Source organism: Muscardinus avellanarius, assembly GCF_963383645.1.
Source record: "Muscardinus avellanarius genome assembly, chromosome: 12".
In the NCBI taxonomy this organism is placed as follows: domain Eukaryota; kingdom Metazoa; phylum Chordata; class Mammalia; order Rodentia; family Gliridae; genus Muscardinus; species Muscardinus avellanarius.
In genome coordinates this window covers 107953324-108025412 of record NC_137798.1, presented here as the reverse complement: position 1 = coordinate 108025412, position 72089 = coordinate 107953324, and the positions used below count along the sequence as shown (strand labels likewise).

Here is a 72089-nt window from a genome sequence, read left to right as displayed (position 1 = left end):
ATGTGAAGACAGCAGCCTCTGCCTTGAGGGGAGGGAGGGAGAAAAGGGTGGGTCAGAGGACTGGCACCTGCTGCACTAAGGTATGTGTCTCACGGGGCACTGCAGCCATATAGGTGTGCGATCACACATGGACTCACAAGCCCCGCACAGGTATGCAGGTGTGTGAGTCCACACGGACTCATGAGCCCCGCACATGTGTGCAGGTGGGTGAGCCCACACGGACTCATGAGCCCCGCACAGGTGTGCAGGTGTGCAAGCCCACACGGACACATGCACCCCATACAGACTTAGGAGTGTGCAAGCTGACGCAGGTTCACATGCCCCATGGAGGTGGGTGAGTCGCTACAGGACTGACGTTGCCTGCCATGACCGCAGGAGTGTAAGCCAGCCAGCGATGGCTCTGTTACACTGCACGCACAAAACTCCTGAGTCAGGACAGGCATCCGTGTGGCAGAGCCCAGCTCAGAGCCAGGGACCCGCCACCCCCCACAGAAAGGCATGGACAATAGGGTCCACACTGACTTTGTGTGCAAGAGAAGCCTTGCCTAAGCTCAGCCGGTTCAGCTGCAGGGATGCACAGGCACCTACAAACTCCTGCTGGTCAGCTCCCACTGAAGGGCTGGGGTAGTGGTTGGCAGAGACGGTGCTGACCCTGCAGGCACACACCCAGGCCCATGGTCCACACCCTCCGGCCCCACCCACCCAGGCCCACAGTCCACACCCTCCGGCCCCTCTCACCCAGGCCTACGGTCTGCACATCCCCTGAGAGTGGGCTCCACCTGCACACGGTTCCGGCGTTGATGTCCACGAACAGGAGCTGCCCGGCCTTCTCCTCCCACACGGGGCACTCCGCCATCCGGTGCCTCTCCTTGACCACAGCCTCGATCTTGGGATGTGCCATGGCCTGGTGAGGGAGGAGCACAGGGTAGTGCTCAGCTGGCCCTCCACCCCATCCTCAAACTCTCCATCCTTTCCAGGTGGGTGCCAAAGTCTGCATGTTCTTGAGAAAATGCTTTTGCCACAGAAAGCCTCACCCATGCCCACTGAAAAAACAGAGGGACCACCAAGCCGCACCCCACCATGGGCTCCCGAGTGTCCCTGGGGCCTCTAAAGGCCAGATGCTATACACTTGCAAAGTTCCTTGAGAGTCTCCTGCCTTCCCCAGACCTGCCCAGCCACAGCAGTGTCCTTCCCTGTCCACCCTGGAGCCTCAGGCCAGCTCCTTTGGGCTGGGATGGAAGAGACAAGGCCCGAGTGCAGGCAGGGCAGTGCGTCCTCAGTTCTGCGGCTGCTCATCACATCCATCCAGAGTGGCCGTGGTGCACAAGTCCCCGGCTCTCTGTGCCAGGTGTCAGGGCCGCAAAAGGAGACCTCCCTCCTGCCTCACGCATGCACACAGGCACACACCTGCCAGCACATGGGCTCACCCATGTGAGCCGCACTTGTACCAACTGGGCTCAGCAGGACAGGCTTGGGCAGGGCTTGGAGCAGGGCTCAGCTCCAGGCATCTGCAAAGCGCCCCCTTGCGCCTCACCTGCTGACCAGGCCTTAGCCTCTGTACCTGGCTTTGGGACCAAACTTGGCAGACACCAGCGTGCTCACCTCCCAGGATGGGCGTCCTGTGCCCAGGGCCTGTCTCTCTCTGCCCACAAGCTTGCCCAGGGCTCGGCTCGGAGAGGGCAGGCAAGAGATCGAGAGGGCGCTCCTGGAGGTGCAGGCTCCCACGCCGCAGTGGAGAGAGAGAGCTTTCCAGGAAGGTGCACCTCTCTTGCAGTGGGCACACCCCCGGGCTCCTCCTCACCCTCAAGGCTGTGGGGGAGGAGAAGGAGGAGGCTGGGCCCTGGCCAGGTCCACCCTGCCCTTCCCAGAGCCCGCTGGCTCCTTGGCACTAGATTCCCCGCCCCCAGACCCTTAGAGGTCTTGGCTCCTGCTGCATCCTGAACCTCAAGGGCCCAGCTGGAAGGCCCCTCCTGGCCTCTAGGACCCCTGTGGCTGGGACTACACTGTGCCTCCCAGGTTCAAGGACTCTGCCGACCCAGTGTATACCCAACCCTCCTCCTCCTCCTCCCAGTTCCCTAGCCAGTACCTCCAGCACCCTTTCCTCAGGAACCTGGCCCCCAGCTCCTTAGGGCCCCAAGCACCTCTTCCCTCTGCCTGGCTCACCGTGCCTGCAGCCCAGGAGGTCCACAGGAGTGTCCACCCACATGTCACCTAGGGATGGATGCAAGGCAGGCAGGATCTGAGGTTGAGGGAAGCCAGGCCCAGAAGTGAGCCAAGGCTGAGGTCCACTCCAGGACAGGCCCCCACAGGTCTTGGAAACCCTGGTTTAATCAAGCAAGCCAGCTTCACCTGCCAGGATGACCTTATTCCTCAGTGTTTACCAGGTGTGTCTCACTGGGGGTTCTGCAAAGCCCAAGATGGGGAGTGTCACTTGTTCCCTCTGGTGGTCCTGGGGCCAGGTCCCCTGCCCAACTACCTGTGGTGGCTGCTCTGGGATCTCCACAGGCTCCCTTCCACACAGGGGAGAACGCACAGCAAGCACACCCACCTAGGACATTCCTACAGGACCACACACTTGTCACACCACCTGTGGCTCCCGGCACTCAGAGCCAAGGGGACACATCCAAGGGGCCGAAGACACGCCGGCCATGCTGGGACCCCAAGCTCAAGAGGCCGAGTTCAGGGGCCTCCATCAGTGCCCTGGCTCTCCACCCTGTCCCTGCTCAAGCCAGTGGCTGAAGAATTGTTGACATCCTCAAAGCCAGTGTGGACTGACCCAAAACCATGCACCACTGATGGTTGGCTGTCGAGGACTTAGGATGCACACTGGGCCCCAGCACAGGGTCAGCTGCCCACACCAGCCTGCGGCCCATCCTGTGGAGTCTGGTGCTGGACCCGCAGTCAAGGCCCAGTCCTTACTCCTGCACCCTACAGCACTGCAGCGCCCCCCCCACACTCTCCTGCAGGTACCCATCTGGCCTCCCTGCCCCCACACCTGGCCTTCCTACCTGCAGGTGGCTCCTCTTCCCCTGTCCAGGTCTGGCCTGCAGCCGCACTGCAGCCTCCAGGGGCATGGGGCTCATGACCTCACCCTTCCCGTGACTGACTGACACACTGGCATGCCGATGACTCTCAGATTTATAGCCAAGCTCACCAGCCCAGGCTCCCAAACTCAGCTCATGCCCCAGCACCCCTGACAGCCGCAAGTTGCCAGGCACCCACATACACCTGCCACAAACTCCTCTCCTCCTGTGGCCTCACACAGCAGGACCTGGGGCTCCTCTCTTTCTTCCCAACCTCTAGTGCATCAGGGAAACCACGGCTTTCTGAACAGCACTCCAAATGCATGTCCACCTGGGACATCTGAATAAAACTTCTCTTGAGAAATAGGGTCTTTGTAGATGGATAAAGTGTCTTGAGGTGAGGTTTTTCTGCACCAAGGTGGCCCCTACATGCAATGACCGTGTCCTGAGAAACAGAGGAGAAACCACAGGAAGATGAAAGAAGAGTCTTGGGTGATGGGGTTGCAGGCCAAGGGATCCTGGAGCTCTAGCAGCTGCTGGAGGAGGAGGCAGGGAGGAGCCTCTCAGGAGGAGGTTGTGGAGGGAGGCAGGAGCCGGCCCTGCCAAGCCCGCTGTTCACGCATCTGCCTTTCAGGGCTGGGAGCAGGAGGATGATCTCCTGTGCTTTTAAGTCCCTGTCTGTCTTTCTGTCTGGCTGCTGGGACACCACATTTCGAAAGCAGGAGAAACTGAGAAAACCATAAATACAGAAGCCAATGTGATGAAATACAGTTGTCTCCAGTTGTTAAAAAAATTAAAGAAAGAAATTGAAGAAGACCTTGAGAGATGAAAAGATCTCCCTTGCTCATGGACAGGCAGAATAAATATCATCAAAATGGTCATTCTGCCAAAAGTGATCTATAGATTCAATGCAATTCCTAATGAAATACCAACAACATTCTTCATAGACCTAGAAAAATCAGTCATGAATTTTATATGGAGAAAGAAAAACCCAGAATAGCCAAAGCAATCCTCAGAAATAAAAGCCAGGCAGGAGGCATCACAATCCGGACTTCAAGTTATACTATAGATCAATAGTAGTAAAAACAGCATGGTATTGGCACAACAAGCATACTGACCAGTGGAACAGAATAGAAGATACAGAAACAAACCCACATGCCTATAGTCAATTTATCTTTAACAGGAGCCAAACTCATATGCTGGAGAAAAGACAGCCTTTTCAACAAATGGTGCTGGGAGAATTGGCTATCCATTTGTAGAAAGATGGAACTAAACCGGGCATGGTGGCACATGCTTGTAATCCCAGCATTCAGGAGGCTGAGACTGGAGGATCGTGGTTCACAGGCAGCCTCAGCTACTTAGTGAACCCCTCTGCAACTCAGTGAGACCCAGTTTCAAAATAAAGAATAAAAAATTGGGCATGGGTTGTAGCTCAGAGGTCAAATGCCTCTGGGCTCCAGCCCCAGACCTGCAAAAAAGAAAAAAAAAAAGATGGAATTAAATCCTTACCTCTCACCATACACAGGAATCAAGTGGAGTTGGATCAAAGATTAGAAATTAGACCAGAGACTGTGAAGCTATTAGATTAGAGGAAGGCATAGGCTCAACACTCCAACACAGAAGCACAGGTAGTAACTTTCTCAACAGACCTCCAAAGCGCAGGAAATTAAAGAAAGAATTAATAAGTGGCATGGCATTAAACTAAAAAGTTTCTTCTCATCAAAGGAAATCATCAAGAACGTAAAAGCAAGCCTACAGGATGGGAGAAGATCTTTACCAGCCACCACTCTGTTAGGGGGCTAGTATCCAGAATACACAAAGAGCTCAAAAGATTCTACACTAGCAAAACAAATAACCCAATCAAGAAATGGGCAACTGAACTGAATAGACACTTCACAAAAGAAGAGATACAAATGGCCAATAGATACATGAAAAGATGTTGTACATCACTGGCCATCAGGGAGATGCAAATCAAAACTACACTGAGATTCCACCTAACCCAATCAGAGTGGCAAGCATAAAGAAACCAAATAACAACAAATGCTGATGAGGATGTGGGGAAAGAGGAACTCTTTTACACTGTTGGTGGGAGTGCAAACTAGTTCAGCCACTATGGAGATCAGTGTGGAGATTCCTTAGAAAACTGGAAATAGATCCTCCAAATGATCTGGCTATACCACTCTTGGGTATTTTTCCAAAGGGATTGAAATCAGAGAACTACACTAACATATACATACCCATGTTCATAGCAGCACAATTCACAATAGCCAAAATATGGATCCAATCTAGGTCTCCATCAACAGATGAATGGGTTGCAAAATTATGGAAAATATACACAATGGAATTCTACTCAGCTATAAAGAAGAACAAAGCTATGACTTAAGCTATGACAGCCACAGCCCCCTGAGTGGATGACACAGGTGAGTCTGTCTGATCTAAGACAGACCCTTGTGCGTGACTCCCTGATGCCTAAAAACATGAGCATGAGCCTGGCTTCCATGCACTCACAGGAGAACACAGGGTCATGAACATCACACCAAACTCCAGGAGGGTTCTGCAAACATCGCGAGGGTCTCTATCAGGATTCTGGGCAGGGCAGCACAGCCTATGAGACCCAGAAACACTGCACAATGTATCCATGCTTTTGAGCTGAATTTCACACCTCAGAAAGGAATTGATACTGCTATCCCTATGAAGTTATGTCAGTGCCAGTAAAAATTACAGGAGGCCATGGATGCTATGTACACATGGAAGAGTAACTTTCACTTATCCAGCAAAAATGGCTTTACTAAAAATATGATGAATCTTAAAAAATTTTATGTAAAATTACACTTAGGCTGCGTTTCTGTCATGGCAGCTGGCTCTAATGAACATTATGCTGAAGGAGTCAGTGGGCAAATTCCCCCAGGGCACTTGCAGTCACCATGTGATCTACCTCTGACTGAGTCCTCCCTCAGCAGAGCCTGCTATATGGTAGGAGGACATGCAAATAGGGCTGCCCTCTGCTGATGAAAACCAGCCCAGCCCTGACCCTGCAGCTCTGGGACAGGAGCCCAGCCCTGCACCCAGGGGACCCCAGTCAGTGATCAGGACTGCACACGCAGGACCCACCATGGAGTTTGGGCTGAGCTGGGTTCTCCTGGTTGCTGTGTTGAAAAGTAATTCATGGGGAACAGGAGACGCTGAGTGTGAGTGGACGGGAGTGAGAGACACAGTGGACTGTGGCAGTTTCCTGAGCAGGATTCTCTGTGTTTGCAGGTGTCCAGTGTGAGGTGCAGCTGGTGGAGTCCGGGGGAGGCCTGGTGCTGCCTGGGGGTTCCCTGAGACTCTCCTGCCTGGCCTCTGGATTCACCTTCAGTGACTATGGCATGCACTGGGTCCGCCAGGCTCCAGGCAAGGGGCTGGAGTGGGTTGCAGTTATATGGTATGATGCAAGTCAGAAATACTACTCAGAGTCTGTGAAGGGCCGCTTCACCATCTCCAGAGACAACTCCGAGAACACGCTGCACCTGCAAATGAGCAGCCTGAGACCTGAGGACACGGCCCTGTATTACTGTGCAAGACACAGTGTGGGGACCTCAGTGTGAGCCCAGACACAAACCTCCTGCAGGGACACATTGCACCGGCAGGGGGCGCTCAGGACTTACTCCACAAATGCACAGTTTTCAGACATAAGTTCTAATCAAATTTTTTATTTTTGTTTTGGGGTGTGTGTGTGTGTGTGTGTGTGTGTGTGTTTCTGGATATTTAACCCTTTGACATTCTACCTTTAATTTATACCCCTAGCTAGTTTATATCCTTTCTTTTGTTGTTTGTTTGTTTGTTTGTTTGTTTGTTTTTAAACAGGGTCTCATTAGGTTGCTAAGAGTCTCATTAAATCACTGGTGCTGGTTTCCAAACTTCAATTCTCCTGTCTCCATCTCCCAAGTGCTGGCATGCACCACTGTGCTTAAGGGAGTTTTAAAGTTTTGGTCACTGTAATGGCTAACCCATTTACAGTGTTTGCTCTCCAGAACTTCCCTGCATTAATATTGTCTGCTTATATTGATCTCCCTGAATTACATAATTGTTATATCAATAAATTGTCACATGCATTAATTCAAAGAGTTAACTGTATCTTTAATGTCAATACATTTTTCAAGACTTCGGACAAAACCCATCTAAATCTATGAACAATGCTCTTTTGAAGTGATCTCAGAGCACCAATTCAAAATACTCAATAGTGTCTACTCACAAGGAATAGCTCAAAGGGCCTGCTGGACAGAGGGGAGAGAGGGGTCAGCAATCAGAGCAGAACAGAAGCCCCTGTGCTGGCTGTATCACACAACCCAGCTCCTGTTGCCTATGACACCATGAACAGCAGAGACCCCAGCACAGTTAGAAGGAATACTGGGCCTGGTAGTGTCACATATACCTCAAGAAAGGAGGTTAAGTTTTAAACATCCTCATTATTGGAGGTTTAAGGTATTCAAGTGTAGGGATTCTACCTGTGATAACAGAGACCTCATCCTAAGGACATGGTCCACAGGGGCCATTAGGAGGATTCACACAGCATCCTGGTCTCATTAGGCCACTGGTCCACCAGCAGCAAAGACCTCACACAATACTGAAAGGCCAGGCAGAGCCTTGACGTGGCTAAGCTAGGGCCAGGAAGAAGCAGAGACACAAACACAAAGATGTTCTGCAGAACCCAAGACACATGAGACTATGAGAAAAGATGGCGTACAGGTTGTTCAAACACCACACATAATAGTTAGATGCGAATTCAGTAAAGTTATCATGGGAAGAGACAAGTGCCACACCAGCTGTTGAGGGATTTTATTCCTCCTAAAAAACACACCCTAAAACACACCACTAAGACTCCACTGCCAGCCCAGCCTGCCATGACCCCCATGCACAATGGCACTTACAGGGATGAGCAACTGCACTGAGGACATCCTCTGCTGCCCCCGAAGGGATCAGACACATCCTACTGAACATCCTCACGTGAGCTCTGCCCTAATCCTGCATCCTCCGCCCCACCCCAATTCCTGTGTGTCCCTGAGGCTTAGTCCAGCTCCTGTAAGCAGCACAGGCATAACTCCCTGGGAAGGGCAGAGGACCCTGCCCTGAGCTCCCCACTTGTGTCCTCAGGGGCCTCCCCCATGCACAGCAGCCCCCGTGTCAGGCTGAAAGCCCAGCCCTGGCCCAGGAGCCCCAGGCTCCTTCCCACAGAGGCCCTCGGCAGAGCAGGAACGTCCTGGGGCTGCTCCTCCACCTGGTGGCTGCCCCTGCTGTGATTCTCAGGGTTCCAGGACAGGGACCTGCCTGTGGCCTCTGCTGTGCTTGGCTGCTGGTGCTGACCCTTGTCCCCAGGGGTCCTGTCCCAGGTGCAGCTGCAGGAGCCAGGGCCTGGCCTGGGGAAGCCCTCGCAGACCCTGGCCCTCACCTGCACTGCCTCTGGATTCTCCGTTACCAGCTATGGTGTACACTGGGTCCGCCAGGCTCCAGGAAAGGGCCTGGAGTGGGCTGGTGGACTATGGGGTGGGGGAAGCAGGAATTAGGACTCGGCCCTTGGATGGAGAGTCAGCATCACCAGGGACACGTCCAGTAGCCAAGTTTTCTTCTAACCGAGCAGCCTGAGAACAGAGGACACAGCTGTGCATCACTGTGCTAGACACAGAGAGGACCTGCAGGGTGAGCACAGACACAAACCTCCTGCGGGCTGCACAGGACCTGCAGGGGCCATCACCACCCTCCAGCAGTGCAGGACAGACCTGCAGGGACAGCTTCCAGCTCTGCTGGGCTGATTGCTGGGCAGGCCTGCTGACCCTGGCCGGGGTGTGCTCTTCCTCATGGCCTCCCTCGTACAGTGAGCTGCAGGCCCTGTGCTCTTGCTCCTGAGCCTGGGCAGAGTATCTGGCCTTGACTCCCAGATGTCTCTTGTGGTGGTGCTGTGAGTTTTCATGAGTTCCTACCTGTCAGTGTTTCTGTGCTCCCTGCAGAGGGAGGCTGTGCTCCTGAGCCCGGCGAGGGCGTGGCTCTGAGAGAGGGTGGTGGTCTCCTTCGCTCCCTCCAGCTCCAGCTGGATTCCCTCACAGCCTGTAGGATCCTGCTTTGATGCTGCAGAAGCATGATGTTGTTCTGTGCTGATGAAAGCAGTTGGGGCTGCATTGATTTCAGTGGAATTTGGACCCTTATTAAAAATGTTTGTGCTGTTTCCCAAAGTGTCAGGAAAATGCTTCAGGGGAAATGGGAATCACCCAAATGCATGATCTCTCAGAATTTAATACTCTACGCCCTTTTCCACACAGCACTAGGGAATTCAACAAAGCCCCAAAGGAGGCTGATACCAGTGTACATTACTGTCAGTGGCCTCTTCCTGAGATTATTTTTAAATAGATCCAAATAGTTAATATTCAAGTGTAGACACAAGGAGGTAAAGTATGTCCTTCCTCCCTGCCTTGACATTTTGAAGAAGGTCTGGAAGGTCAGGTCCAGTGGACTCCTCTTCTTAGTCCTCTGGACTCCATCCCTGGCCTGGGAGTCCTCTCACACAGAGGATGCAGACCAATAAAGGAAGGGCCCATGTCTTGACACAGGCCTGCCAGCTCTCCTCACTTCACTTACACTTCCCTACCCTGCCTGGCAGCTGGGAGCCCACACAATGGCCCCTCAGGAGGCAGCGGAAGACAGCCTGCTCCCAAGGCTGAAGGTGCAGGGCTGGCCTGAGGGACTTGGCTCCCAACTCACCGTCACACCCACTGCGATCAGTGATGGCGCTCTTTAACCTTGTGGCCCTGATTCTTTATAGGAATTCTCGATTATCTCGTGTGTCAAGTCTCTTTTACAATATTGATCATTCAATTCTTTGTATATAATGTGACAGTTTTTATGTTGGCTGAATTGTAAGATTCAAAACCAATTCTTACAGGATATTTACATGTCAAAGTGTGTAGCCTCTTCTGCTTTAAATGCGAACTGGAAGCAGTCCAGTATTCAGCAGCTTTCTTATATATAGTCTGCTGTGTGTATTTCCATGCCCAGGATCTTCATGAAAATGAAGCTTTTCCTGACTCACGACAACACAGTTGTCTCACGATTCTCATGACACCTGAAAGATGCCAAATGAATTGGTACACATTTAAACTTTTAAACAAGAAATGAAAACAATTAAATTATCTTGCAGCTACCGTGGGAGGAGGAATGAGTGGAGAGCGGGACTGCAGAGGGCAGGAGCAACGCAGGGACACGCAGGTTCTCACTGTCTTGGGGTCTTGATGTCTGCACAGGAGGGAACACCAGCAGATACGTTGCCAATCTTACCCTCATCATGTGAGGTTTATGCTCTGCCAAGCAGAGGCCATTTACTCCCTGCATATTAAGTATGACCAGTTGAGCAGCTCTGACAGAAATGTGGACTGTGTCACGTGAATTAGCTGTGGTTCCTGAAAACACATCAGCAGGAACCTGGCTCTGCACAGTTATCAGATGAAGAGAGAGTGCATAAAAGTCACACCTGCTCGCAGCAGGGGGTTCTGCTACATCAACAGGTGGAGACTACTCTATCAAGGAGCTGGCCCAGGGGCAGTTCAGCCTAGCGGTGAGGAACATGATTCAGATATTGGGAAGCATCGTATCATACATATCATTTCAAGCTCATTGCATACAGTATTCATGCTTTTGAACTGATTTTAACACCTAAGAGTAATAATGAATTTGATAACAGCTACACAGTTCTGTATCGAGTAAAAAAATAAGACAATATTAAGTACACACTAATGAGTTTAGATTTTCCTAGTTGTCCTTAGAAATATTTTAATAAGAATGTAAAAATTTTGTACACAGTTCAGAATAACACTATGATTCAAGGTCTCTGCACATGAAAGCACAATCCTCTAAGGAAAATAGCTTTTTGCTGACTGATATCAGTGAGCAGACTCCCCGGACACCAACAACTGATCAGAGACCCTCCCTGACTGAGTCGTCCTCAGCAGAGCCTGCTATATGGCAGGAGGACATGCAAATAGGGCCACCCTCTGCTGATGAAAACCAACCCAGCCCTGACCCTGCAGCTCTGGGACAGGAGCCCAGCCCTGCACCCAAGGGACCCCAGTCAGGGATCCGGACTGCACACGGAGGACCCACCATGGAGTTTGGGCTGAGCTGGGTTCTCCTGGTTACTGTGCTGAAAGGTAATTCATGGGAACAGGAGACGCTGAGTGTGAGTGGACGGGAGTGAGAGACACAGTGGACTGAGCAGGATTCTCTGTGTTTGCAGGTGTCCAGTGTGAGGTGCAGCTGGTGGAGTCCGGGGGAGGCCTGGTACTGCCTGGGGGGTCCCTGAGACTCTCCTGCCTGGCCTCTGGATTCACCTTCAGTGACTACTGGATGAGCTGGGTCCGCCAGGCTCCAGGCAAGGGGCTGGAGTGGATTGGACAAATTAACCCTAATGGTGGTAGCACCTACTATGCAGACTCTGTGAAGGGCCGGTTCACCATCTCCAGAGACAACTCTAAGAGCACGCTGCACCTGCAAATGAGCAGCCTGAGACCTGAGGACACAGCCCTGTATTACTGTGCAAGAGACACAGTGTGGGGACCTCAGTGTGAGCCCAGACACAAACCTCCTGCAGGGACACAGAGCTTCTCCAGGGGGTGCTGAGGTCACACTCAGCAAGTAATCTTCTATTGGGCATAAATTCTAAGGATATTTGTTTTAGTGTGTCTGTGTGTGTGTGTGTGTGTGTGTGTGTGTGTGTGTGTTTACAGGGAGTTTAACCAAGAGAAATTCTACCAATCAATAACACACCCTTTATAGTTTTTCTTTTGAAACACAGTCATCCTAGTTTGCTGAGAGTGTTGCTAAATTGCTGTGGATGATTTCAAGTCTGCCACCCTCCATTCTCATTGCCCCAATTTTGGGGGTTACAGGCATGCACCACCATGCCAGGCTCAAGGGCGTGATTTGATGAGTCTGAATATGTCACATATATGTCAAGCGAGGTGATGCAGGCAACAGGAAGTCGGTGTTTGGATGGTGTGTAGGGCCTCTTTGCAGGTCCCGGGGTCCTCCTCAGGCCATGTGTAGCCCCGCAAACCCAAGACAACCATGAACCCATCCCATGTCCACCATGGAGGGGAGGCTGGAGCTATAATGACCAGACTAGACAGCAGACACATGAACTTACCTGCAGTTCTTGTATCCTGGAGCCTCCAGTTTTCTGAAGAAGAGTTGTCTCTCCATGCAGCACATCTGCCCAGGGGAGGCAATGTCAGGAGAAAAAGAGACACCCTGCCAGAAGGGCTGGCTGGAGGAGCCAGGCAGACACTGTCCCAGGTCTACAATCTGCTGCAAGCAGATGCTAAATCTGCCCCCAGCAGTCACCCTGTGCAGGATCCCATGGCTCTGCTCTGTAAGGACCTGCTGGGATGTGGTTCTAGGTTGACCTCCCCTGTGTTAGGGGGCAGTGTTGGCCATACTGACCTGGGATGGCTGAGGAAAACTGACTCTCTGTGGATCAGAGGGCCCCTATATCATGTGGAGGGTTCTCAGGTGTTGGGAGAACAGAGGGACCCATCTTGCAGACAGAGTCCATGACCTCATAGATGGGTGATCTATTCCTCTAAAGACACAGGAAGTCTCAGAGCCAGGTTGCAGTCAGCATGGGAATGCACACACAAACACACGCGCGCACACACACGTGTGCAAGTGCAGACACACACACACGCACACACAGGCGCACACACATACAGACACACATACACACAAGCACTGCTGTGGCAGAAGTAAACATGTGATCTGGAAAGAGACCAGGAAAGATAAACTTATGGATATATTGCATAAAATATGAAATTGCTAGCATTCCACCAATAGTAACTGAAATGAAAGCTCAGGATAAACAAAGAAGGCACATAGGCTGCACCTCATCTAAGTTAAACACTTTCAAATGACTGTAAGGATACAAATGAAAATCTTCAGACTAAGAATAATTATTTGCAAATCATTTGACAACCAAAATAAGTGTATCCACAATATAATTAAAATCTTCATTACAGAACAGGGAAATTTATAAAACAAGCAAAGTTTCTGTAAACATTCCATCCCAGAGGATATGCACAAAAACTCACACTGCATTTTCTCTGCCACTAGAAATATCATATCAAGACATCAGCGCACATTTACATTATACAATGCCTCAAAATAAAAGGAAAACCAATCAATCCAGTGTTGGAAAACATACCGGAACATGGAGCCTGCACCAGGCTACATGGAGTACCAAATGAAGCTACTAGAAACTGGCCCTCACTTCACAGACCAGGCAACCCTAGGGGAGGCAGAGTTGTCTGCTCAGGACGGCCCCTGGGCTGTGGCCTTGGGGGCTCTATGTGGTCCTCTTCCCCTTGCTCTCACACTTGATTCAGGCCTCCATGGTGTGGGAGCCCCCCTCTCCTGACATCATCTCTGGGCTCCACTGATGTAAACTGGCTTAACATGGACTGACACTATGAAATCTCCAGAACGCTGAGTGTTTCTAATTTCCTAGAGAGTTCACCAGGGGGATTTTAAAGATACATATTTGATCAAAGCCAATAAGAAGGAAATCTAGTTTTCACTCATGCAGCTCACAACCTTTCACTTGCTGCAAGTGACCAATCCCAAGAAGCCATGATGATTCGTGCCTTGTACTTGAAGAGGAAGGGAGGAGTCTAGCCTGCTGCAATGTAATGTAATGAGATGATGTTGCAAAATGAAGAAACAGTAGAAGGCTGGGGGGTAGCTGAATAGGACAAAGCCTGTGGGTTCAACCCCACGTATCGGCAGAACATGCTCTGTCCTACGTCTGTCTGTTTCCTGGGCTGCATTCTGCCTGCCACACAGCTGTGAGCATTCCTGCTGACTTCCCTGCCTGTGGAACAGCTTGCTTCACTCTGAGGAAGGTCCCATCCTCCTCCTCCACATCCAGCAGCTCAGCATCTCACTCCACCATCACACCTTCTCCTAGTCCTGGGCTCTGTCAGCCCTTTGCTCCCTCATATGGAAACAGCTGTGGTTAAGATTCAGGCTCATCCCGGTGTTTCAGGGTGCTCTCCCACCTCGGAACCCTCAAATTCCTCATGTCTATACTGTCCTATGACCATGGAAGTGATTATTTACAGCCTCATGAAAATGATGTGGATGTCCTTGGGGTCATTATGATCAAGTTGTATACTTCTTTGATCTATGACATATTTCCAGAGAATTAAAGTTAGAATACTATAGAGATACATGCATACTCAGGTTTATAGCTGGACAATTCACAAAATTCAAACTGTTGAACCCAGAAAAGTATATGTCATCACATGAATGAAAAAAGATGTGGTATATATTCAAAATAGAATTTTACTCGGGTATAAAGAACGACAATATTATAGCATTTGAAGGCAAATGGACGAAACTAGAGAATATTATGCCAAGTGAGGCCAGCCAGTCTTAGAATGGCAAGAGATGAATGTACTCTCTCATATGCAGAAGCCAGAGAAAAAGTAAGAAACGAAAAGAACTTTAGGTACCTGAGAAGAGTGACCATAAGAATCGTGGGTAATGGCATGGAGAGAGTGGGGGGGAGAAAGAGCAGACAAAAGAAATAGTTCATTGCGTGATGCCCATGTGTGAAGGTGTCTCTCAAAATCACTGTCAGGTAAAGAAGTAGTCAAAAGGAAAAGACACCAAGACGGGCGTGCACACTCGTTTGTAAGACTTTGATCCTCACGATAATATATAACTACAATCTACCAATAAAAACATAAAATACTACATTGATTCCAGAAGAAGAGTGAAGAGCCCCAGCGATGCGTCACCAGCTGCATCACCAGAATCCTCCCCAGATGACCCTATCCGGTGGTCAGCACTGAACACCAAGGACACACCATGGAGTTTGGCTGAACTGGGTTTTCCTTGTGGCTGTTTTACATTTCAGTTTCTTGGAAACAAGAGATGTTGAATGTGGGTATACATGAGTGAGACACACAAGGGTTGTGTGGCAGACTCCTGGCCAGGATGTCTCTATGTTTACAGCTCTGAGGTGCAGCCGGCAGAGTCCAGCGGAGACTATGTGCATCCTGAGGATCCCTGAGATTGTTCTGTGGGGCCTAGAGAATCACCTGCAGTGATTATTACATGCTCCAGCCCTACCAGGATCCAGGGATGTGGAAGAGGCATATCTGTGAAGGGATGATTCCCCATCTCCAAGACAACTCCAAGGACACGCTGCACCTGCAAATGAGCACCCTGAGAGCTGAGGACATGGCCATGTGTTACTGTGCAAAGACACGGTGAGGGGACCTCAGTGTGTGGATCTCAGTGTGTGCCGAGACACTAAACTCCCTGCAGAGGCTCCCAGCAACAGGAGGGCGCTGTGTGCTCTTCCACAGGCTCCTGTAATCCCACAGGGAGTTGCGCGTCCCGTGTTCTTGTTCCTGACCCTGGGCAGAGAGTCTTTGGTTTTCATTCACAGCTGTCCCTTCTCATAGCTGCTGCCACTTTTCACACGTGTCCCTAGTTGTCAATATTTCTATCTTTTCCTGAAGAGTGAGGCTATTTCTCCTTAGGCAAGAGGTGGGGTGTTCTTGCAGAGTGTGGCTGCGTTCCTTTACTCCCTACAGTTCCAGTGGGTTCCCACAGAGCATGTAGGGCGCAGCCTCGATGATACAGAACCACAACATGTTCTGTGCTGGTGAAACGCACGTGGGGTTGGATTCCTTTCAGTGGAACTTCTTCAAGTTTTCATGCAGCACACGTTTGGTGGAGGATGGAGCTTCTTGACATATGTCTAAAATCTCAGGAAAATGCTTCAAGGGAAATGGGGACCCCTCACATGTATGGCCTCTCAGAGTTTCAAACTATAAGTCCTTTTCCACACGGTACTAAGTAATTCCACAAGGAGTCCCAATTTCATATTGTACCAGTTTATTATCCTTTCAGTGCCTTGCCTGAGATTATTTTTACAATATCTCAAATCATTTTAATATTAAAACATAGTTCATACACCAATTAATAACATGTGTTCTACCTCTCTGGACTGATGGGAAATTACATCAAGATCTGGAAGGTCGGGCTCCACTGAGACCTCTCACTCCCTTAGGAGGCAGATGAGACAGGCATTTTCAAAGGCCGAAGGTGCAGTGCTGGCCTGAGCGGCTTGCTTCCCAAACTCACCCCTCCCGCACATCTATCACTTCTTGGCAGCAGTGATTGAATCATTTAACATTCTGCTTCTGTTTATTCATTGAAATTCTTGATTCTTGTGTGTGTCAAGTCTCTTTTTCTTGTAGCATTAACTAGTTAACGAATTGTTTAAAATTTGATAGTTTTTACTTTGGTTTGGGTGTAAGATTCAAAACCAGATATTTTGGAGATATGAACACGTCCAAGTGTGTAGCCTCTTCTTGTGTGATATTCAAAGCTGGAAGCGATCCAAGTATCCCGCAGCTTGCTCATATACCCTGTGGTGTGTCCATACCTAGAAATGCTATCCACCATGAAAACGAAGAATGTTCTGACTCGCTACAAACAACATGGTGGGTTCACAATAGTCATGACAATTGAAACATCTCCCCCAAGAGATTAAACACAAATGAAAAATCCTAGAAATGAAACTAATTAAATTAATTTTAAGATGAATTTTAAAAGAAAACTGGGGAGAAGGTATTGAGTGGAAGTAGAACATAAAAGTGTAGGAGAATTATCGGGAAAATCCACGTGTTCACCGTCTTAGGGCCTATGAGGCCTGCACAGGAGGAAACATCAGCAAACTCTGAGCAATATTCACTCTTATTATGCCACATGCATGCAATGTCAATAATACATGTGTGAATCCATCTCTAACAAACAGATAAATCAATTGAGTGGGCCCAATGAAAAGGGAGACAGCAGCATGGGAAATCTCTGCCATCCCAGAAACACATCAGCATGAACCTGGCTCTCTGCACATTCAATATGTGACCTTGAGAATGCATGACAGGCATACCAGCTCTCAACAGGAGGGCTCTGAGACATCACTAGGTGGGCAACTCTATCCAGGAGCTGGTTCAAGGGGCGGCGTAGCCTAGTGGCCAGGAGCACAGATTCAGACATTGTGAAGCATCCTACCATACTTGTCATTCTAGAAATACTGCACAATTATTCATGTTTTTGAGCTGATTTTAACACTTAAAGAAGAAATAAAATTGACTACCTCTACACAGTTATCTCGAACACGTAAAGATGAAATAAGAATTGTTACATATACACTGAATGAGTAGTTTTTCATAGTGTAACAGTGTGAGATGGAGGCGTGGGTTCTTTTTCTTAGCTATTTTTAGAAAAGATAGTGAGAACTGCTGCAAGCTTAAGCAATTTTTATTATTACAAAGGCAAAAAGAAAATGGACAGAACACCACTACATCAGAGGACATAGTGGGGGTGACTTGAAAAGAAGACACTGAAGTTTTGATACCGAGCAGTTTTTATAAAGATTGTTATCTGCCATCCTTGCTTTAGCCAATAGTCTTCCTGACCCAACGAGTTGTAGATCTACCCATTTTCTGGCGCAAGCCTTTTGATGTGATTATGAGGATTCACTATAGTATCTTACATCCTGCTTAACCAAAAGCTTTCTTCCTGCAAATGTGGGCCGCCCTGCTCTCTTGTGCAAGACCAAAATGTGTTACTTGTTGACAGAGCCAGGGGTCACATGGTATTTGCTCTCATCAAGGCCTGTATCATCCTTCTGCTTCTTGGAGACTGTTGGCCTTATCTGTTAGAAGTTACGTATTATGAAAAACTTGTCTATGAAATATAAAGGCCCTGGGCTAAAACTCTTTTGAGTCCTTGCTAATCACTTTTGGTGCCCAGAATTCTGCAGGGTAACAGCTGCCTGAGTGCCTGGCAGCAACCAGGCCTTGACTACCCTTTTTACATTTTGGAATTAGAATTAGTACCAGAGGAATTTTCCAATATAGTTTGAAATTAGTACCAAAACCATTTCCCAAAACTGGCACACATCGTTTGCTTACGCATAAAATAAATACTTTAATAAAAATTTCATACACAATTTTAATAAACATAATTTAAGTCCATGCACATGAAAGTACAGTCTTCTAAGGAAAATAGCTTTTTGCTGACTGATATCAGTGAGGAGAATACCGCAGTACACCTACATCTGATCAGAGACCCTCCCTGACTGAGTCGTCCTCAGCAGAGCTTGCTATATGGCAGGAGGACATGCAAATAGGGCCACCCTCTGCTGATGAAAACCAGCGCAGCCCTGACCCTGCAGCTCTGGCAGAGGAGCCCAGCCCTGCACCCAGGGGACCCCAGTCAGGCATCAGGACTGCACACAGAGGACCCACCATGGAGATTGGGCTGAGCTGGGTTCTCCTGGTTGCTGTGTTGAAAGGTAATTCATGGGGAACAGGAGACTCTGTGTGAGTGGATGAAAGTGAGAGACACAGTGGACTGTGGCAGTTTCCTGAGCAGGATTCTCTGTGTTTGCAGGTGTCCAGTGTGAGGTGCAGCTGGTGGAGTCCGGGGAAGGCCTGGTGCTGCCTGGGGGTTCCCTGAGACTCTCCTGCCTGGCCTCTGGATTCAACTTCGGTGGATACTACATGCACTGGGTCCGCCAGGCTCCAGGGAAAGGACTTGAGTGGGTTTCAACCATTAGTTATAATAGTGATTACATATACTATGCAGAGTCTGGAAGGGCCGGTTCACCATCTCCAGAGACAACTCCAAGAGCACGCTGCACCTGCAAATGAGCAGCCTGAGACCTGAGGACACGGCCCTGTATTACTGTGCAAGAGACACAGTGTGGGGCCTCAGTGTGAGCCCAGACACAAACCTCCTTCAGGGACACATAGGTCCTGCAGGGGGCGCTTAAGACACACTCAGTAAGTGATCATTTCTCAGATTTAAGTTCTAAGGAGGTGGGGTGTGTGTGTTACTGTGTGTGCATTTGATATAGGGGAATTCTATCGCTGAGATAAACCCTAACCCATTTTTTTCAGTTTTTTTTTTTAAATAGCCTTACTAGGTTGTTGAGAGGCTTGCTAATTTGGTGTGTTATGGTCCAAGAGTCGCCCCCTTACCCAAATAATGAAGAACACACCAAGGATGTAAATCACAAGCAGAGTTTATTGTGCGGCAGCTCTTACTGGCAAGCCAGGGTCAAGTCTCCTTCACAAGCCTAACTTTCATTCAGAGGAATTGTCCAGCAGCAAACAGAGGAATGCTTCCTTTTGGCCGGGCTAACGTTCAGCCTCTTAGGCAGCAGGCAAGTTGTCGGGCTTGACCTCGAGCCCAAAACAGACATTACTTTTATAGTCCCAAAAGGGACAATCACAATGGATACAGCCAATAGGTTTACAGAATAAACAAGTGGAGCCATCTTATTTTTCGCAGCCATCTTGTTTTTCGAAGCCATCTTGTTTTTCGCAGCCATCTTGTTTTTCATAGTCATCTTGTTTTTCATAGCCATCTTGTTTTTCACAGCCATCTTGCTTCTCGCAGCCATCTTGTTTTCGCAGCCATCTTTTTTTTGCAGCCATCTTGTTTTTCGCAGCCATCTTGTTTTCACAGCCATCTTGTTTTTCTGTTAAGTTCCAGACACTTTGTAAACGTTCTTAACAGAAAAACAAGTTCCAGACACTTTGAAAAAATTCTTAACAGAAAAATAAGTTCCAAACACTTTAACTTACTTCTATATCCAATATTTTAATTTTATAAGGGAAAGGGATGGCCCTCTCAATACTCTTACAGGTGAGGCTTGACTTGTATATGAAATCCTCATGGCTCAGTCTGACAAGTACTGGGATTAGACTCATGAGCCACCACACAGGACTCAAGGAAGTTTAAAATCTGATTTTGGAGAAGGCGGGGCAAGATGGTGGCTGCCAAAATGAACATGCCTTCCTAGGAGAAACCCTGGACATCAGATATTGGCTTAATACCTGACTGGGACAACTTAAGGAGACATTTCCAGCCGTGATTTTCTACCTAGAATTTAGGAGAGTGGATAACAGCAGAATCAGAAGCAAGAGGACAATGAGGCGCCCGCCACGCAAGAAAAGTGATATCTGGAAGAACACCCCAGATGTGATTAGAGAAAAGACTGCTTCAGCCACACCTGCTGGGGACACTTAACAGCACACTTTGTAAGAAAAATAATCCTGGTGTGGTGGAAGGTGCACTGGGCGAGAGGCCGAACTGCGTGTCCTGGGCAGCTCAGAACAGGGACAGGAAGCCCTCCAGCGTGTCCCATGAGCTTAGCGCAAAGGCGGGTGTCCACGCCTTTGATTATAACTTAAATCAACGAGTGTTTGTTTTGTTTAATACTGAGTTGAGTTCCTTATATATTCTGCATTTTAAATTATTTTCAGGATTTTTAAATAATTAGTACTGGTCAAATTCATTGATTACTTCCAACAAATCTCTCCATTTCTTTAGACCCATTTCTTGTCTACCTATACTGGATCCTTCATTTATCTTTAACACTTTTTAAGTGTCCCATTGAATAAAAGTTCGACTGTGTTTATGAGATCAGACTGTGGGCCACGTGAGGTTCATTCCTTCAATTTCTGCTTTTGCTCAAAGATGGTTTTGGCCCCAAAACAGACGAAGAGAGCAATGGAACATAACAGAAGGGACAGAAAGAAACCCACACACTTACAGCCAGTTGCTTTTGGACAAAAGTGCCAAACACATGTGCTGGAGAAAAGGCAGCCTTTTCAACAAACGGTGTTGGGAAAACTGGTTATCCATTTGTAGAAAAATGGGACTAAATCCTTTCCTTACCCTATATAGGAGTCAATTCGAGATGGACCAAAGGCCTGGCAATTAGAGCAGATACTGTGAAGCTACTGTAGGACGTACATTCAACACTGCAACATATAGGCACAGGCAGGAAATTCCTAAACAAGACCCCAAAGACCAGGGTATTAAAGCAAGAGTTAATAAATGGCATGCATTAACCTACAAAGGTTTGCACATCAAAGGAAACCATCAAGAGTGTAAAGAGAAAGCTCATGGACTGGGAGAAGATCTTTTCCAGCTTTCCCTTGAGAGATGACCAATATCTCAAATACACAAAGTGAGAAAATTATTCATTTTTAAGAAGATAGAAGGAACTGGATAACATGATGTTAAGGGAGATTAGCCAATCACAGAGAGTGGAGGCTCCTACGTTTCTTTAATGTGTGCAGGATAGGGAGTCATTGGGATACAAGAGGGACCCAGATAATGGAGTGGAACCTCAGTGGATCCAGGCAGGTGGTCTAAGGGAAGGGGAGGAGGAAGCCTGAGGTCATTCATGGAAATACTACCATGGACTGTGTACATAGGTGAATATCCCAATGTCAGTCACAGCAAGTGGTCTGGGCCAGAGTGGAGCCCCAGCCCAAATCCCATCCTCTCCCTGCAGGACAACTCGACACTCCTTAGGATGCCTGCCCGACTCCAGATTGCTCTGTCTGTGCCCAACCTTTTCTCCTGAAGCAGGCATTAACAAAAGCAACCCACTCTTCTAAGATGCAGTGTTGGAGGTCACGGTGTCCCTGAGGAGCCCCTTGAGGCCAGGACAGCCTTTTCCTACCTAGCTCACAGAGTAGTTGCCCTGTGAACTCACACAGGGATGTTCTGGCAGGACAGAGCTGGACGGCAGGGCCTTGGACCCTTGCTGCACACCTGTGGCCCCAGAGACAACAGGCTTAGTGGGAGGGATATCCACCCACAGCCAGATTTTTCTCAGTTAAACAGTATAATACGCATCAGACATGTGTAAGAACTGCTGATGTGTGTCAAAATTCCCATTTGCACAGGAGTGCTTATCTAACACAAAAGCATAAGGACAACCACATTCACAGAGGCAGCTGCTACTTCTGGATACCGCTCTCCCCTGAGACAGGAGGGGAGGATGTGTATTTGAAGTCAAATGGTGGGGACACTCTGGTCCCAGGAAACAGACCTACATGGGCAGTGTGCAGTGATGTCTGTCACACTGGAGAGGAGAACCAGTGAACACAGGCACAAACGTAGAGCACAGGGCTGAAAGTACACAGCAAGGTTTATGGGGATTCCACACAAGAACCAAGCAACAGCTCCAAGCGGAGTGTGGCGTGCATCTCAACACAGTCATCCCTAGGTAAGCCTGTGGTCCCTGAGGGAAGGCAGAGGTCACTCTGGGCCTCTGTCTCTGGGTCCTGTTTCCATGCCCACCTGGGGACAGGGTAGTGTCCCTGTGATCATAAGTACAGGTGGTTGTGGGGCACATTGCGGACTGTTCTACAAATGAATTAGCCCCTCACATCTGGAATTTCCCCTTATCCACTGGGGAGTCACCAGTATTGCTTCAGAACAGAACAACGATTGCCCTGCTTTGATTTTAATGGTCCTGCCTCCTCCAGACAGACCCTCCAGGAAAGGCTTTCCTGAGTCTTGCCCATGAGGAAGAAAGGCATCTTTTCCAGGTTAGTCTTCCATCCATTGTCTCCAAAATCTATACAAACATCATCACCTGGAAATACTCACATGTCATTAAGTAAATGTGACTGTGTGAGTGCAGGGTTTTGTGTTGTGTTTTGGTCACTGTGACAAAATAATTTAAAAAATACAATTTATGGGATAAACGTTGTTTTTTTTTTTGGCAAAGCTTGACTGAGTTTCTTTTCATGGCTGATTGCCTACAAGGATGAACATCTTGTGAGCAGGAACTAAGGGCACTGAAGAGGAAAGGTATCTTTAGTGCATGGCCTACAGGAAGCAGAGAAAGAAGAGGGCCCCAGGGACACACAGTCGCCAGGCCCTTCCCCCAGTGACACACGCCCTCCTGCCATGTCCCAAGTCTGGCCCTGGCTGCATCGTCTAACACAGAGGATCTCTGTGGGACAGTTCATATCCAAACCATCACAGCAGGAGAAATTGGGCCTGATACACCTTGCAGCAAAAGTCTTTCCATCTGTTGACCATTTATACCGGATCACAAGGTTTCTAATTCCAAAATAAAATAGAAGGAAAGACACATTATACTTTCTACATTTCCAGTTAAAAATAGAAAGAATAAAGTCATCAGGGATTCATCAACAAGAAGGCTTTGTAACTCTGAGTGACATACTCCCATATTCCCAATCTCATAGCCTGGTATTCCTCCCATGAAGAGAATACAGGTCAAATAAAAGAGGAAGGGCAGACCTGTTGGCAGTGTCCTTCACGGTATGTCCTCACTTGAACTCTGTGTTCTAATCCATATGTCCTGCTGTGTCCACACGATGGCCAGTGAGAAGACAGAGGGAGACAGGCTGCTTCCAAAGGCAGAAGGTGAGGTGTTGGCAGGAGGAACTTGGTTCCCACACTCACCTCACATCGACCACTTCCTGGGAACAGTGACTGCACTGTTGATATCATGGGTCCTTTCCTCATAGGAATTCCTGACTGTCTTGTGTTTAATGTCTTTTTTATTTAAAACATTGACCAATTCTTTGTATAAAAATTGATAGTTTGTATTTTCATTTAGGTGTGAGATTTAAAACCACATTTTATAGTATATGAACATGTCCAAGTGAGTTCTTGCTTCCCATGTGATACTCAGAAAGTGGAAGCAGCCCAAGGATCCTGCAGCTTGCTTATTAACATGTTTTGTGTCCATCCTAGGAATGCTACCCATCATGAAAATGAAGGTTTGACACGCATTACATCATGATGAGTTGGTGATACTCATGGCAATTGAAAGACGCCAATAAACAAAACACATGCTTTAATCCTAGAAAAGCAAAACACACATTTTAAGTCCACTAGAGACAAGGATAATTAAATTACCTAGAAGATGCGTTTATCATGGGACCTGTTGGAGAAGGAAGGGAGGACGTAGAGAGGACAGGAGCAATGGTAGGGCTTGACATAGCTCACTTAGGGTCCATAAAGGCTGCACAGGAGGGAAGAGCAACAAATAAACTAATGTTACTCCTCTGTGTGACATTTACACTGTCAATCATAGTCTCTTGATCCATCTATAGGGAAGATTGGATAACTCAGGTGAGGGTGTGATGGGAAGGTAGACAGTAGTGTAGGGATTTTCTTTGATTCCTGAAAACACATCAGCATGAACCTGGAATTATGCACCTTCATTAAGGGAAGACCAGGTGCATGAAAGTCACAGGAAGGTCCTGCAGACATCACTAGGCAGGCCCCTCTATCCTTGAGCTGGTCCAAGGGAAATGTATCCTCATGGTGAGGAGCATGGATTCAGTTATGAGAAGCATCTTATCCTGCATATCAATCTAGAAATATTGCCAAAAGCGTCCACTGTTTTAAATAGAACAGGAAAAAGTCAAGATAAAATTGAACTAGATGTCAACTACTAAGCCAAGCAGGGGAAGGAGGGATAGGGAATGGGGTGGGGATCAGGTAGGGGCTAACTGGGCGATATGTGCATGTATGTCTACAAAAGTTTTTTTTATCCCATTATGATGTATGAATAGAGTGCACCAATAAAAAAATTATAAAAAAGATAAAATTGAAATCATTTACATGGTTATCTCTGTACAAGTAAATGAAATAATATTACTAAACATAGATTGAAGGAATACAGTTTTCTTGATTCACTTACATAATAGTGAAGTATTTTAATAAAAGCTAATATTCTATCTGCAATTATATATAAAACTATGATTTAAAGGGTATGCCCATCAAAGTACAATCTGCTAATAAAATCACATGTTGCTGACTACTGTCAGTGAGCAGACTCCCCGGACACCAACATCTGATCAGAGAACCTCCCTGACTGAGTCGTCTCCTCAGCAGAGCCTGCTATATGGCAGGAGGACATGCAAATAGGACTGCCCTTTGCTGATGAAAACCAGCCCAGCCCTGACCCTGCAGCTCTGGGACAGGAGCCCAGCCCTGCACCCAAGGGACCCCAGTCAGTGATCAGGACTGCACACGGAGGACCCACCATGGAGTTTGGGCTGAGCTGGGTTCTCCTGGTTGCTGTGTTGAAAGGTAATTCATGGGGAACAGGAGACGATGAGTGTGAGTGGACGGGAGTGAGAGACACAGTGGACTGTGGCAGTTTCCTGAGCAGGATTCTCTGTGTTTGCAGGTGTCCAGTGTGAGGTGCAGCTGGTGGAGTCCGGGGGAGGTTTGGTGCTGCCTGGTGGTTCCCTGAGACTCTCCTGCCTGGCCTCTGGATTTAACTTCGGTGGTTACTACATGAGCTGGATCCGCCAGGCTCCAGGCAAGGGGCTGGAGTGGTTAGCACAAATTAACCCTAATGGTGGTAGCACCTACTATGCAGACTCTGTGAAGGGCCGGTTCACCATCTCCAGAGACAACTCCAGGAACACGTTGCACCTGCAAATGAGCAGCCTGAGACCTGAGGACACGGCCCTGTATTACTGTGCAAGACACACAGTGAGGGACCTCAGTGTGAGCCCAGACACAAACCTCCTGCAGGGCGCCCAGGACCAGCAGGGGGCTCTCAGGACCTCCACTTCTACCTGGATCCTTGAAAAGGAAACAGCAGAGTTGATGCATTTTCTTCTATTGTGTTCTCAGGTTCTGTCCGCATAGCACTTTTCCCTGGCAAGGTCTCTACACTTATCATGCTGGGCCTCCCATGTAAGTATCTAAGTTCAAATTGTTATTAGCATTCATTGGAAATGAGCTTTTGTCAGAATGCTGAATCCCACAGTTCCAAGACTTGAACATGTGAAACATAAAATTCTTTTATTTTTTTCTGTGGTACTGGGGTTCCTGGAAGCCCTTATACCTCCTGGCTACAGTCCCAGACCTATTTTTACTTTTTTTTTTTTTTTTTTTTTTTTTGGAAACAGGGTCTCCTAACCTGAGCGATCCTCCTGTCTCTGCCTTCCAAGCGCGGGATTACTAGCGTGCGCCACCACACCCGGCATCATAAAATTCATTATACCTAAATCCCTAAAGGTTAAAATTTCAAAATTATAATGCTCTGAAAATTTTACTTATTCTCAAAGTTGTTTAAAATCATTAAAAGGCAATTATTCATATTCCACAGGTGGTTTATGCATGAAATACAAAAAAGCACACAAATCATGTCAAAGCCCCATTACATGATTAATTAATCCATTATACCACATATACATTTACATTAGTAGTGCTCCAGTGTGTATGATCCTCACCATCTCATTGGTGTGGCATGTATGAGAAGATGACGTACATTCAGAAAGAAAGTACTTGAAATCTAATGGCATGTCATTTTGATTTTTAACTGTGTGACAAAGATATTTAACAATGGGCGTCCAAAATGCAGACCAGAAGGACACTTGCACTTCCCAGAGGGGACTGGCTTGCAGGCTGGGGTGATAGAGTTGAGAGTCTGTCTGTGTGTGAGCTCAGGTCTACAGTCCAGGGGGCAGGCTGGCAGAAGAGGAAAGTGACCCTGTGACCTACTCTGTGCTTTATGGGATGTCAGGTGTATTCATGGGCTTCACATAGAGTCACAGAGCCAGCAGGATGCATACATTCCCTGCAGGGAACCGGCAGGCACACTGGGGTGCTCAGTGATGAATCTGTCTGTTTCAGACCTCATGTACACAGGCCAGGAACACAAGAGGGAAAGATGACCTGTAGGCTGGAGCCTGCCAGGAAAGCTAGACTGACCCTCTGTGGTGCAAGGGCCCTTCCCCTCAACCTGTAGAGTCCAGGGTGCTGGGAGAGCAGGAGGACCCACCATGCAGACGGAGCCACCTCCCTGCAATAAGAGTGTGCTCTTGTTCTGACGGCACATCAAGTGTCAGACCCAGGAGGAGGGCAGCATGGACAACACAGAGGGCTAGGAGCAGAGACAGAGTGTTACCTGAGACTGTGTCTGGAATCTCCAGCCCCAGATGTATGCTGGAGGCTTGTTCTGGAACTGATGGCGAGCCTGCTCTGAGCAGCGCCTGCCTGCACCTGTGGGTTCTCAGGTGACCCTCCACCTCAGGAGCCTGAAGAGATGACCGCCTCCCCATGCATGGGGAGTGTCCACCCTATCACTAGACTGACATATCACACGTGGGCCTCTGGGTGAGGCTGGTGTTGGGGCCAGCAAGCCCAGAATCAGACCCCACCATGAAGCAAGACTGGAGCTGGGGTCTCCTAGGCCAGGATCAGAGCCTGCCAAGGGGTGAGGCTGCTGCTGGGGCCTGCGAGGCTGGGATCAGTTCCTGCCCTGAGACAAGGCTGGTGCTGGGGCCTTGGAGGCGGGTATCAGAGCCTGCCGAGTGGTGAGGACAGTGCCGGGGCCAGCAAGGCTGGGATCAGAGCCTGCAGTAAGGCAAGGCCGGTGCCGGGGCCAGCAAGGCCGGGATCTGAGTCTGCCGTGAGACAAGGCTGCTGCTGCAGCCTCTGAGGCCGTGATTGGAGCCTGCTGATGGTTTAGGCCGGTGCCAGGGCAAGCAAGGCCAAGATCAGAACCTTCCATGAGGCAAGGCTGGTCCTGGGGCCTTGGAGGCTGGTATCAGAGCCTGTCAAGTGGTGAGGCTGGTGCCAGGGCCAGTAAGTCCGGGATCAGAGCCTGCCATAAAGCAAGGCCGGTCCTGGGGCCAGCAAGACAGGGATCCGTGCCTGCCAAGTGCTGGGCTGTAGCTGAAGCCAAGAAGGCCAGGATAGGAGATGCCTTAAAGCAATGCCTGTGCTAGGGCCTCCAAGGCCAGGATGCAGCCTGCCATGAGGCAAGGCCAGTACTGGAGCCAGCAAGGCCAGGATTAGAGTCTCCGGGGTGGCCAGGCCAGTGCCGGGGCCTTCAAGAGTGGGATCAGAACTTGCAATAGGGCATACACAGAGAAATATCACAGAAAACAAAACAAAAATCAGATGCTTTCCCTAATATGCAAAAACTAGGAAGAAATGGGTAAAAGGAGGAAATCTGATTGAAGAAGGGGCCCTATGGAGGAGCAATTACGGTGACCAATCAGAGAGCATGGGATGGGGAAGATGGAACCTCTTTACAAGATGTGATGTATGGAAACAAATATATCAAAGTCAATCACTAAATCAAGCATGGGATTGAGGGGGGAGGGAGTGGGATGGGGATTGGATAAGGGCCAAGTGGATGATGTGTGCTTAGAAATCCTTACAAGTCTTGTATTCCATTGTGATGTTAGACTACAATGAACCAATCAAAATACATTAAAATTTTTTTAAATCTCTTTATAGATGGACACTAAAAAAAAAAAAAAAAAAAAGAATGTGCTAGGATTCAAAGATAGTAAGAAAGCCCTGACCTTAAGAAAAGTGTTGGGCTGGTAGGAATACAAACAGAATCATAAGATCAAAGTATGACCAAATAAGCAATATGCACCAGGTGCCTCAAGATGCTCCGGCACCAGAGATGGGGTTCAGGCCACTAGGAGGAAGGTGTCAAGAATATGCTTCGAGTTTGGGAGATGATATCTGGGCGGAGAATCAACAGTTGAGTGGGGCCTCTATAAGAATATGAGAGAGCAGGAAATATTCTACATTTAGTGAAAAGTATAAGGAAAGAAAAGGAAAGTATATAGATATTATGAATGATGACTGCAAGGAAACAGAGCAGTCATATAGTATTAGAACATAAGTTGTAAACCTAGAAAGTCTAATGCAAGTATTGCTTTCTCTGGGTGTGGTGGTGCATGCTTGTAATCCCAGCATCCAGGAGGCTGAGACCAGAGGATCGCGGTTTGTGGACAGCCTCAGCTACTTAGGTCCTCCACAACTTGGTGGGATCCTGTTTCAAAATAAGAATAAAAAATAGGGCAGGGGGTGTAGCTCGGAGGTTGAATGTCTCTGAGTTCCATTCCCAGACCTGCCAAAAAAATAAATAAAATAAAAAAGTAAAAAATAAAAAATAAATAAAATCTGATTTTGTTCAGTGTCATGGCTTATCCTCTTTGTAATGAGTTCCCATGAAAATTTCCTTTCATTAATGTTCTGTGCTTACTATGATGTCTTTGGATTACAATAATTATGATAGAAAGAAATGCCACGTGTATTAACTCAGAGAATAACTACAGTTTTTATGCCTGTATTTAATTGCAATAAATCATCTAGACACTGACAAACCTCATTTAGCTAGAAAAAAATCCTGTTGTATGGTTCTTAACTTTTTGTGACTAATCTCACTTAGTATGATGTTCTCCAGTTCCATCAATTTCCCCACAAATGATGTGATTTTGTTGTTTTTTTTTGCGAAGTAAAATTCTATTGTGTACATATCCCATAGTTTTGTTATCCAATCATATGTGAGGAATCTGGGAGAAAGAGGGTCATAGGAGAAATTCTGGAAGATTAAGAAACCATAGTTGAGCAAATAATGGGACTCACTCAAGAAGATGGGAGGGCAGAAGTGGGAAATTATTTCATGTCCATGATGTACATTCACAGACATTTCAAAGTCAGTCAGTAAGCCAAAGTGAGAAGGAAGGAGGGGAGGAGCTGGGGTGGTTATTGGGGAAGGGCTAAATGAATGACGTGTGCATGTATACCTGTACCATCCTGTACCCCAGTAAGATGTATGACTGCAAACACCAATAAAAAAGAAAAAATCATATGGAAAATGAAAATGTGGGAATAAAGCCAAAAGAGTAAGGAAAGTTTAACAGAAATTGGGGTAGAGATGGTGCACTTTTCCTTAGAGGCAGTCCCTCAAATCTGGCTGATTTCACTCATAATTGCATTGTATCGTGTGAGATCATGGTGAATCATTGCTATTTTACTTAGAACATGACTTTCTTGGGGGAATATTTTGCATCCTTTTCTATAAGGAACTGCTTTTCAAGAGTCTTATGTCCTCTGCACGTGTGTCTACCTGTGGGTCCTCTGTGGATCCATGTCTTCTGTGCCGTGCTTCAATGTGTTTTAGAGAACATGGAAATCCATCTGTGCTCTCCTACACAAAGCACAGATTTGACTGAAGCAGTGCTGCGGAGTGAGAAGGAACATAATTAGACAGAGTCTTCTCATCCTAGGATGCTCTTAATTATCTTCAGACCTACCCTGGACCTGCAGAGCTTCTGTCAGAGGAGCCCTGGCCTCCCCTGACCGGGCTTCACCTTTGGGAGGAGTCTAACAGCCTGGGTTGAAGGCTTTGGGGCATCCGGGGGGATTTCTGAAACAAGGTTGACGCCAGGTTCTGTGGGGCAGTGAAGCCAGATCCTTCTTCAAAGTGCTCGTGATAACATTCACTCCAAATGCATGAGAAGGTCTTTGACTTGGGATGTCGCATATTCATCCAGGTCACTGTGGAAATGTGCTTCTTGAGACCTGTGACTCTGCGTGGTCCACACAGGGGCCCAATTCCCAGTGTTACTGCCGTGGCTCGGGGGTCAGTGCATCCACTCTGCAGAGGAGCTTGAAACACACTGGGCTGTGGTCTCTGTTGTCCTCCAGTATTCCAGAGCAACAGACACAGCTGGTGGGGATTCTCCACATCCCTGGCAGATTCTGCAAGAGGGCAGAGGTCTCCGCCTCTGTGGGTCCACGCCTGTGCGCTAGATATCCTCATGCTTTATCACGGCTGAGATTTATTACTGCTTACCTACATCTAGAAATGCAACCGTTTTTCCAGATCATTTTCCATTTGGAAACTTCTGCCCAGCAAACCTGAAGAAGAATGCTATTTTCCTTCAACTGTGGGAGAAAAGTGTGAGGACTTACAGAGGGCAGGAGCAATGGTAGGGCCTTCACATGCGCACTATAGAGTCCATGAAGGCTGCATAGGAGGGAACACCAGCAAATAATCAAATTTTACTCCCCTGTGTGACATTTACACTGTCAATCATAGTCTCTTGATCCATCTATAGGGAATGATTGGATAACTCAGGTGAGGGTGTGATGGAAAGGTAGACAGTAGTGCAGGGATTTTCTGTGATTCCTGACAACACATCAGCATGAACCTGGAATTATGTACCTTCATTAAGGGAAGACAGGGTGCATGAAAGTCACACCTGCCCTCAGCAGGAAGGTCCTGCAGACATCACTACGCAGGCTCCATATCTATGAGCTGGTCCAGGGGCAGTGTAGCCTCGTGGTGAGGAGCATGGATTCAGTTATGAGAAGCATCTTATCCTGCATGTCAAACCAGAAACATTGCCAAAAGCATTCATTGTTTCAAATAGAAGAGAAAAAAGTCAAAATAAAATTGAAATCATTTACATGGTTATCTCTGTACAAGTAAATGAAATAAGATTACTAAACATAGATTGAATGAATACAGTTTTCTTGATTCACTTACATAATAATGAAATATTTTAATAAAAGAATATTCTATATGCAATTACATATAAAACTATGATTTAAAGGTTATGCTTATCAAAGCACAATCTGCTAATAAAATCACATGTTGCTGACTGCTGTCAGTGAGCAGACTCCCCTGATCACCTACATCTGATCAGAAATCCTCCCTGACTTAGTCCTCCCTCAGCAGAGCTTGTTATATGGCAGGAGGACATGCAAATAGGGCCGCCCTCTGCTGATGAAAACCAGCCCAGCCCTGACACTGCAGCTCTGGGACAGGAGCCCAGCCCTGCACCCAGGGGACCCAAGTCAGTGATCAGGACTGCACACGGAGGACCCACCATGGAGTTTGGGCTGAGCTGGGTTCTCCTGGTTGCTGTGTTGAAAGGTAATTCATGGGGAACAGGAGATGCTGAGTGTGAGTGGACGGGAGTGAGAGATACAGTGGACTGTGGCAGTTTCCTGAGCAGGATTCTCTGTGTTTGCAGGTGTCCAGTGTGAGGTGCAACTGGTGGAGTCCGGGGGAGGCCTGGTGCTGCCTGGAGGGTCTCTGAAACTCTCCTGCCTGGCTTCTGGATTCTCTGTCAGTAACTATGTCATGCACTGGGTCCGCCAGGCTCCAGGCAAGGGGCTGGAGTGGGTCTCAGCCATTGGTGGTAGCACCTACTATACAGACTCTGTGAAGGGCAGATTCACCATCTCCAGAGACAACTCCAAGAACACGGTTCACCTGCAAATGACAGCCTGAGACCTGAGGACACGGCCCTGTATTACTGTGCAAGAGACACAGTGTTGGGACCTCAGTGTGAGCCCAGACACAAACCTTCTGCAGGGACACATAGGTCCTGCAGGGGATTCTCAGGACACACTCAGCAAGTGATCATTTCTCTGATGTAAGTTCTAAGGAGAGAGAGGGAGAATTACTCTGTGTGCATTTAATCCAGGGGAATTGTATCACTGAGATAAACCCTTACCCATTTTTTCAGGTTTTTTTTTTCAAATGGCCTTACTAGGTTGTTGAGAGGCTTGCTAATTTGGTGAGGCTTGACTTGTACATGAAATCCTCATGGCTCAGTCTCACAAGTACTGGGAATAGAGCCATGAACCACCGCACAGTGCTCCAGGATGTTTAAAATCTATATTTGTTCAGTGTCGCAGGTTTTTCTCTATGTAAAGAGTTCCCATGAAAATTTCCTTTCATTAGTATTCAGTGCTTACTATGATGTCTTTGGATTACAATAATTATGATAGAAAAAAGCCACGTATATTAATTCAGAGAATAACTACAGGTGTTATGCCTTACTTAATTGCAATAAATCATCTAGACTCTGACAAACCTCATTTATCTATAAACAATGCTATAAACACACAGTTAGTTCTTCACTGAAAGTTTTGGAGAATTCAGCTAGGAACCCATTGGGGCCTGGGCTTTTCTTTGTTGGCAGATTTTGATTGCTGTTTCTATTTCTTTGTTTGCTATTGGTTGGTTTAGGCTTGCTATGTCCTCTTGGTTCAGTTTAGGTAGGTTATATGTGCTTAGAAATCTATCGATTTCTCCATGTTTTCCAGTCTGTTGGAGTATAAATTCTCAAAATAGTTTCTAATAATCCTTTGAATTTCCCCTCCATCTGTGGTGATGTCTCCTTTTTCATTTCTGATTTTAATAATTTGAGTTGATTCTCTCTTTCTTTTGATTAGGTTTGCCAGGGGTTTGTCAGATCTATTAATCTCAAAGAACCAGCTTTTTTTAACAATTTTTTTATTGAACATAAATAGTATACATTTACACTATATTTGGTGCCCTCTCCCCCCCACCCCCGTTTTCTCTTCCCCCCTCCCACCAATGGTTGTCCAGGTTAACCATGTCTTATTCATAATTTTACACATGTTCAGGTGTAGACCCTCATTAATCAAGATCGGCCTTTCTCCTCTCCTATCTTTCCATTAAAACTTAGCTAGTATTTCCCCTGTAATATCTGGAGTCCCACTGGTATCCTTTGTGTTTTCTAGTTTGGGCATATTAGAGGAAACATGTGTATCTTCTCCTTCTGTGCTTGGCTGATCTCACTTAACATGATGCTCTCCAGGGCTTTCCATCTTCTTGCAAATGATATTGTTTTTTTCTTCTTTATGGCTGAATAGAATTCCATTGTGTGTATTTCCCACAGTTTTGCTATCCATTCATCTGTTGATGGTGATCTGGGTTGGTTCCATGCCAAGACCGCCTGCCGCCTCGGCATCTATGTGTTGAGACCCCACTCCACATAGTTAATCGGCAACAAGCCCCGAGAAGGAGGTGTCGTCTCTGGCCAAAGTACCCCCCACTTTTAGATACCCTTCATGACTATTATTTTCTTGGTAATGATTCCTTTTAACTCTCTACACAAATTGCTCCAGTGATGTGAGATCAGGACTATAACATTGAGTCCGTGGAAATAAATTCTCTAATAATTTGTCTAAACGTCCTTGGCTCTGCTCAAAAATAATGAAAAACTGGCCAGAACTCAGACGCTGTGATAAGCATTCCAGCTGCAACAATCACAAATGGCCTCTGACCCTCATTTAAAGTAGCTCAGTTCAAAATTATTGTTTACCCTTGAAATCCTGCCTAGAGACAGAGAAGATAAAAACCTTGTGTGTGACCTTAAAGCAATTTAGTTGATAAACAACTTAGCTGCCCAAATACAATAGACCCAAGGAAAAAGATTGTTGACTTTTACCTCAGTGTGAGCATTCCTGGAGATAGGGAGACTGGCCGCATGGTTAGAAATAAATATGACAAAATAAAGGACAGACGTTCTAAATATATATATATGAAGGAAAGGAAATACCGTAAGAGTAAGAAAAGCATTTTTGCATGAAGAAGAGCTTATCATAAAAAAGTCCCAACTGGGAAAGAAAGGAATTAGAAAGTTAGAAACAGGCTGCAGAGAGTTTGTGACAGGGAAGTGGATTATTAAAAATGAGTAGGCTTTTAATAGGCTTGTTGTCTAAAGAAGAGTGCTCAGCAGTTAAGGAAATACATCTGACAATTAGAACTAAGAACCTTGTGGTGTTGTTTGTGATATTTTGTCAGCCAAACTGTGTTGTGAGTATGCTTAAGCTTTCAAATTTAGAAGATAAGATGCCAACACCTGAAGAAACTCCATCACATCCACCTGAATCACCACATTTCCCCACACTTGCTATATGAACTGAGCCCAAAAGATGGAAAGTTCCAGGAAAAGTTAAAGAAGATTCCCCGAGAAGCTCCCAAGCCTTGACTATGCCAGTTTATTCTGGGAGGTTGCCACCTGGAACTGCTTATCTGCGAGACCTTGGAGAGGATCAGGAGTTAATCTTTCGAAGGCCAACAGCCAGCTGAAAGACACCCACCCCTCTTTCTCTTATTATTAACTTTACTGGTGAAGGGTATAAATTTCTTGGGGTTTTTGTAATAAAGTGTCATTGGCTCAAGAAGCCTTTGTCCACCTCAGGTTCTTTCCAAAGCGTTGTACCAAAAAACTTAAGAAATTCATAGAGGGGAAAGAATCGCTGCAGATAAGTTTCTGCAGAACTTCACCTGCCTTTTGCCCCATCTTTCTGAGGATTTGACCGGGAGCGGACAATAACGACCCGACTGAGTTTAGTCTGCAACAGTTCCATATTTTGGCTATTACAAATTGTGCTGCTATGAACATAGGTATGCATATGTTGCTGTATTTCTCTGAATTCAACCCCTTTGGAAAGATACCCAGGAGTGGTATAGCTGGATCATATGGTGGATCTATTCCCACCTTTCTTAGGAATCTCCACACAGATCTCCATAGTGGCTGAACTAGTTTGCACTCCCACCAACAGTGTAAAAGAGTTCCTCTTTCCCCACATCCTCGCCAGCATTTGTTGTTGTTTGATTTCTTTATGCTTGCTACTCTGACTGGGGTTAGATGGAATCTCAGTGTAGTTTTGATTTGCATCTCCCTGATGGCCAGTGTTGAAGAACATCTTTTCATGTATCTATTAGCCCTTTGTATCTCTTCTTTTGTGAAGTGTCTATTTAGTTCATTTGCCCATTTCTTGATCAGACAAGAGAAGGAAATCAAAGAAATCCACATAGGAAGAGAGGAAGTAAAATTTCCTTATTCGCAGATGACATGATCCTTTATCTGGAAGACCCAAAGAACTCAACCAAAAGACTTCTGGAGCTGATTGACAAATTCAGCAAAGTCGCAGGTTACAAAATCAACCTAAAGAAATCAGTGGCCTTTCTTTATGCCAACAATGAATCCACAATGAAAGAAACAAAAACAACAATTCCATTCACTATAACCTCAAAACCAATAAAATACCTAGGAATAAACCTAACCCAAGATGTAAAAGACCTCTACAACAAAAACTATAAAACATTAAAGAAAGAAATAGAAGAAGACCTTGGAAGATGGAAAGATCTCCCGTGCTCATGGATAGGCAGAATAAATATCATCAAAATGGCCATTCTGCCAAAACTGATTTATAGGTTCAATGCAATTCCCATTAAAATACCAGTGACATTCTTCAGAGACCTAGAAAAATCAATCATGAACTTCATATGGAGAAAGAAAAGACCTAGAATAGCCAAAGCAATTCTCAATAACAAGAAACACGCAGGAGGCATTACAATCCCAGACTTCAAACTATACTATAGAGCAATAGTAGTAAAAACAGCATGGTACTGGCACAAAGACAGATATACTGACCAGTGGATTAGAATAGAAGATGCAGAAACAAACCCACACATCTTTAGTCAATTAATCTTTGACAAAGGGGCCAAACACATACGCTGGAGAAAAGACAGCCTTTTCAACAAGTGGTGCTGGGAGAACTGGCTATCCATTTGTAAAAAGATGAATCTAAACCCCTATATCTCACCTAACACAGGAATCAACTCAAGATGGATCAAAGACTTAGAAATTAGACCTGAGACTGTGAAGTTAGTAGAGGAGAACATAGGTTCAACACTACAACATATTGGCACAGGCAGTAACTTTCTCAACAAAACCTCCAAAGCTCAGGAAATTAAAGCAAGAATAAACAAGTGGGATAACATCAAACTAAAAAGTTTCTTCTCATCAAAGGAAACTATCAATAACCTAAAGAGGAAGCCTACAGAACGGGAAAGGATCTTTACCAGCCACCATTCTGATAGGGGGCTAATATCCAGAGTATACAAAGAGCTCAAAAGACTCTACACTAGCAAAACAAAGAACCAGCTTTTTGTTTTGTTGATTCTTTGAACTGATTTTTGTTCTCTATTTCATTTATTTATGCTCTGATTTTAATAATTTCCTGCCTTCTGCTGGCTTGGGGATTAGACTGTTGCAGTCTTTCTAGGTCCTTGAGTTGTGTCATTGGGTTGTTTGCTTGGTGGCTTTCTATTCTTCTTATGTGGGCACTCAATGCTATGAACTTTCCTCTCAACACTGCCTTCAAAGTGTACCATAGATTTTGGTAAGTTGTTTCTCTATTTTCTTTTAATTCCATAAATGTCTTTATTTCTCCCCTAATTTCTGCTCTTACCCACTTGTCGTTCAAGAGTGTATCATTCAATCTCCATGTATTTAAATAGTTTATTTTGGGTTTCCTCTTGTTGATTTCTACTTTCATTCTATTATGATCTGAAAAGATGCAGGGAATTATATTACATCTTTTGAATTTGCTGGTGCTTTCTTTGTGCCCCAGAATGTGATCTATTTTGGAGAAGGTGCTATGGGCTGCTGAGAAGAATGTGTATTCTGTTTTTTCTGGTTGAAATATTCTGTATTGTCTATTAAGGCCATTTGGTTTATAGTTTTCATCAGTTCTGCAGAGTCTTTACTCATCTTGGAGACAGTGATAGAGTGCTCTCCTAAAGAATACTTACATAGTGGTGTGCACAGAGACAGAGAAGATGTTTGCTAGAAAATGCGGCCATCCTCGACCTGGTGCCAATGCTTTTGTGAGACTGCTTGTGAGCATAACAATCCGTCTAATTCATGCTTCCCATGTATGCACGCATGAGTGCCACATGTTCCTTTAAAATCTATCTGAGCCGGGCGTGGTAGCGCACACTGGTAATCCCCGCTCTTGGGAGGCGGAGACAGGAGGATCTCGCAGTTCAAAGCCAGTCGTGCTGGCTTAAGAAACCCTATTTCCAAATGAAATATAAAATAGGTCTGGGAGTGTAGTCCGGAAGTAGAAGGGTTTCATCTCCAGTACCACAAAAAAAAAGTCTATCTGAATTGGCTCCAGTGAATTTCCAATAAGTAGACAATCATCAGTACAAATTTTTTTTAAAATGCTGAGCTTTATTTTAGTTGACAGCAATCATCTTTTGTTGTATTCTCCCTTTGAAACTTGAAACAATGTTTTCCACCCTTGTTGCTATCATTTGCCTTATCGTTATTATTATTATTATTATTATTATTATTATTATTAGGGTCAGGGGTCTTGTGATGATGAATAAAATCATACATGAAAAAGGTCTTCAGTAAGAGATACAAATGGCCAATAGATACATAAAAAGATGTTCAACATCACTAGTCATCAGGGAGATGCAAATCAAAACTACGCTGAGGTTCCATATAACTCCAATCAGAGTGGCAAACATAAAGAAATCAAACAACAATTGCTGGTGAGGATGTGGGGAAAGAGGAACTCTTTTACACTGTTGGTGGGAGTGCAAACTAATTCAGCCACTATGGAGATCAGTGTGGAGATTCCTGAGAAAACTGGGAATAGATCCACCATTTGATCCGGCTATACCATTTAGGGTATCTTCCCAAAGGGGTTGAAATCAGAGAACTACGTTAACATGTGCATACCCATGTTCATAGCAGCACAGTTTGTAATAGCCAGTATATGGAACCAACCTAGATCTCCATCAACAGATGAATGGATTGCAAAATTATGGGAAATACACACAATGGAATTATATTCAGCTATAAAGAAAAGTATAGCATTTGCAAGAAGATGGAGGGAGCTGGAGAACATTATGTTAAGTGAGATTAGTCAAGAACACAAAGAGAAGGGACATATGTTTTCTCTAATATGTCCAAGCTAGTGTATAGCGGTACTACCAGAGGGATTCCAAATGATGGAGGGGAAATCTCAGCAAAGCTTGAAAGGAAGGATAGGAAAGGAAGAAAGCTGAGGTTGTTCAATGGAGGAGGTACATACGAATATGTGTAATAGCATAAATACTACATGATTAACCTGGACACTCTCTATGGGGTGGGGGGGAATGGAGGGGAAGGGCATGAAGCACAATGTAAATGTACACCACTCTCAATATGTTCCACTTATAAACAAATAAAAATTAAATTAAAAATAAATAAATAAAACACATGGTACTAATGCAAAATTCTCCAAGTGCCTATTTGCAAGGATTAGCACCCAGGGCCTGCTGACAGCAGGTGAGAGAGGGGTCAGCAATCCAGAGTAGGAGAACAGATGCCCCTGTGCTGGCCACAGTCATGACAACAACCTCAGAACCTGTTATTTATGACAAAAAGCACAGCAGAGACCCCAGACAGTGAGTAAGGAATATTGGGTCTGGTGATGTCACACGTACATCAAGCAGATAGATAAAGACTTTTACTTTGACATACTGACTCTCTAAGGAACAGGGAAGCCTCTTGTGAAGGACAAACGGGTTGATAAGTAAAGAAGAGACACTGTCTCAGGACATTCATTCTGGTTTGGTAGTGTGTGCAGGGTCAGTTTTCCCCAATCCCAGGAATATTCTCAGGAGTTAAATCTTGACAGGGCATTTTGAAAGAAGGATTCCTACTTGCCATTCAGAAGTGGAAAATGGCAGAACTGTGTCTCTGGAGGCCGAGTAGAACTCCCCAAGGCATATCTTCTTTTATTAACACTCCGTATCTGGGTATTTCCATTCACTGCACGCCCTGGCTTGGTGAGAAGTGCTGGAGTAACCCTGGGCTTGCAGGGATCCTTAGGGAGGCTGACGTCGTTTCCCTGGGGTGTGTCCTGCTGGATCCCACAGAGGGGCACCTTCACTGCTTGACACTTCACACCACCTTCCTGTGGCTGTGCTGACCTGCAGCCCAGCAGGGACTGAGCTCCTTGCTCCACCTCCTCCAGACCTTGGTCTCCAGTGTTCTGGTCAGAGCCATTCTGACCTGGGGAAGAGAAATCACACGGTGGATCTGGTTTCCTGTCTCTGATGACGGGGACACTGAGCTTCTCTAGAGAATGTCTTGATTGTACCTCTAGGCCTGCCTTTTAAAGAACCATGTCCATGCCTTTGATTATAACTTAGCCCAACATGTGTTTGTTTTTGTTCTCTACTGAGTTGAGTTCCTTATATATTCTGCATATTAAATTGTTTTCAGGATTTTTAAATAGTTAGTACAAGTCAAATTCAATGATTACTTCCAACATATCTCTCCATTTCTTTAGACCCGTTTCTTGTCTACCTATACTGGATCCTTCGTTTATCTTTAGCACTTTTTAAGTGTCTCATGGAATAAGAAGTTAGACTGTGTTTATGAGATCAGACTGTGAACCATGTGAGGTTCATTCCTTCATTTTGTGCTTTTGCTCAAAGATGGTTTTGGCCCCAAAACACATGCAGAGAGCAAAGGAACAGAACAGAAGGGACAGAAATAAACCCACACACTTACAGCCAGTTGATTTTGGACAAAAGTGCCAGACACATGTGCTGGGGAAAAGGCAGCCTTTTCAACAAACGGTGTTGGGAAACTGGTTATCCATCTGCAGAAAAATGGGACTAAATCCATTCCTTGCCCTACATAGGAGTGACCTTGAGATTGATCAAAGACCTGGCAGTTTCTCTGCAGTAAGCAGAGAAATAAGACGGGACCAGGGACATACACAGTCCTAGGCCCTTCCCCAATGACACACCACCTCCTGCCATGTCCCAAGCCTGGCGCTGGCTGCGTCGCCTGGCGCACATGCTCTTCTGTGGGACAGTTCATATCCAAACCATCACAGCAGGAGAAATTGGGCCTGACACACCTTGCAACAAAAGTCTTTCCATCTGTTGACCTTTTATGCCGGATAACAAACTTTCTAATTCCAAAATTAAACAGAAAGAAAGACACATTATACTTTCTACATTTCCAGTTAAAAATAGAAAGAATAAAGTCATCAGGGATTCATCAACAAGAAGGCTTTGTAACTCTGAGTGACATACTCCCATATTCCCAATCTCATTGCCTTGTATTCCTCTCATGAAGAGAATACAGATCAAATAAAAGAGGAAGGGCGGACCTGTTGGCAGTGTCCTTCACAGTATGTCCTCACTTGAACTCTGTGTTCTAATCCATATGTCCTGCTGTGTCCACACGATGGCCAGTGAGAAGACAGAGAGAGACAGGCTGCTTCCAAAGGCAGAAGGTGCGGTGCTGGCAGGAGGAACTTGGTTCCCACACTCACCTCACATCGACCACTTCCTGGAAACAGTGACTGCACTGTTGATATCATGGGTCCTTTCCTCATAGGAATTCCTGACTGTCTTGTGTTTAAAGTCTTTTTTATTTAAAACATTGACCAATTCTTTGTATAAAATTATAGTTTGTATTTTCATTTAGGTGTGAGATTTAAAACCACATTTTATAGTATATGAACATGTCCAAGTGAGTTCTTGCTTCCCATGTGATACTCAGAAAGTGGAAGCAGCCCAAGGATCCTGCAGTTTCCTTATTAACCTCTTTTGTGTCCATCCTAGGAATGCTACCCATCATGAAAATGAAGGTTTGACACGCATTACATCATGATGAGTTGGTGATACTCATGGCAATTGAAAGACGCCAATAAACTAAACACATGCTTTAATCCTAGAAAAGCAAAACACACATTTTAAGTCCACTAAAGACAAGGATAATTAAATTACCTAGAAGATGCGTTTATCAAGGGACCTGTGGGAGAAGGGAGGGAGGACGTAGAGAGGGCAGGAGCAATGGTAGGGCTTGACATGCTCACTGTAGGGTCCATGAAGGCTTTATAGGAGGGAACACCAGGAAATAATCAAATTTTACTCCCCTATGTGATATTTACACTATCATCAATCATAGTCCCTTGATCCATCTATAATGAATAATTGGATAACTCAGGTGATGGTGTGATGAAAAGGTAGACAGTAGTGCAGGGATTTTCTGTGATTCCTGACAACACATCAGCATGAACCTGGAATTCTGCACCTTCATTAAGGGAAGACAGGGTGCATGAAAGTCACACCTGCCCTCAGCAGGAAGGTCCTGCAGACATCACTAGGCAAGCCCCACATCCATGAGCTGGTCCAGGGGCAATGTCGCCTCGTGGTGAGGAGCATGGATTCAGTTATGAGAAGCATCTTATCCTGCATGTCAATCCAGAAACATTGCCAATGGCATTCATTGTTTCAAATAGAACAGAGAAAAGTCAAAATAAAATTGAAATAATTTACATGGTTATCTCTGTACAAGTAAATGAAATAAGAATACTAAACATAGATTGAATGAATACAGTTTTCTTGATTCACTTAGATAATAATGAAATATTTTAATAAAAGAATATTCTATATGCAATTACATATAAAACTATGATTTAAAGGGTGTGCTTATCAAAGCACTATCTTCTAATAAAATCACATGTTGCTGACTGCTGTCAGTGAGCAGACTCCCCAGTTCACCTACATCTGATCAGAGACCCTCCCTTACTGAGTCCTCCCTCAGCAGAGCCTACTATATGGCAGGAGGACATGCAAATAGGGCCGCCCTCTGCTGATGAAAACCAGCCCAGCCCTGACCCTGCAGCTCTGGGACAGGAGCCCAGCCCTGCACCCAGGGGACCCCAGTCAGTGATCAGCCTAGCCCTGCACACGGAGGACCCACCATGGAGTTTGGGCTGAGCTGGGTTCTCCTGGTTGCTGTGTTGAAAGGTAATTCATGGGGAACAGGAGACGCTGAGTGTGAGTGGACGGTAGTGAGAGACACAGTGGACTGTGGCAGTTTCCTGAGCAGGATTCTCTGTGTTTGCAGGTGTCCAGTGTGAGGTGCAGCTGGTGGAATCCGGGGGAGGCCTGGTTCTGCCCGGTGGGTCCCTGAAACTCTCCTGCCTGGCCTCTGGATTCACCTTCAGTGATTACTACATGCACTGGGTCCGCCAGGCTCCAGGCAAGGGGCTGGAGTGGGTAGGTGTTATTAGAAACAAAGGCAATGGTGGCACAACAGAGTATGCTGCATCTGTGAAGGGCAGATTCACCATCTCCAGAGACGATTCTCAGAGCACGGTGCACCTGCAAATGAGCAGCCTGAGACCTGAGGACACGGCCCTGTATTACTGTGCAAGACACAGTGTGGGGACTTCAGTATGAGCCCAGACACAAACCTCCTGCAGGGTGCCCAGGACCAGCAGGGGGTGCTCAGGACCTCTAGGTGGTGCTTCTGGTTAAGAAATAGAAACAGATTGAGAATGGGTTCATTGGAATTCTTTTATTTTTTGCTGTTTTTGACTTCATTATCTATAACTGTTTTCCCTAGAAAGTCCTCTTTATTATGTTGTAAGCCTACAATGTAGTTATCAGTATTAATACATTTAATATGACAGTTTGAAATGGATTTACCATTAATCCTGAATCCCATTGAATTTCCTTTAATCCTGAATATAAATGTTAAACTAGACGAGAAGGTTATTTAACCTCGGGCATTAGAGGGATGAAGAGAACATTCTCTACGATGCATGGTGTACATTCATAAACATATCAAAGTCAATCATGAGGAGAGAGGAGGGAGGAAGGAGGCACTGGGGGTGGGACCCAGGAGGAGCTAGTGATGACGTGTGCATCTTGTACCTCATGAAGAGAATGGCAACAATGCACCAATTAAAATAATTTATGAAATCCTCAAAACTGTAATTTCTACTTTCTAAGTTTTCAAATCATCACTAATAACAATTATTTATCACAAACAATTTGCAGGAGTTTTAAAGCATCAACTACAATTACCTAGTTATTGATTTCAGAAATAACATAAACACACAGAACTAGTCATTCTTCCCATCACAACAAATCATCCAACTAAAGCACATACACATTAACAATGATAAACTCTAGAAATACTAATTACTCTTAATGTGGTGTAACATGTAGGACAGGATTACCCACATTCAGAAGAAAATATTGAAAGCAGAAAATACATTCAAATACTGTTTTAACCGTGCACCTCAGAGCCTTGTAACTGGTCATCTGAAATGGTTACAGGCAACCTATGTCAAGGATGGCAAAGGTCACTGCTGTACCTCTCGCAGCCCAGTGAAACAAGATCACAGTCACTTGACTTCACATAAATGGAGGCATGAAAATGAAAATTATTTATTGAGGGGTTAAAAATGTGTATGTACATGGGCAATGTTGCACAAAAACCCATATTGCAATGAGCACATGTCAGGAAACAAACTTACAAACTTTATAATAAAAATTAGAACTCTCTTAATCCTCTATACAGTGTGTGGTTCAATACTGGATGTGCTACAAACATGAGTTGCACAGCATATTGCACTATAAAGAATCTGGATAGAGAGGATTAAAGATGGCAGAATGGAGGAAGGCGTGTGTTTTGGTGGCTGGGAAACGTGGAACTCCATCAGCAAAATGAGGTTCTTGGTGAGAGAAGAAAAGCAGTCAGACTCAAGAGAAAAAAGATGGTTGGAACATGCTTGATTGGAGACATCACAGAGAGCAGAGGAGGGAAGAGCTCCACGTGCCTCCTCTGAGGAGCAGGGAGCAGAAGCGGGCACCAGAGTGATGAGCCCTTGCAGGAGCCACAAGGTGCCGGAATCCAGCATCTCACCCACACCAACTCCAGCAAAGAAACTAAATCCTGTGGAGCCAGAGGGTGCAGAGAACTAATACGCAAAGCAATGCTTTCTCTTCTCCATGCTTGAAAACATCATGAACACTCTGCAGACGTCCTAACAAAACCACACAGTGAGCTCCTGCAGCTGCTGCTAAACTCCCCTGGACTGAGAAATGACGGGCTCTTCCTGAAGGGACCTGAGGTAACCTGGGACCTAGACCACAGGCTTCGCAATAATTGCAGGGTGGCAAAGGTCCAGATCTCCAACATAGCGGCTCAGATAGACATTTCCTCAACAAGACCACCAAGACACAGGAAATTAAAACAAGAATTAACAAGAGGGTTTGCATTAAACTAAATTGTTTCTGTTATGCAAAACAAGATACCAAAAGAGTCTAAAGAGAAGCCTACAGAATGGGAGATCTTTTCCCAGATGTTCCTCTGAGGAGGACTAATATCTAAAAGATACAAAGTACTTAAAAGACTAAACAATGAAAACCAATGATCCAATCAGGTACTGGACAATTGAATTACATGGATAGATCCCTCACAAAAGAAGAAACACAACTGGCCAATAAATATATGGAAAAATGTTCAATATTGCTAGCAATCAGGGAGATGCCAATCAAAACCACACTGAGAGCCATGTAACTTGAATTAGAATGAAAATAATCCAGAAAACAAACAACAGTGAGTTCTGGTGAGGACATAGGGAAACAGGAACACTCATACAGAGTGGGGAATTGCAAATGAGTCAGCTGCTATGGATATCTGCGTGGAGGATCCTCAGAGTACTAGGAATGGATCCACCGTAAGATCCAGCTCTACCATTCCTGGGTATCTACCAAAGTGACTGAAATTAGAACATTGCAGTAATTCATGCATATACTTTTATAATAGCACAAGCTGCAATAATCAAAGCATGTATCCAACCTCGGTGTCCATCAACAGGTGAATGGATTGCAAAAGCATAGGATATACACAGAAAATTTACTTAGCAATAACAAAAACAACAAAATTATGTCATTTTCAGAAAAATGCGTGGACTGGTATATATCATGTGGAGTGAGAATGGCCAGTCATAGAATGTGGAGAGTCCTGTGTCTTCTCTCCTCTGTGCAAGTTATGGAGTCATAAGATACAAATCAGACTTTAGATAATGAAGAAGAAAGCCCAGTGGATGAAGGAGTCCTCTGGGGAGGGATCGGGGATTCAAGTCCACCAACGTTATGTCAAGAAACATTAGTTGAATAATTATCAATTATAACGTACATATGTGTGTATACCAATTGCCATTATGCCTATGGACCTTAATTAAATAACATAAATCATTGTGTACATATATATGTGTACCAACGGCCACCCACATACCGTGTATGGGCAAGGGGAGGGAGGGAGGTGGACAGGGAGAAGTCAGCAAGTGTTGTTTAATGGATGTCCCTATTACTCTGGACCACGTTAGGATGTGAGACTGTGATTCAACAATAATTTGTAGGTTTAAATTAAAACATCAACTTTGTGAACTTGGAAAGATAAGGACTTGTCAGCATTCCAGCCTGCCTTCTTCCTTCCGCCCTCCATCCTCCTTTCCCACACGCACTCCTGTCCCCCTCTTGATCTGTCTCGACTCTGCCTCTGGATGAGTATCTGCAGATACTTAGGTTCCCGTGAGCGGACTGCTCAGAGGGTAGGGGCATCAGTGCGAGAACAGCCGCGCGCTTCTTTATATTTCATTTAATGGTGTGTGATGGTGCATGATGGTGGACACTGTGTGATCAAGTCAGGCTAATAAGCATGCCTCCCTCCCATTTATTCTCTCCCATTCTGTGCTACTGACCTTTAGAAGCCTCTCTTCTGGGCATTTGCATATCTTCATTACCTATACTCATCCCGGTGTTCAGTGAACGCACAGTTCCTCCCTCCTACTCACCTGCACAGACCCACCGGCTGATGGGGTCACACACTGCCTTCATCTGATGGCCACACAGTGTAGAATCTCCATTCTGTTCTCTGCATCTGTGAGATCAACCTGCTCTACTCCACAAATGAATGCCATCATGGAGGATCGCATCCTGAGCTCATCGGGTGATTGTCTAGGGGACCGTGGAGGAAGCCCGGTCTTCATGATATGGGACGATCGCTCTGCCGGTTCTGATCTGAATCTTGGAAGGACTAGAGAGGTGGAGGCTTTCTTCACATACCAATGGGCATCGTTAATTTGCTTTCAAGAAATGTCTTCTCATGTCTTCTACCCATCTTTAATCTGAGTGTTTGACTCACTGGGGAAGTTAGTGTGAATCCAGGCATAGATACTCATAGGAGCTCCTGCTTCCGTGGCCCCAGGTGAGGTTGTGAGTGACGGCTTCCTGAGTGATCCTCAGCAACTGGAAGCACTCAAAGACCACGAAGCCTGCTTGTATAAAATGTGGCAGATCCATCCTTAGAAAGGCCTCCATCGTGGACATGAAGGCTTTCCTGACTCCATACACGGTGGTGAGCCCCAACGCTTAAGAAAGTGAAGGATGCCAAACACATGAAACAGCCCTATGAATTCTACAATTCATACACTAATTAAGTCATCATCAGGTAAGAGTTCAGTGGTCATGTATAAGGGGGTAAGTGGAGGGAGAAATCAGGGCCAAGAGTGGAACTAGGAGGTCCATGTGTTCAGTGTCAGGGTCTGTGATGTCTGCACAGGAGTGAAAATGAGCTCGTGCTTAGCACTCTCACTACGGAACACTTAAGCTATGACAGCCACAGCCCCCTGAGTGGGTGACACAGGTGAGTCTGGCTGATGTAAGGCAGACCCTTGCGTGTGACTCCCTGATGCCTAAAAACATGAGCATGAGCCTGGCGTCCAAGCACTCTCAGGAGAACACAGGGTCATGAACATCTCACTCGCTCACTACAGGAGGGTTCTGCAAACATCGCGAGGCAGGTCTCTATCAGGATTCTGGGCCAGGGCAGCACAGCCTGAGACCCAGAAACACTGCACAATGTATCCATGCTTTTGAGCTGAATTTCACACCTCAGAAAGGAATTGATACTGCTATCCCTATGAAGTTACGTCAGTGCCAGGGAAAATTACAGGAGGCCATTGGTGCGATGTACACACGGAAGTGTAACTTTCACTTATCGAGCAAAAATGGCTTTATTGAAAATATGACGGATCTTAAAAACTATTATGTAAAATTACATTTAGGCTGCGTTTCTGTCATGGAAGCTGGCTCTAATGACATTATTTTGGTGAGGAGTCAGTGGGCGAACTACCCCAGGGCACTTACAGTCACCATGTCCTCTACCCTGACTGAGTCGTCCTCACCAGAGCCTGCTATATGGCAGGAGGACATGCAAATAGGGCTGCCCTCTGCTGATGAAAACCAGCCCAGCCCTAACCCTGCAGCTCTGGGACAGAAGCCCAGCCCTGCACCCAGGGGACCCCAGTCAGGGATCAGGACTGCACACGGAGGACCCACCATGGAGTTTGGGCTGAGCTGGGTTCTCCTTGTTGCTGTGTTGAAAGGTAATTCATGGGGAATGGGAGACGCTGAGTGTGAGTGGACGGGAGTGAGAGACACAGTGGACTGTGGCAGTTTCCTGAGCAGGATTCTCTGTGTTTGCAGGTGTCCAATGTGAGGAGCAGGTGGTGGAATCTGGAGGAGGCCTGGTGCCACCTGGAGGGTCTCTGAAACTCTCCTGCCTGGCTTCTGGATTCACCTTCAGTAACTATGGCATGCACTGGGTCCGCCAGGCTCCAGGCAAGGGACTGGAGTGGGTCTCTTACATTAGTAGTAGTAGCAGTACCATAAACTACTCACAGTCTGTGAAGGGCCGCTTCACCATCTCCAGAGACAACTCCAGGAACACGTTGTACCTGCAAATGAGCAGCCTGAGACCTGAGGACACGGCCCTGTATTACTGTGCAAGAGACACAGTGTGGGGACCTCAGTGTGAGCCCAGACACAAACCTCCTGCAGGGACACAGAGCTTCTCCAGAGGGTGCTGAGGTCACACTAAGCAAGTGATCATCTATTGGGCAAAAATTCTAAGTGTATTTGTTTGTGTGTGTGTGTGTGTGTGTGTGTGTGTGTGTGTGTGTGTGTGTTTACAGGGAGTTTAACCAAGAGAAATTCTACCAATCAATAACACACCCTTTATAGTTTTTCTTTTGAAACACAGTCATCCTAGTTTGCTGAGAGTGTTGCTAAATTGCTGTGGTGATTTCAAGTCTGCCACCCTCCATTCTCATTGTCCCAATTTTGGGGTTACAGGCATGCACCACCATGCCAGGCTCAAGGGCGTGATTTGATGAGTCTGAATATGTCACATATATGTCAAGCGAGGTGATGCAGGCAACAGGAAGTCGGTGTTTGGATGGTGTGTAGGGCCTCTTTGCAGGTCCCGCGGTCCTCCTCAGGCCATGCGTAGACCCGCAAACCCAAGACAACCATGAACCCATCCCATGTCCACCATGGAGGGGAGGCTGGAGCTATGATGACCAGACTAGGCAGCAGACACATGAACTTACCTGCAGTTCTTGTATCCTGGAGCCTCCAGTTTTAAAGAAGAGTTGTCTCTCCATGGAGCACATCTGCCCAGGGGAGGCAATGTCAGGAGAAAAGACACACCCTGCCAGGAGAGCTGGCTGGAGGAGCCAGGCAGACACTGTCCCAAGTCTACAATCTGCTGCAAGCAGATGCTAAATCTCCTGCCCCCAGCAGTCACCCTGTGCAGGATCCCATGGCTCTGCTCTGTAAGGACCTGCTGGGATGTGGTTCTAGGTTGACCTCCCCTGTGTTAGGGGGCAATGTTGGCCATACTGACCTGGGATGGCTGAGGAAAACTGACTCTCTGTGGTTCAGAGGGCCCCTCTATCATGTGGAGGGTTCTCAGGTGTTGGGAGAACAGAGGGACCCATCTTGCAGACAGAGTCCATGACCTCATAGATGGGTGATCTATTCCTCTAAAGACACAGGAAGTCTCAGAGCCAGGTTGCAGTCAGCATGGCAACACACACACGTACACACACGCATGTGGACACACACAAATGTGCACACAAATACTCGCACCTACACGCACGCACATAGGTGCACATGCGCGTGCACACACACACGTGCGCGCATGCGACAAGTGCAGACACACACGCACACACACGCACACAGGCACACACACATGTGTGAGCATGCACACACACACACACATACACAAGCACTGCTGTGGCAGAAGTAAAAAAGTGATCTGGAAAGATAAACTTATGGATATAATGCATAAAATATGAAATTACTAGCATTCCACCAATAGTAACTGAAATGAAAGCTCAGGATAAACAAAGAAGGCACATAGGCTGCACCTCATCTAAGTTAAACACTTTCAAATGACTGTAAGGATACAAATGAAAATCTTCAGACTAAGAATAATTATTTGCAAATCATTTGACCACCAAAATAAGTGTACCCACAATATAATTAAAATCTTCATTATAGAACAGGGAAATTTATAAAACAAGCAAAGTTTGTGTAAACATTCCATCCCAGAGGATATGCACAAAAACCCACACTGCATTTTCTCTGCCACTAGAAATATCATATCAAGACATCAGTGCACATTTCACATTATACAATGCCTCAAAATAAAAGGAAAACCAATCAATCCAGTGTTGGAGAACATACCGGAACATGGAGCCTGCACCAGGCTACATGGAGTACCAAATGAAGCTACTAGAAACTGGCCCTCACTTCACAGACCAGGCAACCCTAGGGGAGGCAGAGTTGTCTGCTCAGGACGGCCCCTGGGCTGTGGCCTTGAGGGCTCTATGTGGTCCTCTTCCCCTTGCTCTCACACTTGATTCAGGCCTCCATGGTGTGGGAGCCCCCCTCTCCTGACATCATCTCTCGGCTCCACTGATGTAAACTGGCTTAACATGGACTGACACTATGAAATCTCCAGAACTCTGAGCAAATACATTTCCTGTCTCTCAGCTGCTATTGTGGGTTTTGGGGAGACACCGCAGTGAGGATGCTACCAGAGCACCACTCTATTGCCTATTGCCATCATATTTATTACAAGGAGCCACAAACCAGGCCAAAACTTTAGAAGAGTGTTTGTTAATATCAGCTAAACACAGAAGTTCATGATCTGCAGTTTGTAGATCTGCAATCCATAAAAACACAATTCAGTGAAACTGGATGAACCTATAACAAAAAATTATCTCCCTTTAGATCCATAGTGTTTCTAATTTGATATTATAGCATTTGAAGGCAAATGGACGAAACTAGAGAATATTATGCCAAGTGAGGCCAGCCAGTCTCAGAATGGCAAGAGATGAATGTACTCTCTCATATGCAGAAGCCAGAGAAAAAGTAAGAAACAAAAAGAACTTTCGGTACTTGAGAAGAGTGACCAGAAGAATCGTGGGTAATGACATGGAGAGAGTGGGGGGGAGAAAGAGCAGACAAAAGAAATAGTTCATTGCGTGATGCCCATGTGTGAAGGTGTCTCTCAAAATCACTGTCAGGTAAAGAAGTAGTCAAAAGGAAAAGACACCAAGACGGGCGTGCACACTCGTTTGTAAGACTTTGATCCTCACGATAATATATAACTACAATCTACCAATAAAAACATAAAATACTACATTGAAATCCAGGAGAAGAGTGAAGAGCCCCAGCGATGCGTCACCAGCTGCATCACCAGAATCCTCCCCAGATGACCCCATCCAGTGGTCAGCACTGAAAACCAAGGACACACCATGGAGTTTGGCTGAACTGGGTTTTCCTTGTTGCTGTTTTACATTTCAGTTTCTTGGAAACAAGAGATGTTGAATGTGGGTATACATGAGTGAGACACACAAGGGTTGTGTGGCAGACTCCTGGCCAGGATGTCTCTATGTTTACAGCTCTGAGGTGCAGCCGGCAGAGTCCAGCGGAGACTATGTGCACCCTGAGGATCCCTGAGATTGTCCTGTGGGGCCTAGAGATTCACCTGCAGTGATTATTACATGCTCCAGCCCTACCAGGATCCAGGGATGTGGAAGAGGCATATCTGTGAAGGGATGATTCCCCATCTCCAAGACAACTCCAAGGACACGCTGCACCTGCAAATGAGCACCCTGAGAGCTGAGGACATGGCCATGTGTTACTGTGCAAAGACACGGTGAGGGGACCTCAGTGTGTGGATCTCAGTGTGTGCCGAGACACTAAACTCCCTGCAGAGGCTCCCAGCAACAGGAGGGCACTCTCAGATCCTGCTGGTTCTGATGGGAACCAGCAGGGGTACTCAGTCCACAGGGGAACTGAAAACCAGCATCAGGGCTGACAAAGACCAGAAGGGGTGCTCAGGATCAGCAGGAGGCACTCAGAATATATCCAGGAGACCCCGAGACCTTCAGGAGCATGGGAGACAAGCAGGGGCTTCCCAGGACATGCAGGTGGTGCTTCTGATCAAAGAAAAGGAAATAGGTGCACACCAAGTTTACTGGATTTATTTTCTCATATGTTTATTGTGTTTCCTGTTTAGCAATAATCCCCAGAGCGTTCTGTTGCTGGCTCTGTGTGAAAGTGTCTGAATTTTTTTAAAAAAATGTAATAGAAACAATTTGAAATGGATTTGTAACATCATCCTTAATCCCATAACATCAAAGATAAACTACTGAAAAAATCTTGTCTAGAGTCCCTACAATTGAATGTTCCCAAAATATCATTATCTCAAAAATATATTTCCTGACAAATAAATTCAAATCATTAAAAGGCAATAGTTACACCATGCCTTATAAAGCATATTAATTTATGAAGCATAAGGATATACCAGAATTCTCAGTATGATACTTTAAAAATGATATTAGATCATAAAGCCACACGCATGTTTACTAGAGTAGACACTCAGGTATAATAATCACTCACACGCTGGTTTAGCATGGTTGAGAAGATGACATCTTTGCGAAAAAATAGTTAAAAATAAATGTTCGTTGTTTTGTATTGTTGACTGTGTGCACACAGCTTAGAAACTGTGGTCTCCTAACATACAGTACCAAGCAACCTAAGTCTGTGGTGAAAGGCATCAAAGATGAGAAGAGGTCGTCCCAGCAAGTCCAATAGCATAAAGAGCAAGATCAGAGGAGCTTCATGTTCTAAAAATGCAGGTGCCCACAAGCAAAATCATATACTGAGTAGGTTTGGAACATTCAGAAGATCTTTAAAATATTTTTACATGGGCAGTGCTTACACACTTAGTCATTATGTTGATGGGCTTGCCAGAGAACCATGTTGCAAAACTTGCATAATGTTAAGTAAGAAGAATTGACTCAAAGCCTCTATACAGTTGATACTTCTATATTTGAAGGGTTACAAAAATAAAATATAGCGTAATGAACTGTGAACAAAATAGTATAATAGATGAAAATAGGGGGAAAATAAAATATCAACCAAGAAACCATTCTCTGTGAGGGCAGATAATGAGCAATTATCTTATTCTCTCAAGAACTCGAAAAGAACAATAGAAGAAGCATTTCTCAATATACATAATCTCTCATATGTAATATCAAACTTCTTATTGTGAAATTGACCGATGGCATTTAAAGTCCTTGTCTTTCAGGAATGTCACTTATTCAAGAGCATCCTTCCCTATGATCCACTATATGAGAACCATTCATCGCAATGCATTCCACACATCGTAGGCCAATGTTATTCCTGCTAACACCATGGTACACTAATGAGAAAGCAGGTCCATCAGCTGAGAACCTTTGAGGGCCCTGTTGCAAATCCCTGAGGTCTTTCCTTGTGAACTTGAGTGTCCTGCTCTGCCCTTGCTTGAGGCTCTCACAGGATCTTCTCTGAATCTAGAGAACTGAGCTCATTCCATAAGCTGAGCTCTACTTCTTAGTCTTGTTTGCTGACCTTGGAATCAAAGTCTCAGTGACACACACCAGTGAACACAGCAAGGCTTTAACTGTTGCAGAGATGGAGTTTCAGATCAACACAACAATTAGAGAACACTCATCAGGAAATAATTAAAATGATTAAAGTCCACGTGATCTTGGAGTTCACAGTGGCCAGTCTGGACGTGCTCGTGCCCTTGGGTCGTCCTGGAAATCTCCGGCCATTATTTATGCAGTGCTGAGGGCACTGTGCTGGAGGGACTCTCCTGGGCCTGATCTCATGGGTCCTGTTCCCAGTGCAGATGCAGAGGGGCTGGGGTCATGCTCTCAGCTGTCCCTGACTGCACAGAGATGCCGCAAGCCTCTCTCCTCATGGGAGAGCAGAGTAGAGTCAGCGTGCAGTCTTCTGTGGCCGCTCACCTGACTGGGCTAGAGGACAAGTGTGGCTATCCATTCACATTCCTGGAGGACACATACATGGCAAACATACAGAGCACCAAGTGCTGTTACACAGTAAGGGGAATGGACCATCCACTGTCCACTGTGTTGGTAGATATCCAGCACTCTCTGCCCATCTCAGTGACCAGCAGGACACTAAGGAACAGGATGAGACTGTCCCAGGCAGTCTTCTCTCAACTTCCTGAGAGCAGGAGGAAAGGCGTCTGCTGGTCTCTTCTCCTATCCCCTGGGAGAGCCTCCTCAGGTCCTGGGGACCACCCAAGGGCAGGTCAGCATCTGCTGGAAGGGGCCTCACAGTCCTGACTCTCTTCAAAGCACAAGGCTCTACTGAGCACGTGTGACCTGAGGAGCCTGGTGCTGGGGGCAGGTGGGCAAGGGGAGCAGATGTGGAAGCCATGCACAAGCGCTCATGAGCTGTTCCTCACAGACTTCCTCCCTCCCGACCAGAGGCCTGAGTCCTCCCACCAGTGTCAGGCCCCAGCTGAGGGCAATGCAAATATCCTCCAGCTGCACCTGCTACTGGGTTGAAAAGCCCAGCCTTGGCAGGCCGTGATCCTGTGCCACCATGGACATGCTATGTTCCACGGTCCTGATGCTGACAGCCCCTGCCTGTGAGTGCTCTGGGACAGGGCTCCCTCAGTGCTAAAGGCTCCTGTGCACTTCCTGAGCCTCTTCACCTCCTTCTTGTGTCTCCACAGGAGTCCTGTCTCAGGTCACACTGAAGGAGTCTGGTCCTGGGCTGGTGAAACCCACCAAGACCCTCAGGCTCACCTGCTCCTGCTCTGGGTTTTCTCTGGGCACTTCAGGTGTGGGTGTGAGCTGGATCTGTCAGCCCCCAGAAAAGGCCCCAGAGTGGCTGCCATGCATCTATTGGGATGATGATACATTCTACAGCCCATTCCTGAAGAGCCGGCTCACAATCTAACTGGACACCCCCAACAACCAGGTGTTCCTCACCATGACCAGCGTGGGCCCTGCAGACACAGACACGTGTTACTGTGCCAGGACAGCATAGAGAGAGGCACAGCCTGGTGTCCTCCTGCACAAGATCTCAGCTGGCCTCAGCCTGCGCCTGCCACCTATGCAAAGCAGGGGAGCATGGACGATGTGCCCTTTCTAACAGCCTCTGGGGTTTCCTGTGCACCCAGGCTCAGAGTCTGTGCTTCTGTTCCTCCTGAATTCGACCTCACACATGCCCTGGGAGCAGCACTGTGATGCTCTGCTCTGCTTTCTGAAGGTCAACATGGAGGGAACCGGGGCCTGCCCCGATGGACCATTATAGGGAGCGACCCCTTCCATGGCCCAGTCCACACAGAGACAGAGCACAAACCACCAGAAGCAGGCCTTAATTAACACACTGGGTATGACGTTGGACAGGGTTAGGAACTAAAACTGCATGAGAGGTTTCAGATATACACATGCTGCGCTCAGCTGCAATGAAGAAAGTGCATGGAATTCAAGGTGAAGCAGTGATGTGACCTATGGCAGGATCACAGAGACTGTGTGTCTCCACATCCCGTGTTCTTGTTCCTGACCCTGGGCGGAGAGTCTGGTTTTCATTCACAGCTGTTCCTTCTCATAGCTGCTGCCGCTTTTCACACATGTTCCTAGTTGTCAATATTTCTATCTTTTCCTGAAGAGTGAGGCTATTTCTCCTTAGGCAAGAGGTGGGGGGGTTCTTGCAGAGTGTGGCTGCTTTCCTTTACTCCCTTCAGTTCCAGTGGGTTCCCACAGAGCATGTAGGGCGCAGCCTCGATGATAAAGAACCACAACTTGTTCTGTGCTGGTGAAACGCAGGTGGGGTTGGATTCCTTTCAGTGGAACTTCTTCAAGTTTTCATGCAGCACACGGTTGGTGGAGGATGGAGCTTCTTGACATATGTCTAAAATCTCAGGAAAATGCTTCAAGGGAAATGGGGACCCCTCACATGTATGGCCTCTCAGAGTTTCAAACTATAAGTCCTTTTCCACACGGTACTAAGTAATTCCACAAAGAGTCCCAATTTCCTATTGTACCAGTTTATTATCCTTTCAGTGCCTTGCCTGAGATTATTTTTACAATATCTCAAATATTTTAATATTAAGACATAGTTCATACACCAATTAATAACATGTGTTCTACCTCTCTGGACTGATGGGAAATTACATCAAGATCTGGAAGGTCGGGCTCCACTGAGACCTCTCACTCCCCCTGGCCTAGAACCTAACCTTCTTCTTACTGCCTTTGGTTCCATCCCATAGCCTGGAGCCCTCCCATGCAGCGAATGCAGACCAATAAACATAGGGTAACTCTGTTGACAGCAGCAGGCATTCCAGGATCCACTCACTTGAATGACACTTCCTGATGACCCTGTATGTCAGGCTGGAAGCCCACACAATGGCCACTTAGGAGGCAGAGGAGACAGGCATTTTCAAAGGCTGAAGGTACAGTGCTGGCCTGAGCGGCTTGCTTCCCAAACTCACCCCTCCCGACTTCTATCACTTCTTGGCAGCAGTGATTGGATCATTTAACATCCTGCGTCTGTTTATTCATTGAAATTCTTGATTCTTGTGTGTGTCAAGTCTCTTTTTCTTGTAGCATTAACTAGTTAACGAATTGTTTAAAATTTGATATTTTTACTTTGGTTTGGTGTCAGATTCAAAACCAGATATTTTGGAGATATGAACACGTCCAAGTGTGTAGCCTCTTCTTGTGTGATATTCAAAGCTGGAAGCGATCCAAGTATCCCGCAGCTTGCTCATATACCCTGTGGTGTGTCCATACCTAGAAATGCTATCCACCATGAAAACGAAGAATGTTCTGACTCGCTAAGAACAACATGGTGGGTTCACAATAGTCATGACAATTGAAACATCTCCCCCAAGAGATTAAACACAAATGAAAAATCCTAGAAATGAAACTAATTAAATTAATTTTAAGATGAATTTTAAAAGAAAACTGGGGAGAAGGGATTGAGTGGAAGTAGAACATAAAAGTGTAGAATTATCGGGAAAATCCACGTGTTCACCGTCTTAGGGCCTATGAGGCCTGCACAGGAGGGAACATCAGCAAACTCTGAGCAATATTCACTCTTATTTTGCCACATGTATGCAACGTCAATCATACATGTCTGAATCCATCTCTAACAAACAGATAAATCAACTGAGTGGGCCCAATGGAGAGGGAGACAGCAGCATGGGAAATCTCTGCCATCCCAGAAACACATCAGCATGAACCTGGCTCTCTGCACATTCAATATGTGACCTTGAGAATGCATGACAGGCATACCAGCTCTCAACAGGAGGGCTCTGAGACATCACTAGGTGGGCAACTCGATCCAGGAGCTGGTTCAAGGGGCAGCGTAGCCTAGTGGCCAGGAGCACGGATTCAGACATTGTGAAGCATCCTACCATACTTGTCATTCCAGAAACACTGCACAATTATTCATGTTTTTGAGCTGATTTTAACACCTAAAGAAGAAATAAAATTGACTACACCTACAGTTATCTCTCAACACGTAAAGATGAAATAAGAATTGTTACATATACACCGAATGAGTAGTTTTTCATAGTGTAACAGTGTGAGATGGAGGCGTGGGTTCTTGTTCTTAGCTATTTTTAGAAAAGATAGTGAGAACTGCTGCAAGCTTAAGCAATTTTTATTATTACAAACGCAGAAAGAAAAGGGACAGAAGACCACTACATCAGAGGACATAGTGGGGGTGACTTGAAAAGAAGACACTGAAGTTTTGATACCGAGCAGTTTTTATAAAGATTGTTATCTGCCATCCTTGCTTTAGCCAATAGTCTTCCTGACCCAACGAGTTGTAGATCCACCCATTTTCTGGGGCAAGCCTTTTGATGTGATTATGAGGATTCACTATAGTATCTTACATCCTACTTAACCAAAAGCTTTCTTCCTGCAAATGTGGGCCGCCCTGCTCTCTTGTGCAAGACCAAAATGTGTTACTTGTTGACAGAGCCAGGGGTCACATGGTATTTGCTCTCATCAAGGCCTGTATCATCCTTCTGCTCCTTGGACACTGTTGGCCTATCTGTTAGAAGTTATGTACTATGTAAAACTTGTCTTTGAAATATAAAGGCCCTGGGCTAAAACTCTTTTGAGTCCTTGCTAATCACATTTGGTGCCCAGAATTCTGCAGGTTAACAGCTGCCTGAGTGCCTGGCAGCAACCAGGCCTTGACTACCCTTTTTACATTTTGGAATTAGAATTAGTACCAGAGCAATTTTCCAGTATAGTTTGAAATTAGTACCAAAACCATTTCCCAAAACTGGCACACATCGTTTGCTTACGCATAAAATAAATATTTTAATAAAAATTTCATACACAATTTTAATAAACATAATTTAAGTCCATGCACATGAACGTACACTCTTCTAAGGAAAATAGCTTTTTGCTGACTGATATCAGTGAGGAGAATACCGCAGTACACCTAAATCTGATCAGAGACCCTCCCTGACTGAGTCGTCCTCAGCAGAGCTTGCTATATGGCAGGAGGACATGTAAATAGGGCCACCCTCTGCTGATTAAAACCAGCCCAGCCCTGACCCTGCAGCTCTGGCAGAGGAGCCCAGCCCTGCACCCAGGAGACCCCAGTGAGGGATCAGGACTGCACACGGAGGACCCACCATGGAGATTGGGCTGAGCTGGGTTCTCCTGGTTGCTGTCTTAAAAGGTAATTCATGGGGAACAGGAGACTCTGTGTGTGAGTGGATGAAAGTGAGAGACACAGTGGACTGTGGGAGTTTCCTGAGCAGGATTCTCTGTGTTTACAGGTATCCAGTGTGAGGTGCAGCTGGTGGAGTCCGGAGGAGGCCTGGTGCTGCCTGGGGATTCCTTGAGACTCTCCTGCCTGGCTTCTGGATTCACCTTCAGTGACTATGGCATGCACTGGGTCCACCAGGCTCCAGGGAAATGACGTGAGTGGGTTTCAACCATTAGTTATAATAGTGATTACATATACTATGCAGAGTCTGTGAAGGGCCGGTTCACCATCTCCAGAGACAACTCCAAGAGCACGCTGCACCTGCAAATGAGCCACCTGAGACCTGAGGACACGGCCCTGTATTACTGTGCAAGACACAGTGTGGGGCCTCAGTGTGAGCCCAGACACAAACCTCCTGCTGGGACACATAGGTCCTGCTGGGGGCGCTCATGACACACTCAGCAAGTGATCATTTCTCAGATTTAAGTTCTAAGGAGGTGTGTGTGTGTGTGTGTGTGTGTGTGCATTTGATATAGGGGAATTCTATCGCTGAGATAAACCCTTACCCATTTTTTTCAGATTTTTTTGAAATAGCCTTACTAGGTTGTTGAGAGGCTTGCTAATTTGGTGTGTTATGGTCCAAGAGTCGCCCTCTTACCCAAATAACAAAGAACACACCAAGGATGTAAATCACAAGCAGAGTTTATTGTGCTGCAGCTCTTACTGGCAGGCCAGGGTCAAGTCTCCTTCATAAGCCTAACTGCCATTCAGAGGAATTGTCCAGCAGCAACCAAAGGAATGCTTCCTTTTAGCCGGGCTAATGTTCAGCCTCTTAGAAAGCAGGCAAGTTGTCGGAGCTTGACCCCGAACCCAAAACAGACATTACTTTTATAGTCCCAAAGGGGCATTCACATTGGGATACAGGCAATAGGTTTACAGAGTAAACAAGTGCAGCCATCTTGTTTTTCGCAGCCATCTTGTTTTTCACAGCCATCTTGTTTTCGCAGCCATCTTGTTTTTCTGTTAAGTTCCAGACACTTTGGAAACATTCTTAACAGAAAAACAAGTTCCAGACACTTTGGAAACATTCTTAACAGAAAAACAAGTTCCAGACACTTTGTAAACATTCTTAACAGAAAAATTAGTTCCAAACACTTTAACTTACTTCTATAACCTAATATTTTAATTTTATAAGGGGAATGGGATGGTCCTCTCAATACTCTTATATTCCTAATTTTATAAGGGGAGTGGGATGGCCCTCTCAATACTCTTACAGGTGAGGCTTGACTTGTATATGAAATCCTCATGGCTCAGTCTCACAAGTACTGGGATTGGACTCATGAGCCACCACACAGGACTCAAGAAAGTTTAAAATCTGATTTTGGAGGAGGCAGGGCAAGATGGTGGCTGCCAAAATGAACATGCCTTCCTAGGAGAAACCCTGGACATCAGATATTGGCTTAATACCTGAATGGGACAACTTAAGGAGACATTTCCAGCCGTGATTTTCTACCTAGAATTTAGGAGCGTGGATAACAGCGGAATCAGAAGCAAGAGGACAATGAGGCGCCTGCCACGCAAGAAAAGTGATATCTGGAAGAACACCCCAGATGTGATTAGAGAAAAGACTGCTTCAGCCACACCTGCTGGGGACACTTAACAGCACACTTTGTAAGAAAAATAATCCTGGCGTGGTGGAAGGTGCACTGGGCGAGAGGCCGAACTGCGGTCCTGGGCAGCTCAGCACAGGGACAGGAAGCCCTCCAGCGTGTCCCAGGAGCTTAGCGCAAAGGCGGGTGTCCACGCCTTTGATTATAACTTAACCCAACGTGTGTTTGTTTTGTTTAATACTGAGTTGAGTTCCTTATATATTTGCATTTTAAATTATTTTCAGGATTTTTAAATAATTAGTACTGGTCAAATTCATTGATTACTTCCAACAAATCTCTCCATTTTTTTAGACCCATTTTTTGTCTACCTATACTGGATCCTTTGTTTATCTTTAACACGTTTTAAGTGTCCCATTGAATAAAAGTTCGACTGTGTTTATGAGATCAGACTGTGGGCCATGTGAGGTTAATTCCTTCAATTTCTGCATTTGCTCAAAGATGGTTTTGGCCCCAAAACAGAGGAAGAGAGCAATGGAACAGAACAGAAGGGACAGAAAGAAACCCACACACTTACAGCCAGTTGATTTTGGACAAAAGTGCCAGACACATGTGCTGGAGAAAAGGCAGCCTTTTCAAGAAATGGTGTTGGGAAAACTGGTTATCCTTTCTAGAAAAATGGGACTAAATCCTTTCCTTACCCTATATAGGAGTCAATTCGAGATGGACTAAAGGCCCTGCAATTAGAGCAGATACTGTGAAGCTACTGCAGGACGTACATTCAACACTGCAACATATAGGCACAGGCAGGAACTTCCTAAACAAGATCCCAAAGACCAGGGTATTAAAGCAAGAGTTAATAAATGGCATGCATTAAACTACAAAGGTTTGCACATCAAAGGAAACCATCAAGAGTGTAAAGAGAAAGCTCATGGACTGGGAGAAGATCTTTTCCAGCTTTCCCTTGAGAGATGACCAATATCTCAAATACACAAAGTGAGAAAATTATTCATTTTTAAGAAGATAGAAGGAGCTGGAGAACATGATGTTAAGGGAGATTAGCCAATCACAGAGAGTGGAGGCTCCTACGTTTCTTTAATGTGTGCAGGATAGGGAGTCATTGGGATACAAGAGGGACCCAGATAATGGAGTGGAACCTCAGTGGAGCCAGGCAGGTGGTCTAAGGGAAGGGGAGGAGGAAGCCTGAGGTCATTCATGGAAATACTACCATGGACTGTGTACATAGGTGAATATCCCAATGTCAGTCACAGCAAGTGGTCTGGGCCAGAGTGGAGCCCCAGCCCAGATCCCATCCTCTCCCTGCAGGACAACTCGACACTCCTTAGGATGCCTGCCCGACTCCAGATTGCTCTGTCTGTGCCCAGCTTTTTCTCCTGAAGCAGGCATTAAGAAAAGCAACCCACTCTTCTAAGATGCAGTGTTGGAGGTCACGGTGTCCCTGAGGAGCCCCTTGAGGCCAGGACAGCCTTTTCCTACCTAGCTCACAGAGTAGTTGCCCTGTGAACTCACACAGGGATGATCTGGCAGGACAGAGCTGGACGGCAGGGCCTTGGACCCTTGCTGCACATTTGTGGCCCCAGAGACAACAGGCTTAGTGGGAGGGATGTCCACCCACAGCCAGAGTTTCCTCTGTCAAACAGTATAATACACATCAGAAATGTGTAAGAAGGGCTGATGTGTGTTAAAATTCCCATTTGCACAGGAGTGCTTATCTAACACAACAGAATAAGGACAACCACATTCACAGAGGCAGCTGCTACTTCTGGATACCGCTCTCCCCTGAGACAGGAGGGGAGGATGTGTATTTGAAGTCAAATGGTGGGGACACTCTGGTCCCAGGAAACAGTCCTACATGGGCAGTGTGCAGTGATGTCTGTCACACTGGAGAGCAGAACCAGTGAACACAGGCACAAACGTAGAGCACAGGGCTGAAAGTACACAGCAAGGTTTATGGGGATTCCACACAAGAACCAAGCAACAGCTCCAAGCGGAGTGTGGCGTGCATCTCAACACAGTCATCCCTAGGTAGGCCTGTGGTCCCTGAGCAAAGGCAGAGGTCACTCTGGGCCTCTGTCTCTGGGTCCTGTTTCCATGCCCACCTGGAGACAAGGTAGTGTCCCTGTGATGATAGGTACAGGTGGCTGTGGGGCACATTTTGCAAACTGTTCTACAGATGAATTAGCCCCTCACATCTGGAATTTCCCCTTATCCACTGGGGAGTCACCAGTGTTATTTCAGAACAGGACAATGATTGCTCTTCTTTGATTTTAATGGTCCTGCCTTCTCCAGACAGACCCTCCAAGAAAGGCTTTCCTGAGCCTTGCCCATGAGGAAGAAAGGCACCTTGTCCAGGTTAGTCTTCCATCCATTGTCTCCAAAATCTATACAAACATCATCACCTGGAAATACTCACATGTCATTAAGTAAATGTGACTGTGTGAGTGCAGGGTTTTGTGTTGTGCTTTTGGTAACTGTGACAAAATGATTTAAAAAAAAAACAATTTATGGGATAAACTTTTTTTTGGCAAAGTTTGACTGAGTTTCTTTTCATGGCTGATTGCCTACCAGGATGAACATCTTGTGAGCAGGGACTCAGGGCACTGAAGAGGAAAGGTATCTTTAGTGCGTGGCCAACAGGAAGCAGAGAAATAAGAGGGACACACACAGTCCCCAGGCCCTTCCCCCAGCGACACACACCCTCCTGCCATGTCCCAAGTCTGGCCCTGGCTGCGTCATCTGACACAGAGGATCTCTGTGGGACAGTTCATATCCAAACCATCACAGCAGGAGAAATTGGGCCTGATACAACTTGCAGCAAAAGTCTTTCCATCTGTTGACCTTTTATGCCGGATAACAAACTTTCTAATTCCAAAATTAAACAGAAAGAAAGACACATTATACTTTCTACATTTCCAGTTAAAAATAGAAAGAATAAAGTCATCAGGGATTCATCAACAAGAAGGCTTTGTAACTCTGAGTGACATACTCCCATATTCCCAATCTCATAGCGTGGTATTCCTCCCATGAAGAGAATACAGATCAAATAAAAGAGAAAGGGCGGACCTGTTGGCAGTGTCCTTCACGGTATGCCCTCACTTGAACTCTGTGTTCTCATCCAATGTCCTGCTGTGTCCACACAATGGCCAGTGAGAAGACAGAGGGAGACAGGCTGCTTCCAAAGGCAGAAGGTGCGGTGCTGGCAGGAGGAACTTGGTTCCCACACTCACCTCACATCGAACACTTCCTGGGGACAGTGACTGCACTGTTGATATCATGGGTCCTTTCCTCATAGGAATTCCTGACTGTCTTGTGTTTAAAGTCTTCTTTATTTAAAACATTGACCAATTCTTTGTATAAAAATTGATAGTTTGTATTTTCATTTAGGTGTGAGATTTAAAACCACATTTTATAGTATATGAACATGTCCAAGTGAGTTCTTGCTTCCCATGTGATACTCAGAAAGTGGAAGCAGCCCAAGGATCCTGCAGCTTGCTTATTAACCTCTTTTGTGTCCATCCTAGGAATGCTACCCATCATGAAAATGAAGGTTTGACACGCATTACATCATGATGAGTTGGTGATACTCATGGCAATTGAAAGACGCCAATAAACAAAACACATGCTTTAATCCTAGAAAAGCAAAACACACATTTTAAGTCCACTAGAGACAAGGATAATTAAATTACCTAGAAGATGCGTTCATCAAGGGACCTGTTGGAGAAGGAAGGGAGGACGTAGAGAGGGCAGGAGCAATGGTAGGGCTTGACATAGCTCACTTAGGGTACATGAAGGCTGCACAGCAGGGAAGAGCAACAAATAAACTAATGTTACTCCTCTGAGTGGCATTTACACTGTCAATCATAGTCTCTTGATCCATCTATAGGGAATGATTGGATAACTCAGGTGAGGGTGTGATGGGAATGTAGACAGTAGTGTAGGGATTTTCTTTGATTCCTGACAACACATCAGCATGAACCTGGAATTCTGTACATTTATTAAGGGAATACAGGGTGCATGAAAGTCACAGGAAAGTCACAGGAAGGTCCTGCAGATATCACTAGGCAGGCCCCTCTAGCCTTGAGCTGGTCCAAGGGAAATGTAACCTCATGGTGAGGAGCATGGATTCAGTTATGAGAAGCATCTTATCCTGCATGTCAATCTAGAAATATTGACAAAAGCGTTCACTGTTTTAAATAGAACAGGAAAAAGTCAAGATAAAATTGAACTAGATGTCAACTACTAATCCAAGCAGGGGAAGGAGGGATAGGGAGGGAATGGGGTGGGGATCAGGTAGGGGCTAACTGGGCAATATGTGCATGTATGTCTACAAAAGTTTTTTTTTTTATCCCATTATGATGTATGAATACAGTGCACCAATAAAAAATTATAAAAAAGATAAAATTGAAATCATTTACCTGGTTATCTCTGTACAAGTAAATGAAATAAGATTACTAAACATAGATTGAAGAAATACAGTTTTCTTGCATCACTTACATAATAGTGAAGTATTTTAATAAAAGCTAATATTCTATATGCAATTATATATAAAACTATGATTTAAAGGGTATGCTCATCAAAGTACAATCTGCTAATAAAATCACATGTTGCTGACTGCTGTCAGTGAGCAGACTCCCCGGACACCAACATCTGATCAGAGAACCTCCCTGACTGAGTAGTCTCCTCAGCAGAGCTTGCTATATGGCAGGAGGACATGCAAATAGGGCTGCCCTCTGCTGATGAAAACCAGCCCAGCCCTGACCCTGCAGCTCTGGGACAGGAGCCCAGCCCTGCACCCACGGGACCCCAGTCAGGCATCAAAGACTGCACACGGAGGACCCACCATGGAGTTTGGGCTGAGCTGGGTTCTCCTGGTTGCTGTGTTGAAAGGTAATTCATGGGGAACAGGAGACGCTGAGTGTGAGTGGACGGGAGTGAGAGACACAGTGGATTGTGGAAGTTTCCTGAGCAGGATTCTCTGTGTTTACAGGTGTCCAGTGTGAGGTGCAGCTGGTGGAGTCCGGGGAAGGCCTGGTGCTGCCTGGGGGTTCTCTGAGACTCTCCTGCCTGGCCTCTGGATTCACCTTCATTGACTACTGGATGAGCTGGGTCCGCCAGGCTCCAGGCAAGGGGCTGGAGTGGATTGGAGAGATTAACCCTAATGGTGGTAGCACAAACTATGCAGAATCTATGAAGGGCCGGTTCACCATCTCCAGAGACAACTCCAAGAACACGCTGCACCTGCAAATGAGCAGCCTGAGACCTGAGGACACGGCCCTGTATTACTGTGCAAGACACACAGTGAGGGACCTCAGTGTGAGCCCAGACACAAACCTCCTGCAGGGCGCCCAGGACCAGCAGGAGGCTCTCAGGACCTCCACTTCTACCTGGATCCTTGAAAAGGAAACAGCAGAGTTGATGCATTTTCTTCTATTGTGTTCTCAGGTTCTGTCCACATAGCACTTTTCCCTGGCAAGTTCTCTACACTTATCATGCTGGGCCGCCCATGTAAGTATCTAAGTTCAAATTGTTATTAGCATTCATTGGAAATGAGCTTTTGTCAGAATGCTGAATCCCACAGTTCCAAGACTTGAACATGTGAAACATAAAATTCTTTTATTTTTTTCTGTGGTACTGGGGTTCCTGGAAGCCCTTCTACCTCCTGGCTACAGTCCCAGACCTATTTTTACTTTTTTTTTTTTTTTTTTGAAACAGGGTCTCCTAACCTGCGCGATCCTCCTGTCTCTGCCTCCCAAGCGCGGGATTACAAGCGTGCGCCTCCACACCCGGCATCATAAAATTCATTATACCTAAATCCCTAAAGGTTAAAATTTCAAAATTATAATGCTCTGAAAATTTTACTTATTCTCAAAGTTGTTTAAAATCATTAAAAGGCAATTATTCATATTCCACAGGTGGTTTATGCATGAAATACAAAAAAGCACACAAATCATGTCAAAGCCCCATTACATGATTAATTAATCCATAATACCACATATACATTTACATTAGTAGTGCTCCAGTGTATGATCCTCACCATCTCATTGGTGTGGCATGTATGAGAAGATGACGTACATTCAGAAAGAAAATACTTGAAATCTAATGGCATGTCATTTTGATTTTTAACTGTGTGACAAAGATATTTAACAATGGGCGTCCAAAATGCAGACCAGAAGGACACTTGCACTTCCCAGAGGGGACTGGCTTGCAGGCTGGGGTGATAGAGTTGAGAGTCTGTCTGTGTGTGAGCTCAGGTCTACAGTCCATGGGGCAGGCTGGCAGAAGAGGAAAGTGACCCTGTGACCCACTCTGTGCTTTATGGGATGTCAGGTGTATTCATGGGCTGCACATAGAGTCACAGAGCCAGCAGGATGCATACATTCCCTGCAGGGAACCGGCAGGCACACTGGGGTGCTCAGTGGTGAATCTGTCTGTTTCAGACCTCATGTACACAGGCCAGGAACACAAGAGGGAAAGATGACCTGTAGGCTGGAGCCTGCCAAGAAAGCTAGACTGACCCTCTGTGGTGCATAGGCCCTTCCCCTCAACCTGTAGAGTCCAGGGTGCTGGGAGAGCAGGAGGATCCACCATGCAGACGGAGCCACCTCCCTGCAATAAGAGTGTGCTCTTGTTCTGACGGCACATCAAGTGTCAGACCCAGGAGGAGGGCAGCATGGACAACACAGAGGGCTAGGAGCAGAGACAGAGTGTTACCTGAGACTGTGTCTGGAATCTCCAGCCCCAGATGTATGCTGGAGGCTTGTTCTGGGAATGATGGCGAGCCTGCTCTGAGCAGCGCCTGCCTGCACCTGTGGGTTCTCAGGTGACCCTCCACCTCAGGAGCCTGAAGAGATGACCGCCTCCCCATGCATGGGGAGTGTCCACCCTATCACTAGACTGACATATCACACGTGGGCCTCTGGGTGAGGCTGGTGTTGGGGCCAGCAAGCCCAGAATCAGACCCCGCCATGAAGCAAGACTGGAGCTGGGGTCTCCTAGGCCAGGATCAGAGCCTGCCAAGGGGTGAGGCTGCTGCTGGGGCCTGTGAGGCTGGGATCAGTTCCTGCCCTGAGACAAGGCTGGTGCTGGGGCCTTGGAGGCGGGTATCCAAGCCTGCCGAGTGGTGAGGTCAGTGCCGGGGCCAGCAAAGCTGGGATCAGAGCCTGCAGTGAGGCAAGGCCGGTGCCGGGGCCAGCAAGGCCGGGATCGGAGCATGCCGTGAGACAAAGATGCTGCTGCAGCCTCTGAGGCCGTGATTGGAGCCTGCTGATGGTTTAGGCCAGTGCCAGGGCAAGCGAGGCCAAGATCAGAACCTGCCATGAGGCAAGGCTGGTCATGGGGCCTTGGAGGCTGGTATCAGAGCCTGTCAAGTAGTGAGGCTGGTGCCAGGGCCAGTAAGTCTGGGATCAGAGCCTGCCATAAAGCAAGGCCAGTCCTGGGGCCAGCAAGATAGGGATCCGTGCCTGACAAGTGCGAGGGCTGTAGCTGAAGCCAAGAAGGCCAGGATAGGAGCTTGCCTTAAAGCAACGCCTGTGCTAGGGTCTCCAAGGCCAGGATGGAGCCTGCCATGAGGCAAGGCCAGTACTGGAGCCAGCGAGGCCGGGATTAGAGTCTGCCGGGTGGCCAGGCCAGTGCCGGGGTCTTCAAGAGTGGGATCAGAACTTGCAATGGGGCATACACAAAGAAATATCACAGAAAACAAAACAAAAATCAGACGCTTTCCCTAATATGCAAAAACTAGGAAGAAATGGGTAAAAGGAGGAAATCTGATTGAAGAAGGGGCCCTATGGAGGAGCAATTACGGTGACCAATCAGAGAGCATGGGATGGGGAAGATGGAACCTCTTTACAAGACGTGATGTATGGAAACAAATATATCAAAGTCAATCACTAAATCAAGCATGGGATTGAGGGGGGAGGGAGTGGGATGGGGATTGGATAAGGGCCAAGTGGATGATGTGTGCTTGGAAATCCTTACAAGTCTTGTATTCTATTGTGATGTTAGACTACAATGAACCAATCAAAATACATTAAAAAATTTTTAAATCTCTTTATAGATGGACACTAAAAAAAAAATAAGAATGTGCTAGGATTCAAAGATAGTAAGAAAGCCCTGACCTTAAGAAAAGTGTTGGGCTGGTAGGAATACAAACAGAATCATAAGATCAAAGTATGACCAAATAAGCAATATGCACCAGGTGCCTCAAGATGCCCCGGCACCAGAGATGGGGTTCAGGCCACTAGGAGGAAGGTGTCAAGAATATGCTTCGAGTTTGGGAGATGATATCTGGACGGAGAATCAACAGTTGAGTGGGGCCTCTATAAGAATATGAGAGAGCAGGAAATATTCTACATTTAGTGAAAAGTATAAGGAAAGAAAAGGAAAGTATATAGATATTATGAATGATGGCTGCAAGGAAACAGAGCAGTCATATATTATTAGAACATAAGTTGTAAACCTAGAAAGTCTAATGCAAGTATTGCTTTCTCTGGGTGTGGTGGCGCATGCTTGTAATCCCAACATGCGGGAGGCTGAGACCAGAGGATCACGGTTTGTGGACAGCCTCAGCTACTTAGGTCCTCCACAACTTGGTGAGATCCTGTTTCAAAATAAGAATAAAAAATAGGGCAGGGGGTGTAGCTTGGAGGTTGAATGTCTCTGAGTTCCATCCCCAGACCTGCCAAAAAATAAATAAAATAAAATAAAAATAAAAAAGTAAAAAATAAAAAATAAAAAAATAAAATCTGATTTTGTTCAGTGTCATGGCTTATCCTCTTTGTAATGAGTTCCCATGAAAATTTCCTTTCATTAATGTTCTGTGCTTACTATGATGTCTTTGGATTACAATAATTATGATAGAAAGAAATGCCACGTGTATTAACTCAGAGAATAACTACAGTTTTTATGCCTGTATTTAATTGCAATAAATCATCTAGACACTGACAAACCTCATTTAGCTAGAAAAAAATCCTGTTGTATGGTTCTTAACTTTTTGTGACTAATCTCACTTAGTATGATGTTCTCCAGTTCCATCAATTTCCCCACAAATGATGTGATTTTGTTGTTTTTTTGCGAAGTAAAATTCTATTGTGTACATATCCCATAGTTTTGTTATCCAATCATATGTGAGGAATCTGGGAGAAAGAGGGTCATAGGAGAAATTCTGGAAGATTAAGAAACCATAGTTGAGCAAGTAATGGGACTCACTCAAGAAGATGGGAGGGCAGAAGTGGGAAATTATTTCATGTCCATGATGTACATTCACAGACATTTCAAAGTCAGTCAGTAAGCCAAAGTGAGAAGGAAGGAGGGGAGGAGCTGGGGTGGTAATTGGGGAAGGGCTAAATGAATGATGTGGGCATGTATACCTGTACCATCCTGTACCCCAGTAAGATGTATGACTGCAAACACCAATAAAAAAGAAAAAATCATATGGAAAATGAAAATGTGGGAATAAAGCCAAAAGAGTAAGGAAAGTTTAACAGAAATTGGGGTAGAGATGGTGCACTTTTCCTTAGAGGCAGTCCCTCAAATCTGGCTGATTTCACTCATAATTGCATTGTATCGTGTGAGATCATGGTGAATCATTGCTATTTTACTTAGAACATGACTTTCTTGGGGGAATATTTTGCATCCTTTTCTATAAGGAACTGCTTTTCAAGAGTCTTATGTCCTCTGCACGTGTGTCTACCTGTGGGTCCTCTGTGGATCCATGTCTTCTGTGCCGTGCTTCAATGTGTTTTATTTTTTTTTTTTTTTTTTTTTTTTAACAATTTTTTTTATTGAACATAAATAGTATACATTTACACTATATTTGGTGCCCTCTCCCCCCGCCCCCGTTTTCTCCCCCCCCCCCACCAATGGTTGGCCAGGTTAACCATGTCTTATTCATAATTTTACACATGTTCAGGTGAAGATGCTCCTTAATCAAGATCGGCCTTTCTCCTCTCCTATCTTTCCATTAAAACTTAGCTAGTATTTCCCCTCTAATATCTGGGGTCCTACTGGTATCCTTTGTGTTTTCTAGTTTGGGCATATTAGAGGAAACATGTGTATCTTCTCCTTCTGTGCTTGGCTGATCTCACTTAACATGATGCTTTCCAGGGCTTTCCATCTTCTTGCAAATGATAAAATTTTGTTCTTCTTTATGGCTGAATAGAATTCCATTGTGTGTATTTCCCACAGTTTTGCTATCCATTCATCTGTTGATGGTGATCTGGGTTGGATCCATATTTTGGCTATTACAAATTGTGCTGCTATGAACATAGGTATGCATATGTTGCTGTATTTCTCTGAATTCAACCCTTTTGGAAAGATACCCAGGAGTGGTATAGCTGGATCATATGGTGGATCTATTCCCACCTTTCTTAGGAATCTCCACACAGATCTCCATAGTGGCTGAACTAGTTTGCACTCCCACCAACAGTGTAAAAGAGTTCCTCTTTCCCCACATCCTCGCCAGCATTTGTTGTTGTTTGATTTCTTTATGCTTGCTACTCTCACTGGGGTTAGATGGAATCTCAGTGTAGTTTTGATTTGCATCTCCCTGATGGCCAGTGATGAAGAACATCTTTTCATGTATCTATTAGCCCTTTGTATCTCTTCTTTTGTGAAGTGTCTATTTAGTTCATTTGCCCATTTCTTGATTGGGTTGTTTGTTTTGTTGGTGTAGAGCCTTTTGAGCTCTTTGTATACTCTGGATATTAGCCCCCTATCAGAATGGTGGCTGGTAAAGATCCTTTCCCATTCTGTAGGCTTCCTCTTTAGGTTATTGATAGTTTCCTTTGATGGGAAGAAACTTTTTAGTTTAATGTTATCCCAATTGTTTATTCTTGCTTTAATTTCCTGAGCTTTGGAGGTTTTGTTGAGAAAGTTACTGCCTGTGCCAATATGTTGTAGTGTTGAACCTATGTTCTCCTCTACTAACTTCACCGTCTCAGGTCTAATTTCTAAGTCTTTGATCCATCTTGAGTTGATTCCTGTGTTAGGTGAGATATAGGGGTTTAGATTCATCTTTTTACAAATGGCTAGCCAGTTCTCCCAGCACCACTTGTTGAAAAGGCTGTCTTTTCTCCAGCGTATGTGTTTGGCCCCTTTGTCAAAGATTAATTGACTAAAGATGTGTGGGTTTGTTTCTGTATCTTCTATTCTAATCCACTGGTCAGTATATCTGTTTTTGTGCCAGTACCATGCTGTTTTTACTACTATTGCTCTATAGTATAGTTTGAAGTCTGGGATTGTAATGCCTCCTGCGTGTTTCTTGTTATTGAGAATTGCTTTGGCTATTCTAGGTCTTTTCTTTCTCCATATGAAGTTCATGATTGATTTTTCTAGGTCTCTGAAGAATGTCACTGGTATTTTAATGGGAATTGCATTGAACCTATAGATCAGTTTTGGCAGAATGGCCATTTTGATGATATTTATTCTGCCTATCCATGAGCACGGGAGATCTTTCCATCTTCCAAGGTCTTCTTCTATTTCTTTCTTTAATGTTTTATAGTTTTTGTTGTAGAGGTCTTTTACATCTTGGGTTAGGTTTATTCCTAGGTATTTTATTGGTTTTGAGGTTATAGTGAATGGAATTGTTGTTTTTGTTTCCTTCATTGTGGATTCGTTGTTGGCATAAAGAAAGGGCACTGATTTCTTTAGGTTGATTTTGTAACCTGCGACTTTGCCGAATTTGTCGATCAGCTCCAGAAGTCTTTTGGTTGAGTTCTTTGGGTCTTCCAGGTAAAGGATCATGTCATCTGCGAATAAGGATAATTTCACTTCCTCTCTTCCTATGTGGATTCCTTTGATTTCCTTCTCTTGTCTGATTGCTGCAGCAAGAGTCTCAAGGACTATATTGAAAAGGAGAGGTGAAAGTGGGCATCCTTGTCTTGTTCCTGACTGTAGCGGAAATTCTTGCAGTTTTTCCCCATTCAATATAATGTTGGCTTTGGGTTTGCAGTATATTGCCTTGATGATGTTGAAGTACTTTCCTTCTATCCCAATTTTTTGCAGTGTTTTTAACATAAATGGGTGTTGGATTTTGTCGAATGCTTTTTCAGCATCTATTGCTATGATGATGTGGTTTTTGTTCTTGGTTCTATTTATGTGGTGAATAACATGTATTGATTTGCGTATGTTGAACCAGCCTTGTTTTTCTGGGATGAAACCGACTTGGTCGTGATGAATTATTCTCTTGATATAGTTTTGAATGCGTATAGCTAGTATTTTGTTTAGAATTTTTGCATCTATGTTCATTAAGGATATTGGTCTGTAGTTTTCCTTTCTTGAGGTATCTTTATTTGGTTTGGGGATTAATGTGATACTGGCCTCATAGAAGGAATTTGGAAGAGTTCCATCTCTTTCAATTTCCCGGAACGTGTTATG

The 72089-nt window shown here is 45.7% G+C and overlaps 1 protein-coding gene and 2 gene segments (V, D, J or C); 2 read left to right on the top strand and 1 right to left on the bottom strand.

Annotated features, from left to right (window-relative positions):
* Window positions 1-901, bottom strand: part of LOC308271701 (regucalcin-like) — a gene marked incomplete at both ends in the record, with an annotated part of 4025 nt that extends 3124 nt beyond the window's left edge. Inside the window, one exon of the mRNA XM_080708203.1 lies at window positions 739-901. Within this exon, the coding sequence (XP_080564329.1) occupies window positions 739-901 (163 nt within the window). The remainder of the gene's footprint in view (window positions 1-738) is intronic.
* A 30682-nt stretch (window positions 902-31583) lies between these two features.
* LOC308271116 (immunoglobulin heavy variable 3-23-like) lies at window positions 31584-31989 on the top strand. The segment is given in 2 exons: window positions 31584-31629; window positions 31730-31989.
* Window positions 31990-42095: 10106 nt separating this feature from the next.
* LOC308271115 (immunoglobulin heavy variable 3-49-like) lies at window positions 42096-42576 on the top strand. The segment is given in 2 exons: window positions 42096-42141; window positions 42242-42576.
* The last annotated feature ends 29513 nt before the right edge of the window (window positions 42577-72089 follow it).